Below are 71,354 nucleotides of genomic sequence, written 5' to 3' on the forward strand. Positions count from 1 at the left end.
AAAACTGAGAAGTTACTACTGCTGTGAACAGCCATTAGTCTTATGCTTTGTACACTTTTACATGTAGTATAAACACAAGACAACTGGGAAACACTGGCCTGCGATCCAATTGGAGAACAGCCTTGACCAAAGGTGACATGAGCTTTGAAGGCATTCAAATTCAGGACGAAAGGGAGAAACGTGCCAAGAGGAAAGCACGTTTGGCAAATCCTCACCATGATCAGCTCCTGCCCGGAAACCTATTTCCCTATTTCCCCACTATGGAAGGAAGTGTGGATCCAGAATTGCCTCCACAGTCACTGTTAAGACTGTGTTCATGGAAGACAATCTTACTCGACTACAAGTGATCGCCAAAGGAGGCAGTTTTACATAGAACTCTCTGGAACTCAATTCTGGCCCCTCTCTGTTCATGGTGAGTTCCGGCACCTCTTTTTCTAGAAAAATTGCACTGCATAGAAATATCACAGGCCTTCCTTTTTTTTTTGGAAGGGAAGGAATTTCATCTCACTGCAAGCAGTACACCATGAGCACAAAAATTCTGCCTAATCCCAGAGTACTTATTATTATTATTATACTTTTCAGCACACTGGAGATCCCAAGTAAAGAAATAAGGAAGTTGATCAGGATAGCAAGAAATGTAGAAGTTTTATTTCTGCATTGCAACCGGCTACATAGGAATACTTTCCAATACACTTTGGCACAGTTTCGTCGTGGGTGACCAATGCAGCACGCACAGGCGGCGTTTTAGGATTTTGTAGGTCACGACCCGAGATTCAAAGAGATACAGGTGCTTCGCTGGAACTCAAGTACAACGCCAGAGTCCTGGACACATGATTAGAATGTGTGCAATATTCTGCCTAACTGGGATTTCTGGAAAGGAACTCACGGGGACATACCATGGGGTTGACGAAATTGGCCCGGGGGGGGGGGGAGGTGGACACAAAAATCACCCCCCAAAATCTGTTACCAGACTGTGTAAGATTGGGAGCTGAGCAGTAGGAGCAACGGCAAGGCAGTATGAAGGCAGACAATTATGGAGTGAATGATGTACAGGCATACTTTGGAGATACTGCTATAGACTGGAGCCGAATTTGGAATATAAAGCAAGTCACACAATTTTGGGGGGGGGGGGCGGGTTCCCAGTACGTATAAAAGTTATGTTTGCACCGTACTATAGTCTATTAAACCGGCTCCTGCAGGGGCAGGAGGAGGGTGGAGACAGCTTCAGCTCCACTTCTGCGGCCAAAAGAGGGGCAGCATTTGGGGGGGGGGCTTCCTTACCCTGGAATTGGCCAGGAGAAATATATGCAAAGGGCCATGAATTGAAGCCTGTCTATTTGTGTTGTGATGCACCGAGAGATCAGACGCAGGAGAATGTTCCCGTCCTCCTCACACTGCAGCACAAAGACAGCTTTTTTCAGCCTTCCTCCTCTCCAGACCCTTCGAGTACTTGGGTTCCATAAAATGAAGTCATTTTTAATGCGGCTATCGCGGCAAAGGGATTTGGGACCGGCCAGGGGCCGCGAGGGTACTCTCGGTATGTCCCCGGGGACACTGGAGCAGTCAAAGTCTCCTCAATGCCACATGATTTCAGGGAGTTCCGCCCAACATTTCAAATCAACAGGGACTTGATTCTTCAAGGCAAAATTCAGCCAGGGTAGCACATTTGCAAGGATGCTATTGAAACTTGATTCCTTGAGCCAAAGGCAAATCCTTGCTGTAATTGATGGTGCTGAAAGATAAACAGATAAAGTAGATTTGGTCACTGAAAATATATTTTTTTATTATTATTATTATTATTATTATTATTATTATTATTTGTACCCCACCCATCTGACTGGGTTGCCTCAGCCATTAAGTGAAATATGCAGGTTATAGGAGCAAAGGAAAAGCCAAGGAAGAACCCTACTGGATCAAACAATTCAATTGAAATTGAAGGTGATTTATGTATGCCGCTACTGCGGCCCGTGTTTTGTTAGCCCCAAAATGGAAAATGAGCGAGGTCCCACCCAAAAAAAGAATGGTAACTTAAACTGATGGAATATGTGCAGCTTGCAGATCTAACATATAGAATAAGAGAACAAGAATAACATGCATTTAAAGAAGATTGGAAAATGTTTATTGAATATAGGGGCGGATTTGTGTACATGTGAAAATGTTGGCAGCATTAAGATAAATTCAACAGTATAAATAAGTTTTGACGGAAGTAATAATGGAATACTGAACGGTTTATATAAAATATGCAGGGATTTATGCTACGCAAAAGGAACCATGGAAAGAGAAGAAGGAAAGTCATTGATATTTAAAGGTTGTTTAAATGAATATTCTAAATTTTAAAACAGAAAATTAAATAAAAATTATAGAAAAAAAGAAAAAAGAAATTGAAGACATTGGGCTTTAATGTTTATAGCTGCTCTTTAAAATTATTTTTGCATGTGCAATTGTTTTACTGCTTTTAAAGACATTTTTTATATTGTAAATCACTTCAGGATGCTTTGCATAAAGTGATTCAGAAATGAAACTAAATAATAATAATAATAATAATAATAATGTATAATATTAGTTTTTCTACTGCCATTTTTAACGCAGAACATCTTTTGCCATTCTGTATTCTATTACTGCTTTTACTGTAATTGTGTTTTCATTCAACATATCATATGGCTTCAGGATTATCTCACACACCACTCAGGATCTGTTTGGCACAGTGACGGAGAAGCTGCAGCTCTCCAGATCTTGTTGGACTACAATTCCCATCATCCCTGACCACTGGGCCATGCTGGCTGCGACTGATGGGAATCGGGAGGCCCAACATTTGGAAAAGTCACAAGTTCCCCATCCCTGAATTAGTATCACTGAATGGGATGCAAGTTGCTGCTCTGCTGTTAACAGCGACGAAATCAAAGCATTTGAAAACCGAAGTGCGGCTTCTGATTAGCTGCAGGAAGCTCCTGCAGCCAATCGGAAGCCGCGGAAGCCCATCAGACGTTTGGATTCCAAACGAACATTCGCAAACCAGAACAGTCACTTCCAGGTTTCGATCAGCCAAAATGTTTGAGAACAAGGCTGTTGGAAAACCAAGGTACGACTTATTATTATTATTATTATTATTATTATTATTATTATTATTATTATTATTAAGTCCACAATCCTGTTCCCCACAGCAGCCTAGTAGATCTAAAAACGCTCTCACCGAGATAAGGAGAATGTGGATTAACCTGAAGCAACTTCAAACTAATGTCACAGTTTTGGGGGGGAAAGCATTGACAGAGTTTCTGCCAGAAAAGTCCCTGTCAATACACATCTCTACTCTGAGGTTGCCAGGATAACGTGGACACACGTAAGATGGAAATAAACCAAGCTGGACTTACTCCTGACCTGAATAATGCAGATATAATTAATTCAATTATGCATATACATTAAGCTATACATAACAGCTCCCTCTAGTGCTGTGCTATCACACTAATGGAACAAGTCTTACAGCAAACCACACACTCTGGCATATAGGCGTAGGGGTTTCTTAATTGAAATAACACTCTTAAATTAAGGCCTCGTTAACGACAATAAGAATTTCCCCCCCTTTTTTGTTTTACACAATTATCTTTTTTCTGTTTGGTTTTCTATGGGGACTATTTCCTGCTTGTTGTCCTTTTGTGTGTGTCTTACCTCACTCTGCGCACTTGTGATTTTGTACTTTTTTATTTTCAACCGAGAATGTAACATTAAAGAAAAGACACAAAATTATAATCCAATTCTCAGCAGATTAGGGTCAAGTTGGAGGATTCGCACATGCGTTTAGCATGCCTTGCTTGTTACTTTTAAAACAACAGCTGCAGGGAGGAAGGCGGTGGTGAACGTTGACATTTGATTTTGGATCCATACTCGGTTAATTAAATTATGTTTTCGCGTTCTTTCCCCCCCTTGACATCTAGACTTGCGGTTAAAGGCTAAATTGTGGTTTGCTTTGCTTATTTGGCTTCCCCCCGAAGGGCAACTCGGATAATATTTACACGGCCATAACCCCTGAGCTCTTACCAAGTGGCTCGTCTCATATATTGCTTCCACGAATCGCTGCCAGATTCCCTTCCGCCTCCAGTGTGCTTATTGCCACCTAGGGAGAAGGGGGGTGGTAAGAGATGTTGCAGGTTGAAAACCAAGGAATGCTGCTTTGCACTTCTCAAAGAAGCTCTTATCTAGACGGACTATAGAAACATTTGCCCTCTTTCCTCTCCTCACTGAAGGCTAAACTATCTCGTTAGATAAATTGAAGTTCTTGTTATTAATATACCAATAAACACACACACCAAGAACTCTGGCCAGAAATTTCAATGCTAGGAATAAATCCTACTCATGAGTTGCAGTCAAAACGCATAGAGACACGTTGATCGCTTCATACGTAGACGCTACATTTGAAAAACATAGAACAGGGGTGGCCAACTCCCAAGAGATTGCGATCTACTCACAGAGTTAAAAACTGGCAGTGATCTACCCCCTTTTTAGGAGTTCAGGTCAAAGTTGTTGAACTTTTTTTAGGGAGGGGGAAAGCCACGTTTTCTTAGGGGTGCAGGGCAAAAATGAGGAGCTTTTTTAGGGGAGCCAAACTTGTTGAGCTTCTTTGGGGGGAGCCAGTGATCTACCATGGACATCTAGTGATCTACCAGTAGATCACGATCTACCTGTTGGACGTGCCTGACATAGAACCACTTGGTTCTTTACTAACTAACACAAACTCACACATTAGCTGACGAAGGCATTCATACCGAAACAGGGCTCTGTCCTGGGTTCTTTCTTTGAATCGACTCTTGACTCCGGCTCCACATACAAAACGACTTTTTGAATACTTTTGGATATGGACTTAAGACATCATTTGTTCTTGAGTCAAACCTCTTATGTTCTACATTGTAACAAATTATACGTATGTAACTTTAAAGCTGTTTTTCTGTTTACGAGCATGTAACTCTCACCAGAATATATACCTTTATTTGTCTGCAACTCATGAGTAGGATTTATTCCTAGTATTGAAATTTCTGGCCAGAGTTCTTGGTGTGTGTGTGTTTTTGGCTAAACTATTTCAGCATCCTCTATCCTCCTGAAAATGCCCAAGTAGTCTCAAATTCACAGCTCTCATGATAGCAGGGATTCCATTGTGAAGCCAGCAATATTCAGTACCTTCTTCCAACTAGAGAACGAAAACCTTATACAGAAATTGCACTGAAGAGCAGGAGTGGCTAGGCTGCATTTTTTTTCTACAGTCATACCTCGTTTTGTGGCCGGGATCCGTTCCGGAGACCTGGCCACTAGCTGAAAAGGACGCAGGGAAAAGCGCCGCTTCTGTGCATGCGCGAGCGGCAAACCCACAAGTAACCCGTTCTGGTACATCCGGGTTTGCCACGGACGTTCACTGGAAAGGGCGCTAGATGAGGTGGACATTCACGGAGGTATTACTGCACAGTGGTACCTCGGTTGTCAATCATAATCAGTTCCGGAAGACCGGTCAACTTCTGAAACGTTAAACAACCAAGGCGCAATGGGTGGTCTGCAAATTCCACTGATAAAAATGGAGAAATGCGCCTCAGAAGCCATTTTACTTCCGAGGCACGTCCGAAAGCAGAAGTATTCACTTCCGGGTTTTGGGGGTTTGGCTTCTGAATTGTTCGGCTTCTGAGACGCTCGAAAACCGAGGTTCCACTGTACAGTGGTACCTTGGTTCTCAAACTTAATCCGTTCTGGGAGTCCGTTCAACTCCCAAAACTGTTCGAAAACCAAGTCGCAGCTTCCGATTGGCTGCAAGAGCTTCCTGCACTCAAGCGGAAGCCGCGTTGGAAGTTCATCTTCCGAAAAACCTTTGCAAACCAGAACACTCACTTCCGGGTTTGCGGCGTTCAGAAGCTGATTTGTTTGGTACCACTGTACTCCAAATACTCCAATTACTGCAAAACTTGGAATAAGGCATCTTTTTGACTTGCACTGAATAAATAGGAACATTTGCGTTTGATTGTATGTCTAACTCTGAAGCCCTTCCTTCTAGATGAGTGATGGCCAAACTTGGCCCCCCAGATGTTTTGGGACTACAATTCCCATCATCCCTGACCACTGGTCCTGTTAGCTAGGGATGATGGGAGTTGTAGTCCCAAAACAGCTGGGGGGGGGCAAGTTTGGCCATCACTGTTCTAGATGATGCCCAGTTTATTACAGCCTGACCGTGGGGTGGGGCAGACAGGATCAATCTGTACATCAAAATACACTACCAAGACCCTGGACTAAAGTTAGGAGACTGGAGTGCTCCCAAAGCAGACACAATTGTGTCTGTGAACTATGCCCTATCTATTGTAACTATGACCACCCCCATCTATGGACCTGCATGGAAATTTAGGAACTTTCTGTAGGTCCAATAGCATTCAACATTTTTTTTGGAGGGGGGGGAGGGGACATACCAAAGGCACCTCCAATTTCAGCCCCACTAGTTGGAATATTGACGTTTACAATGCCGCAGTCTGATCCCTTTGGCCTGGAAAGAAAGGAAAATCGGTTACCAAAGCAGACGTCAGTATCAATTCTCCAGAAGGACCAATCTCCAAAGCTGGAGTTGGAAATTTCATCTAGGCAATGTTTGAAGCAGATGTAAATACCCTGCCCTCCAATATAATATCCCCACCTTTATCCACAGAAAAGAGAAGAGCCATACCCAAGCCACCGGAATATCCTGCCCAAATCTTTGGTAAAGATGCTGCTGGAGAGACCTTGTTTTACTTCGTTGTTCCATGCGAAGGCTTCTTCTTCCGTCTGGAAATAAAAGCACACATGGTTAAATGAGTCGAGAAGAAGAGTTTGTATTTGATATCCCGCTTTTCACTACCCGAAGGAGTCTCAAAGCGGCTAACATTCTCCTTTCCCTTCCTCCCCCACAACTAACACTCTGTGAGGTGAGTGGGGCTGAGAGACTTCAGAGAAGTGTGACTAGCCCAAGGTCACCCAGCAGCTGCATGTGGAGGAGCGGGGACGCGAACCCAGTTCACCAGATTACAAGTCTACCACTCTTAACCACTACACCACACTGGCTCTCCAGTAGAGACATCGTACTGCGGACAGATTGCTCCAGAATCACCAGGTCCACTCATCTGTTCGTGTTTCAAAAATGGATCATATAAGGGGGTGAGAGCCTCAATGTTCTGTTGCCAACTGCCAATCAAAACTTGAAAGGATTTCAAGTTGAATCCTTGAAGGTTTCCAATACTTGGGAGGCTGACTTGTACAATTCAGCACCATTTTTATGGGCCAATAATTTCCCCACCCTTCTTCATGATGCCACCACCTTTGAACGTGTAAAAGAAGGGAGTCTTTAACACCCAAACCAGACCCGTTTGCTCACCTTAAATTTCACCACGTACAAAATAGGGACAAACGTCTCCGTCTGCACAATCGGAGCGTTATGTGGAAGGCCGGTCACAATGGTTGGCTCAACATAGTTTCCGGGATGATCTATAACCTGGAATGGGAAAGGTGAAGAGGAAAAGGGCACCAGTTGGTTTGGGGCAAGACAGGTCATACATAAAATGCCCAATGCTCCAATGCGATTGCTTCTCCAATTGCGAGGAGGTAGGTGCCAGAAAATAAACTGATCACTTCATAAAACTCTCTGGTCGGTGTGTCCATGGCGCAGAACACAGGGTCAGGGAAAGCTGAAAAATTGCAGCTCTAGAAGTGTTCGAAAGTCAGCGATCATGCCACAAACATGCTTTTGTGAACTGGCTGGCCAGAAGAGTCATCTTTTTAGTTTATTCTTTGTCTCAAGGAGGAGATTTTGGGCTCGTCCACACTTTCTGGGCAGTTTTTCATTTCTCCGGCCGCTTTCCCCAGGAAAACCAGCCGTTTACCGCTGAACTGGAACAACCGTCCATCTGCGGAAAGAGAGATTGACGCTTGTTCCAATTCAGCGCTGAACAGCAGGTATCCCAGGGGACAATCAGTGGGGCAGGTAGATGTGAGGAAGAGCTTTCTGTTTTTAAATACATTCTGCCGAACAAGGCAGACACATTCGGGCCCAACAAGAGATGCCCTGCTTTAAGTCAGATTCTGAGCGGCATAAGTAATTTCAGTCTAGAGGAAAACTTGCTTCCTTTAACTCATGGATGACTAACTGTTGGCCCTCCTGCTGTCGCTAGACTACAATTCCCATCATCCCTGACCATTGGACATGCTGGCCGGGGCCGATGGGAGCCTGTCGGGAGGGCGTGGTATTGGCCAGGTCTGCTCTAGCAGAATATTTGACTCTGATGACATTTTGCTTCTTTGCAGGCCAGACAAAGTCTTCCACAGCTGGCTGGTGAAAAGAATCACAGAGATGGGAGGAACCCTGAGGATCTTCTAGTCCAGGGCTGTCGAACCAGTCGACTGCGATCAGGTCGATCGCTCTATCCTCATCGCTCGTGTTGTTTAGAAGCCCCCTCTCCCCTTGGTCTTCCCCTGTGTCGGTGTTTAATGGGCGTTCCTTTGTTGTCTGCATCTGTTAGTGGCTGAGATGTTGGTGAGCGATTTATTGCAATTCTGTACACTTACTTTTAAATAAAACTCAACAACTTAGGTGAGCCCCCCGCCCCTAAGAAAAAAGCTTAACAACTCTGGGAAGCCCCTCCCTAAAATAAGGTCAACGGTCAACAACTGCTAATAATAATAATAATAATAATAATAATAATAATAATAATAATGATACTTTTTATTTATACCCTGCCCTTCCCCACCAAACCAGTCTCAGGGCGGCTATCACCAAAAAAATCACAACAAAAACATAAAACAATTCATTAAAATACAGATTAAAATACAATTTAAAATTAAATCTAAACTGCAGCCTCATTTTTAAGTAGCCCACCAATCACACCAAAAGAATGAAACATCAGGGTTAAACTGAAACCAACCCAAAGGCTAGGTGCCAAATCCCACAGGGCCCTGGTCTCATGCCAGACTGTTCCACCAAGTCGGGGCCAGTACTGAGAAGGCCCTGGCCCTAGTTGAAGCCAACCTAGCATCCTTGTGGCTCGGGACCTCCAACAAATTATTATTTGAGGACCTTAAGGTCCTACCCGGAACTCTGAACTCCACCCCCCCATGGTTTTTTTCTGGGAGTAGATCGCAGTCTCTTGGGAGTCGGATGGCCCTGTTCTAGTCTAACTATGCAGCTGTCCCTAGCAGGGATTTGAGCCTGCAACCTTGGAGTCACCAGTATCATGCTGCAACCAATGGAGCTATTCACGTCAACGCTGAAGCCAGCCGACCAACCATTAGGCTTACATCAACTGTTCCGTTTGAGCCCTTCTTGTGTTTTATGCACCATCACAGACACAATGGAACAGTCGTAATGCAGCCAAACCTTTCCAACACCTGCAGAACCGAACAGGACGGAAATTTCACTAAAACGTCTCATTTCACTAAAACGGCCTGCTTTCAGCTGAACTGGTTACCTCACAAAGACAGCAGATTCCCCATCAACTTTGAAATGTCCATCGATATCAGCGGGTGCATTCAGAGTATGACTACCAAGGAATTTCACCTTTTAGGCTTTACGGTGGGGCTTTGTTTTAAAATTATCCGTCATCCAGAAAACTCTGGTCAGAAATAAAATTAATCAATGACCCATCCTGCAAGCAGCTTTTATCCTCCAAGAAAAGAAAAAAGCGCACCATTGTTGGGAGAAACACGTTCAAGGTGACAGCTTAAACTTTTTTGTAATCATAGGGAAAATATAGAGAGATATATAAGTATTTGTGAGATTAATCACCTTCCCACCATAGACCACAGAGCCGCCTTGCTGTTTGGCTTGTGCCACAGCATCAACATACAACTTCACCGCTTGCTCGGTGTGCAGAGGGCCATAGAGGGTGTTTGCTGCAAAAAAAGAAAAGAAAAGTCTGTATCTGAGCAGGGCCCACAGCTAACATTTACCACAATGCCTACCGCTATGTCGTCTTGAGAACTGCACTATATTTCTTCATCTACAGTCATACCTCGTGTTGCGTACGCTCCGTGTTGCGTACGTTCGGGTTACACACCTCCGCGACCCGGAGGTCCTCCGTGCAGCGCATGCGACGCGCAGGTGCACAGAAGTGTTCTGCGCACTTCGTGCATGCGCAGAAGTGCAAAAAACCCGCGAACGTCTGGGGGTTTTTTTGTTGTTCATTCGCATTACGTACGCCAGGGCTACGTAGCGCGACACGGAATGGATTGCGTACGTAACACGGGGTACCACTCAATTTGTCATGCCACCAAGTTCTGTATATTCCAATATTCTAAGGTGCCATTCTTCTCTCAAAATAAAGACAATTAAGAATTTAAAAGAAGGCTGGACATGGTATAAAGAATATATGGGAAGAAGAAGAAGAGGAGTTTGGATTTGATATCCCGCTTTATCACTACCCGAAGGAGTCTCAAAGCGGCTAACATTCTCCTTTCCCTTCCTCCCCCACAACAAACACTCTGTGAGGTGAGTGGGGCTGAGAGACTTCAGAGAAGTGTGACTAGCCCAAGGTCACTCAGCAGCTGCATGTGGAAGAGCGGAGACGCGAACCCGGTTCACCAGATTACAAGACTACCGCTCTTAACCACTACACCACACTGGCTCCACACTGGGGGGAATATTATAACAAGAAAATAAGTGTAACAGACCGGGGGAAAGAAATACTCAGCCGTAGACATGACAAAGATAATGAACATACATTTAGTGAAGTAAGAAAATGCAGTCAAAAAGACAACAGATGGCAGCTTGGGAAATGGGCAACCGTTCAAGTTCTCCCAAACTCCAATACCAACCAAGAACCACCATGCAACACTTCCCCGAGGCAAAGAGGAGCTCTTACCGTCCCAAGGATCTCCAATACGGACTTGTGCGTACGCCTTTACAAGTTTCTCCACCACTTCATCGTGGATGCTTTCATGCAAAAACTAAGCAGAGCATTAGAAAGAAAGAAAATGTTTTAAGATTGGCAACAGAGGTGCTAACTTCCAAGGTCCTGCAGAGAACAACGGGGCTGCTAAAAGTTTGTTCCGAATGTTGAAAATGCCAATACAGTCGTATCTTGGAAGTACGACTTCCAAAAACCAAAGTGCAGCTTCTGATTGGCTGCAGGAAGCTCCTGCAGCCAATCAGAAGCCGTGGAAGCTCCATTGGACGTTCAGCTTCCAAAAATCATTTGCAAACCGGAACACTCACTTCTGGGTTTGTGGCATTCGGGAGTCAAAACGTTAGAGAACTACAGGGGAAACTCGAAAAATTAGAATATCGTGGAAAGGTTCGTTTCTTTCAGTAATTCAACTTAAAAAGGTGAAACTAATATATGAGATAGACTCATGACATGCAAAGCGAGGTACGCCAAACCTTTATTTGTTATAATTGTGATGATTCTGGCGTACAGCTGATGAGAACCCCAAATTAACAATTTCAACTTTGGGGTTTTCATCAGCTGTACGCCATAATCATCACAATTATAACAAGCAAAGGCTTGACATATCTCGCTTTGCATGTCGTGAGTCTATCTCATATATTAAACTCCAGTAGCTAATGAAAACAACTGCTTACATAAATGGAATTTTCCACGATATTCTATTTTTCTGAGTTTCACCTGTAAGATATTTGAATACCAAGATACGACTGTAAAGTACTTCCATTTTTATGCTGTCCTCGATATCATCAAACTAAGTTATGGCAAGTTCCCCTTTCTCCCCAGATACATACTGAGAAATGCACATTCTATTTCTCAACCAGATGGCATAGAGTGCATTTTTGAGAGCTGGCAAATGCTTCCACCATCTCAGGGTAAAATTGCCAAGACGTTTAAAGCAGAAATTAACAAAGCCCAACATATTCAAGCAGCAGCAGCAGCAGCAGCAAAAGGATCTAGAACCCAGTTACTTTTGCATACGAGGGGCTGTTATTTACGTGGCAATTGGTCTGGCAAACCATGAAACAGAATTTGAAGATCTTCAGTCTGCCCAAAGCCAAACTGAGTTAAAACATTTAATCAAAGACTTAGAATACAGTGCACATTTGGGTCTTTAAGGAAAAAAACGTGGAATTATTTCACTGTGCGCAATCAGGAGAAAACTAGGCACTTCTCCTAAATCTCCCTGAAACCCATGAGGTTTTAAGTAACTGCTGACTTAAATGAGATGTGCCAACATTTCTTCTTCACCTATTGGGTTTTATTCATTTGCATAAGCCTGCAATTCATAACTGTATTTTCCTATTCATTGTGAACTAGGGAGATCTGATCAGAATTTAAATAACCTGATTTCAAAAGCGAGCAGTAATAATGGGAGACATCAAACATCACGCACAAGCAGACATCCATTAACACAACGGGTATTTCTCTTCTCCTCCTGCAGTCCCAACATCCCAAAATATGCTTGGAAAAGCTTAAGGAACCTCCATAGGAGATTTGGAAAGCAGATCAGGGGGAAAGGAGAGGAAATCACTAGATATCCCCCTCTGAGTTTAGAACTAATGGTTTTGGAATAATAAAAAAAGAATATTAAAAGAGCATTTGGGATTTTCCCCAGGCTGCTATGAAGCCTGTGATCTGTTGGCTAAGCATGGCTCATTTGGCAAACAAAATCTATCCAATGCTTGAAAGATTGAAAAAATATGTATCGTTTTTACAGAACCACACCAATCCAAACTGTGCTGGAAACAAATTTAAAGGAAGATAATCGCTTCAGAATTAACCAGAGTTCTTCTGGTTCCATTCTTTGCTAAAGGGCCTTCTCGGTAGTGGCGCCCGCCCTGTGGAATGCCGTCCCGTCAGATGTCAAGGAAATAAACAGCTATCTGACTTTTAGAAGACATCTGAAGGCAGCCCTGTTTAGTGAAGTTTTTAATGTTTGATGTTTTATCGTGTTTTTAATATTCTGTTGGAAGCTGCGCAGAGTGGCTGGGGAAACCCAGGTAGATGGGCAGGGTATAAATAATTTTATTGATTGATTGATTGGAAGGCATACACGAACGACGACAAGCATTCCATCATTATGATGTGAAGTATTTTCACATAAATTACGCAATAACGCAACAGGTACATACCTAACAACCCGGAAGTACCGGAACAGGTTACTTTTGGGTATCGGCGCGTGCGCAGAATTACTAAATTGCGCTTTGCACATGCACAGAAGCGCACCGCACACATGCACAGATACAGCACTTTAGGTTGCGCTCTTTTCATGTTGTGAATGGGCCTCCGGAACGGATCCCGTTCGCAACCAGAGGTACCCCTGTACAATGTTCTATGGGCAGTCAGTCCATTATATAGTGAGCAGTGCTTAAAACTGGCCATGCACTCAGATGACAACTTCTTCCTGGAATTGCACAGATATTGTGTTGCTCAGGCAGGCGAAGGGGAGCAACAGGCATGCACAAACACAAGAGCCGCTCCTAATCGGTGGAGGCTGGTCCCTTAGGACAAAACAAGTTCAGTCCGTCCTCAGGCAGACTTTACTCGCTTCTTCTTCCTTAGTGCCAGTGTCATCCTTTGCACAATTTCAGCAAGGAGGATGGCCAAGAGGTGGTCAAAGTGATACCGTAACTACCTGGCTCCAGGGTGGATAAAAATCTATTATTATTTTTTAAAAATAAAATTAAAAAATTGATTTTTAAAAAAAATTAAATCAATTTTTTTTATTTAAAAAAGATTTTTTTATTAAAATTGGATTTTTAAAATAAAATGCTTCTGGAGGAAAAGTATTTCTGAAGATACTGTAGTTTTCTATTTAAGTTACATTATAGGGGACGACAGAGGATGAGATGGTTGGACAGTGATCTCGAAGCGACTGGCATGAGTTTGGCCAAACTACGGGAGGCAGTGGAGGATAGGGGTGCCTGGCATGCTCTGGTCCATGGGGTCACGAAGAGTCGGACACGACTGAACAACAACATAGTCCAAAGGCTATTCATCAGGAATTAGGGTTTTAAGTTTTTCATGTGTGCTAAAACTCAGTCCAAGTTGTTGGGGTTTTTTTTGAAATCGTTTAACCACATCAGTTAACAAACACGGATACATATGCAATAATGTTATTGTTTTAGTTAAATAAATTGCAGGGCCGCCTTTAGCAGCTGGGGTGCTGGGTTGCAAATATCCACCCAGCGCCCCCAAATTACCAGATACGGGGGGGGCGAAGCTGCGCACTGCCAGCCATGGGTTGGCAACTCCCCCCATGCCGCTGTGGGAGAGCGATCCGCACGGAGGCTTGGGAAGGAAGCTGTACACATTCCAGTCATATAGTTGGAGGGATGCAGCTGGTGGGCGTGCAGGGAAAGGGGAGGCTGCCAGCAAAGCCGCGCAGCTCCCCAACTCGCTGGGGCGCCCCTGAGAGGCTGGCGCCTTGGCGCGACGCACCACTAAGCCCTGTGGGAAAGACATCTCTGATAAATTGTTTAATTTGTTATTGTGGAAATGGATTATTTTTCTCCTTCCAATAAAGTACAGCAGAAACGTTGTCTAAATATAAACAGTTAACATATTAAGCCTCACCATAATTATCTGTCAATGTATTTCTAATAGTATAACCGCATCAGTAATTTTTGAGATAACCTAAAAACTACTCTGAAAATCTATTATTCCAAAAATGAAACCTTCATCTGGTTGTAAATACCGTTTTAAGATTATACCAGCAAGAATGAGTCTTTCTGTAAAAAAGTGATTTAAAACAAGTCCTACTGACTAGTGATTTAAATCACTAAAGGTAAAGTTAAAGGGACCCCTGACCGTTAGGTCCAGTAGCGGACGAATCTGGGGTTGCGGCGCTCATCTCGTGTTACTGCACGAGGGAGCCGGTGTACAGCTTCCGGGTCATATGGCCAGCATGACTAAGCCGCTTCGGGCGAACCAGAGCAGCACACGGAAACGCTGTTTACCTTCCCGCCAGAGCGGTACCTATTTATCTACTTGCACTTTGACGTGCTTTCGAACTGCTAGGTTGGCAGAAGCAGGGACCGAGCAATGGGAGCTCATTCCGTCGTGGGGATTCGAACCGCTGACCTTCTGATCGGCAAGCCCTAGGCTCTGTGGTTTAACCCACAGCACCACCCGCGCTACTCAGTAGTTAAATCCACCCTGCCTGACTCTTATCGCTGGGCTCTGGCTCCAGCAAGCCGTTGGCCTGCCATCCTACCAGCCCCGATGGGCACAAGACACCACTGTTCCTAGCGCTACTGCAGGCATCCGACTAATGTCCAAACAGGCGTTTGGAGAACACACGGAAATCCCAGTGCTTCTTACCAGCCTCCTGGCAGTCGTGCATCTCTGGCCTGCTGTCCCCACAGCCGCGAAGAGGGCCGACGGAATGACCAGGTGAAGGTCGGCATCATCAAAGACTGCAAGGAATTGAGAAGGTGCAGAAAGGGGAGAATTCAGATGCAACTGTGGAGACGGAGGAGACTCTCACCGAAAGTCTGAGCAGTCAGTCAAGAAGCATTAGGGAAGAGAGATGGCAAAAACTGGCTGGAAAACTCAGAACCCAAGAGGACAGAAACTTTATAAAAGAATGGGGAAAATCCGTAAGTTGTTTAGGAGACCACTGTAAGCAGATGGAAACATTGGCAGGATTTTGATTTCACTTGTAGCGTAACAAATACCATGGACAAGATGGATCGATATAAAAGTTAAAGAGTATGGAAGAATATGCAGTTGTATATGTTCAAAATGGGACCCCATGGAGGGCATATGGGGGGGCGGGGAGTCCCACAATTTGGAGGAATCTCCTTATGTGGAAATATATTTGGATTTTTATAACTTTGTACTTGTAAAACCAAATAAAAATGATTTCAAAAAAGAAAGAAGCACCAGGGAAAAGAGAAGCAGGTTTTGATTCTGAAAGCATTCAGTGGCCTTTATAGGCAGCAGCAAAACACCTGAAAGGCTTCAAGAATTGCCAACCAACAACAACACACACACACACAAAAACACCTTGTGGGTAGTAGTTAAAAATCACCAAACAAGTTCAATCCACTGATTTCAACAGTCTTATTAATTTTTACTCCGAGTAACATCTGAAAACAGCCTTTTGTTTTGAATCGAGGAGAATCGCCCAGTTTCCCGCAGATCTGGTGAGACAGGTACACAGTGGAGTATAACCGGGTAGTGCAAAACAAACACTGCACAAGAAAGATAAAGCAGAAATGTCTTCTATAGAGAAGTTCTGGCCCTCTCGATGTTGCTGAGCTGCAACTCTGATCCACAAAGAACAGCTCTGCAACCATTCTGCTCCCACCATTGATCCGGAACTGTAGCAAACGCCGCAGAGCAACTGGAGGTGCCACCTGGCCCCCGATTTTATGCTCAAGAAAAACAAGGGTACCCCAGTTTTTTTCCTCTGGAATCTTATTCATTAGGAGGTCAAAGAGGACTCTGCAGAATTTTGGGCAGGAATGCAGCAAGTAACAAATGAAGCAAAAGACCTTGGTGCAGTGAAGTTGAAAGAAAAGGCTATTAAGCGACACTACAAAACAGATTTTGAGCACCCTCTTAAATGCAAACACCAGCAGCTCATCGTGAAAGCAGAGCCTGGGTTTCAGTCAACCATTCACGTGGACTCAAATTTCCAGGGAAGTCCTAAGTACGTGCCGCAAAATCCATTGTCCATGCACATTCACTCAGCCAGAGAGATCGGCTTTATCGTTTAATGAAAATATTAATTACCGATAATAGCGTTGTTTCCACCAAGCTCCAACAGAGACCGTCCTATTGAAATAAAAAAAGCAGTAAGCCATGTGAACATTACCCACAATTCCTAGCTAGGAATATGCCCTCCTCACGCCCAGTTGTCATAATGACTTTGCCGCTTTGAGTGGGTTTAAACCACCACCCCCCTCAAAAAAAAACCAAGCAGTGTATAAAATTTATGGACTAAATAAGTAAGTAAAGAGGATCACAAGAGAAGAAGGAAGTCAAAGTTGTTGTGTTATTTTTTTAAAAAAGCAGCATCTTCTGTAAGCTGGAAGAAAAAAACAACCTTGATGCAGGCAACAATTTAGAATTCCTTTATGTGAATGCAAAGGGCTTGTGCATGATGCTTCTTGTAATAACATAGGACCAAAGCCAGCACTCTTTCCACTTGCAATTAATTATTATTATTATTATTATTATTATTATTATTATTATTATTATTATTAATAATAATAATAATTGAATTTGTGTACTGCCTTTCACCTGAAGAACACGGGGCAGTTGACAACATGGCAAATTGTAAGACTCCTTGAATTCAGAAGAGATACTGGATCCCGATATTCCACTTACCAAATCTCTCCTGAACCGCCATCGATACCTGCTTGCCCACATTGGTGCTGCCAGTGAAGGACAAGAGATCCACTCTTTCATCCTTTGCCATCGCTTTTCTACAGAGGAGAGAGGAAGATTCTTAGTCAGTGACAACACAGGTAGAATTAGAAAGTATGTTAGGGTGGGAGGAAGGGGGAGCGCTGCCCTTCACTCTCAAAACACGTTGCATTTGTGCCAATCAAATATATAATTCGTCTAACATTGTGTATGCCATCAAATGCCAACAGTGCCCTTCAGCTCTCTATATTGGACAAACAGGCCAAACCCTACGCCAAAGGATAAATGGACATAAATCTGACATCAGTAATCACAAGACAGAGAAACCAGTAGGAGAACACTTCAATCTCCCAGGACCTTCTATACAAGATCTCAAAGTAGCTGTCTTATTAAAAAGGAATTTCAGAAACAGACTGGAAAGAGAAATTGCTGAATTGCAACTCTTTACCAAACTTAAAACCATGGAGAGGCCTGGTCTGAATAGAGACATTGGATTCTTATCTCGTTATAAATGACAAAGCTATTTTTAACCTTCTCGCCCCTTGCTTTTTCCTGTAAGACCAATTGCAGTCGTTAACAGTCGTCAACAGGTTTTCCACACCTATCAGCCAGTCACCCATTCCCACCACCCTTCTGAGTCATGCCCCTCCCCACTCCCTCACTATATATAAGGGTCTGGTGACTTCTGTTTCAGTGTATCTGAAGAAGTGTGCATGCACACAAAAGCTCATACCAAGAACAAACTTAGTTGGTCTCTAAGGTGCTACTGGAAGGAATTTTTTTATATAATTCCTGTGACACTCCTCAGCCATCAACTTTGCTATTTGTCTAAAGGAAAGTCTGTATTTTTAACAGCATGAACAAGCTTCCTTCTGCCGTCCCATGCCATGTTTGCATTCATTTTTCCAAAACCATTGCTGCTTTTATTTCCTACACTGCATTCGATCGCATCGCAATCGGAAGTCTATGGAATGCAAACGGCAATAACAACAAAGTGAAAGAAACATCAGCTGTAAAACGCAATTAAAATCCATGCCGCATCTAGCCCAAAGTTATCGCAACTGGAGAAAGATCATAAAGTGGTCCACCAAGACCACCAGCGATTTTCAAGTGGCCCAAGGGGGAAAATTTGAAAAACCACCGTGTAAGGATGTTCAGTGGTTGCCCATGAGTAAAACGTCAGACGGTGAACTTCTAAAACTAAGTTATTTATTGTACAGTGGAGCAAAAAATCAAACGTCCATCTCATCCCTCCGCAGAGTCCAGGAATGACCCCTTCCGGTTCTTTGTCCAGCAAAAGAGGCGCGGGATTCTGAACCCCCGCCTCCCCCTTCCGCGTCCTTCCTGCCTGCGTCCTCGGAGCGTGGGAACCTGACCCTGTTCCCTGCTTCCCCCTCGGCGCTGAGGCGCTGCGATCCTCTCAGAGCCCCTGCACCGCCTTCCTGCCTCTGACTCCCCCTCCCCACCGGAGGAATGGTCGCTTCCGGTTGAGGAGTGGGAGGACGAACTGGTGAACAGCTTGGGGGGTTCCCTATACTGCAAGCGCTCCCGCGACTCTCCCAGCTGCAGGTAGGGGGGTTTCCTGACACACCGCTTTAGCATTCCGCTCTGCCACTCAAACATTACAGAGCACGTATATTTGAAAGTTTTTGCATTTGGGGAGAGAGCATACCAAAGATGCCACAGGACAGCAATTCCTTTTAAGTGTGCAAAACTGAACCTTGAGGAAGGTTCAGAATGGCTGTTAGAATGACTGATCAGGGACTGATGTGGTTTATTACTGTAAATTCAACCTCCTAGTTAAGCTGACATTTCTAGCCATCATATTTGTGGTAGTGGGTGCATAATGCAATCCTTTATCTGGAGTGAGCCCCGCCATAACCAACGGAATTTACTTCTGAGCAGATATGCAGGGGACGGCATTGTCGTGTCAAATCTAGGTCTACTGAGGGGATGGGTTTTCCTTTAGTAAGGAGATCACAGTTTAAGTGAAAGCTCGTTCTCGTTTTGATGCAACGAGTCAATAGCATAGGAAACATTTGCAGCTGTAGATTAAAAGTACCGTTAAGAGGTTAACAGAGATTTAATAAGATTCACCAGGCTATATTCCCAAACTGTGCATAAAAATACCAAAAGTTGCGCCTACCCAATATCTGCTCCACCACAGACCAGAGAGCAGATAGCACCAGGCAGTTTGTTATCCTCAAGAACCTGGGCAAGTATTCTAGGATACAAAGAAAGAAGATTCATTAGATGCCTGATGGTTCCTTGGCGAAAGGATTACACGTGCAGGACATAGTGAGACTTTTCTTTTCATCACCTTGCCAAACGCACACACGAAAAGGTTGTATTCAACGGAGAGCTAGGTGGAAGCATGCACAGAACAACTTCGGTTTGGTCAACAGCACTTTCCCCTCCTCCTCCTACATGCACCCCCTAAAACTGTTTTGGAGGGTTTGTAGAAACCCCCAAAATGAGATGTGGAACTATGTGGAAAAGAGGCAGCTCATACATGACCTTCCAATGGCCGCCGGGACCATATAACACCGGTCCTGAGAGACCCGCATTGGTTCCCAGTACGTTTCCGAGCACAATTCAAAGTGTTGGTGCTGACCTTTAAAGCCCTAAACAGTCTCGGCCCAGTATACCCGAAGGAGCGTCTCCACTCCCATCGTTCAGCACGGGCACTGAGGTCCAGCTCCGAGGGCCTTCTGGCAGTTCCCTCACTGCGAGAAGTGAAGTTACTGGGAACCAGGCAGAGGGCCTTCTCAGTAGTGGTGCCCGCCCTGTGGAACGCCCTCCCGTCACATGTCAAGGAAACAAACAACTATCTGACTTTTAGAAGACATCTGAAGGCAGCCCTGTTTAGGAAAGTTTTTAAGGTTTAATGCTGTATTGTTTTTAATATTTGATTGGGAGCCGCCCAGAGTGGCTGGGGAAACCCAGCCAGATGGGCGGGGTATAAATTATTATTATTATTATTATTATTATTATTATTATTATTATTATTATTACCAGCATCCCTCCCTAATGCAACCAAAGTAGGGAGGTTGACATAGACCTCTCATTTCAGACGTTACCAGAGAAGCCCAGAATGCAAGTTGCAGCGAAGGAAGCACTCAGCCAGCTTCTTAAAACAAAGCAGAAGAATGAACGAGAGACAGAAAGGAAGCACAGAGGTTCTAGCGACAGAGGTAAGTGAAAACTCACTTTGTAACGGCGACACTAACGAGAGATGTTGTGGGGGCACCTTTCCTTTGGAGGGAAACAAACCAGGAAAGATTATTCTTCCCAACTGCTTCTTTTAAAATGAACATTGCATGATATTTTAAGAAACTGCTACATTAGGGCACCTAAAATTACCTAAAGCAGTAGATTGCCAGCTTTTCGTTTTCTTTCTTTTCAACCAGATGCTAAAATCATAGAGAGCTCTGCACATGCAACTTTGAAGTTAACAGGCCACCAGTGTTTGGTTACTTAAGGCTTGGGTACAGTGTTAGAAACTCAGGTGTAAAAGCCACATGCCAAATGGCTCCTTAAACCAAGGTTACAGTCACCAAAATGAAATGTCTTGTTGGCATTTCAGGGCAAGACGACTCTAACGTCTTATTTTTCAAATGTTGGACCGACTGTGATTGATTCTCAGTTAAGCATCTGGCTAGTTCAGATGACAACCTTCAGCTAGTTTAAGAACTTTGGGAACTTAAAGAAAAAAAGTCACTTGATCCAAACTCTTTCTTAGCAGTGACACGGACCATTCATAATGTAAGAAAATTCTTCCCAACTGCAAGCATGGCAGTGGGGTGGGATATGTTAAAATAAGCTACAACAATTAACTATAATCTCATTCACCGCTCCTGCTCAGGCTGCACCGAAAAAGCATTTTGGTTCCTGAAATTCATTCCAATTACGCAGATAAAATATAACAGATAGAATTCTACAGGATGTGTTGCTAGCGTGTAAAAACAGTCCAGATCCAAGGATCCCCAGGCACGCACCTCCAGATGGCGGAGATGTCAGGCAGCTTCACTTGGTCACACATGGCCCATAGCCAGGGCACCTAATCAAATAAGCATCATAATCTTTCCATTGTAAAAATATGACCCAGTAGTTCTAGGCGACTATCTTAGCTGCTGAACAGATTCAATAAAGAAATGGAAACAGTCACTGCTTTAAGCACAATCCTGAGAACTGCTGCATAGGCAAAATAAATACTTAGCATATGTCAGGGTCGGGGACCTTTGGCCATTCAGATGTTGCTAGACTACAACTCCCATCATCCCCGACCTTTGGCCATGCTGACTGAGCTCATGGAAGTTGGAATCCATCAACGTCCAAGTTTCTGCATCTGTGGTGCAGAGCTTTCCAACAACCATGAAGCCAAACAGAATCCATTCTGGAAGTCCGTTAGACTTCCAAAACGTTCGGAAACCAAGACGCAGTTTCCGGTTGGCTGTAGGAAACTCCTGCAGCCAATGGAAGCCACAAAAGTCACGTCGGACGTTCGGGTTCCAAAGAACGCTCGCAAACTGGAACACCCACTTCCGAGTTTGCGGCGTTCGGGAGCCAAAACGTTCGACTCGCAAGGCGTTTGGGGTCCAAGGTACGACTGTATACCGAAACGCTGCAGCACCCGTTGTTAAGCTAGAGGCCACCAGTTAAAACCGTCACCGTAAAGCAGGACAGATCAACTTACCAGAGGCAGACGTTGCCACAGACCATTGCAATTGCGTTGTTCCAGCCATAAACTGCTACAGGAAAGTTGAAAGCTGTGATGATTCCTACTAACCCCACAGGATTCCATTGTTCTATTAAGGCATGCCCAGGCCCTGCAAATAAAAAGCCATGCAGAAGACGTTTGATGAGTATAGAATTTCATTTATTCTATTTATCCTTCTCATTATCCAAGGAACTCGGTGTACACAAGAATTAGCCAAATTCCATCCCCACAAGCACACTGTGTCGTAAAGCTTATTGTGATAGTTTTTTTTGGGCACCAAGCTTATTTTAGTCAATAATCGAACGGCAGAGCCCTTCGCATCAAAGCACGAAATGGCTCTGTTTGCATATGATGAGCTCTACAAGCAGATAAGCCCAAAACAAGCTTGAGTAAAGAGTCAGGCTCACTCCTTCCCTTTCTCCTCTCAGTAAAGTTCCGCTTTTAAAATAATCTGAGCTTATTGCTGTGTTCAAAACATAGGTGCTGGTTCAACACAGACCAATAATAAACAATAATAATAATAATAATAACAACAACAATAAATTTTATTTATACCCCGCCCTTCCCCGCCAAACCGGGCTCAGGGCGGCTAACACCAATAAAATCACAACAAAAACATAAAACAATTCATTAAAATACAGATTACAATACAATTTAAAATTAAATCTAAACTGCAGCCTCATTTTTAAGTAGCCCACCAATCACACCAAAAGAACGAAACATCAGGGTTAAACTGAAAACAACCCAAAGGCTAGGTGGAACAGCTCCGTCTTGCAGGCCCTGCGGAAAGATGCCAAATCCCGCACGGCCCTGGTCTCTTGTGCCAGACTGTTCCACCAAGTTGGGGCCAGGACTGAGAAGGCCCTGGCCCTAGTTGAAGCCAACCTAGCATCCTTGTGGCTCAGGACCTCCAACAAATTTTTATTTGAGGACCTTAAGGTCCTACCTGGGACATACCAGGAGAGGCGGTCCTTAGGTTTAGCTTAACAAGCCAGCCTGAGAAACCATGGTTTGAGCGTAATTCAATGGTTGCTCCCAAATTTAGTGGTCTTTACAAGCATGGTGTACAGCTTTCCAACCGCCATGAAATATACTCAAACAGTGCAACCCCTGTTGTAAGTTAAGAGGTCATCAGTTACTGTACGATTTTGTTAGTTTCCAAGACAAAAAGTGCTCACAGGCAGCTTTTATATAATCTGAAATAAGACCTCTTTTTAAAGATATAAAACTACTATTTTTTGTAAATCTCATTTATTGATTTTTCACACAAAAAAACAAAAAAAATCCATAAATTTCTTTACCCATTGACTTCCTTTCCATGGTTACCCTTAAATGCCGCATATTTCACATATACTATTCAATACATCCATTTTAACCTATTTACCTGTGCTGCTTGAAAAAATTACGCCACCAGGTGCATGGATTTTCACTAGGACCACAGTACATGGGGAAGTGGGGGTGCGATCCTTCATTCTCCCTCTGCAGCACATTCAACAATGGAGGCCTGGGCAAGGGGGTGGGGCCGAAAGGGAGCCAGGGACTCTTATCTCTCTATCCCGATCTCTTGCTGATCAGCTGCTGAGTGGGGTCCTTTCAACACCCCCTTTTCTCTTTGTAAAAAAAAAAAAAAGTACCAGGGACCACCATTCGCTCCATAAAACACACAGATTATTTTCCCTTACTTTTAGGAGGAAAAAAGTGTGTCTTATGGAGCGAAAAATACGTTATACCTGCTGTTATCTCAAGGCTGCAATCTTGCCTGAAGAGCTTATTTCTTTCTAGTTTTGTATTCTGAGTGGGAAGCAAGGTTTGGCAAGGAGAATCTTGGCGTTGCATCCCATTTATTTGTGCATTTTGAGGAGTTACACAAGGTGATCCACAGGGATGATGATTTATTCCGCTGGAACCAATGAAGGCATCGCTCAGCCGGCTCCTTGGAGGAAAATACAAGCCTACAATTTTCTTCAGTGTGCCAACACGCTCAAGACAACAGCCGTGAAATGCAGCCACAAAGTTAACAGCGCTGAGATTTTCCTGCCCTGGGTTACTGAATAGCATCCAGTATGTATTCAGAGAGAAAAAAGGGAAAGATACATGCTTACTTTCCGAAGGCAAGACAGGTCCACCAATCATCCGGGATAGGCCAACTGCATAGTCGCAGACATCCACATATTCTTGGACTTCGCCAACACTCTCAGCAGAAATCTTCCCCATCTCCAAAGAAACCTGACGGTATTAAGGAAATGTGTTGGTCGTGTTCAATCACTGAATAGGAAATATTCTACTAAGCATTGTATAAATCAGAGGCAAGGAACTGCACCGACCAGTGGGCTGGATCCCCATCTCCCCCGTTCCCATGTGTCAGGTCTGACAGGTGGGCGGTCAATCACTTGCTGTCAAAATGGCGCCGGGGGTCCATTTTTGCCCACACAGAGTTTGGAATCGAATTGCAAGGGCAAAGCAGAGCTCGGCACTTTGCAGGCACTTGCGCTCAGTTGCCGATTGTCAGGGTTTGCAACCCCATGGTATTCACACAAGCCAAACTGTATCATTTCTTATTTTACAGACGTGGCTGTATTTTAGACACGGTTCCAAAACTTTCAGCCAGAGCGATTACTGTCCCAGCGAATTCTATTTCAGAGCAATTTAGGGTGGTCTATTCATCACACAAATGCTATAAAACAGGCAAAGTGTACCTCATCAGTAGTTACTCGTTTTTATTATCAAAAGGGAAATCAATTCATCCCTGCGGCCAACCAGATATTCCAAGCAAAAGTGCTATCCCAGATATTTTATGGGATTCCACTATGGGTACAAGCACTTAACAGTGACTTAGAAAAGATTCACTCTAGTTTCTTGAGACGTATCCTGGGACTCCCAAATGTCATTAAATATGAAACAATGTGTGCAGAATTTGGCATACACACAATGGAATACTGGGCCTGGACCACCGCTATAAAATACTGGCTGCGCTGCCATTTCCGCTGTCCACCATCAAGTTTGCTCTCTGACCTGCTTAAGGACTCCTATAAATCTAGATGGTACCAACTCCTAGAAAATAAAATCAGATCGATAGGCATCGAGCTGGAGCCCTTGTACAACTCAAGTGAGCAACATATCTATCATAATGTCTTAATTAGACTAAAGGATGTTGAGAGACAAAATATTGCGGCAGCAGTAAACAAAATTTGCTCTCCTATATTCTATGATTTAAATATCCTCGATAGGGTCAACTACGTTACTAAACTAATAATACCAGCCCAACGTAGGGCATTTATGTTGGCCCGACTGAATATCTTTCCCTCGGCATTTGTCAGGGGTAGATATCAGAATGTTCCCAGAAACAAGAGATACTGCAGATGTCCCCTGAATGTCCCGGACACTGTGGAGCATATTCTCTTTTATTGTCCACTGCACAGTACGCTGCGTGAACGTGTGTTATCCCCCCATTTGGACGGTTTGGAACCGCAGCAGGGTGGAAGTGTTGGATTCTGTCTCTCTGACATTGACCAAGGGGTGACTGCGGGGGTAGCCGAGTTTTTGGCGGCAGTGCTTCAAGGAGCACTTTAACAGGAGGAAATTCTAGATTTTACTAACACACACCATACATCAGCCTATGAGTTTAAATGTTGTTTCTTTGTGTATATATATTTTAAAGTTTTTGTACGTGATTCTTGATCTTGCAATTTTATATGTAAATGCCTAATAAAGGTTTGATAAGTAAGTACTGTCCCAGCAGCAAACCGTACCAGATTTCCCAAAACGTTGATTTTCTGTCTCAGGGCATCACCAATCTGTCTCACAATTTCTCCTCGTTTGGGTGCAGGAACCTAGACAAAGAGAAAAACGGGTTTAAGCCCAGTCTTACAAAACACTGTGGACTTTCCCCCAAACCGTATGCTTAAATAGTGTGCATCCAGATGAGGCGATCTCTATTAACACCATTGAAAGTATCAAAGTAACTTATCCCATCAGTTAAAAAATATATACCGTGTTTCTCATAAAATAAGACGTGCCTATAAAATAAGCCATGGCACGATTTTTAAACGTTTAGAAATATAAGCCATACCCAAAAAATAAGCCGTAGAGATACCTGTAGGCACAGTTCCGGTTGGCGCCCGGAAGTGGATGCTGCCGCTGCTGCAAATCCCTCCAAAACGCTCAGCAACGCGTGCTGCGTGAAGCCCTGAGCCATCGGGACCCAGTAGCAGCAGGAGGAGCGCTCCACGTGGAGCCCTGAGCCATCGGAGCCCAGCAGCAGCAGGAACAACGTGCCGCTTTCAGCCCCAAGCCAGCAGGACTGGCAGCAGTAGGAGCGACGCACCACTTCAAGCCCCAAGCCAGCGGGGCCCAGGAGAAGCAGGAAAAGCGCTCCACATCGAGCCCCAAGCCAGCGGGACCGGCAGCAGCAGGAACGACTTCCAACGTGGAGTCCCAAGCCGGCAGCAGCAGGAGAAACGCTCTGCCTTCAGCCCTTAGCCAGCGGGACCCAGGAGCAGCAGCAGCAACACCCGGGAGCCAGGGATTTGCATAGGTATTGTGTTTTGTTTGTTTGCTTTTGTTTCAAAGGATTTCCCTGAAAGGCTAAATGGAAGAGCTGGCAGAACCATTTAGAAAATCCTTTGCTGCCTCACACTGCATAATGGTACAGCTGGCCCTGGGATTCCTTGAATGAAAAGGGGGATATTGTGTTGGAAGTTTAGCTTTTAACCTTCAGGCTGACTTGTGAAGCCCAGTTGCAAATGCATGCAATTGCTTTAACCTCCAGGGTACCGATATTTTTGCTTGATGCAAGCTGTAACTGCATGCAATTGCTTTAATCACCAGGGTTATGCATGGTTGATGCAAGCTGTAACTGCATGCAATTGCTTTAATCACCAGGGTACTTTTGCTTGGTGCAAAAGTAATATTTATGCATGGTTGATGCAAGCTGTAACTGCATGCAATTGCTTTAATCACCAGGGTACTTTTGCTTGGTGCAAAAGTAATATTTATGCATGGTTGATGCAAGCTGTAACTGCATGCAATTGCTTTAATCACCAGGGTACTTTTGCTTGGTGCAAAAGTAATATTTATGCATGGTTGATGCAAGCTGTAACTGCATGCAATTGCTTTAATCACCAGGGTACTTTTGCTTGGTGCAAAAGTAATATTTATGCATGGTTGATGCAAGCTGTAATTGCATGCATGAAAGTAAAATTCTGTGTGAATAAATGTAGTTTGCTGTACCATGCCAATGCTTACCAGTAAAAAAAAAATAAGACATCCCCTGAAAATAAGCCATGATGTGTTTTTTTGAGGAAAAATAAATATAAGACGGTGTCTTATTTTATGAGAAACACGGTATTGTGGATGATTTCTTGAGTGACACAACTTGTCTGAATTCCAGGGAAATCCGATGAAAAATTTATTTGGTATTTCAAAAACTACAGATGCTTCTGAACACTTCCCATTGTGTGTGTGTGTGTGTGTGTGTGTGTGTGTGTGTTTCTGTGTGTTTGTGAGACTGCATAAGGCAATTGAAATAAATCTGTCGAGAGATGCAGATGCTTTTCAAAAATGCAAGCGTGCCAGAGTGCGTCTTTAGTTCTTCAAAAGTTGTGGCTTCCATTTCTATGACCCGCATCTTTGAAATCTTGGTGTTGCTGTTTAGTCTTATAGTACTAATGAAGTCACAGATCTACCACACAAACTGCCACCTGTAAGTGGAACTCTTAATAGCCACCAGACTGCTTACAATGGTAGCACCAGGCGTAAAGCATCAGAAAGAGGACTCACACAAATTAAGGCAAAAGGATTAGAATCTAACGGCATGGCTTAATAAAAATGAGTTTAATGAGTCTGAGGCTCATCAAAGAATGCCCCCAATTTATGTGCATTCAATGCGCGCATGACCATGTGTACGCGCATTGTGCTGAACCCAGAAGTGACTCTGAAACATCAGGAAACCAGGCAGAGGACCTTCTTGGTGGTGGCTCCTGCCCTGTAGAATGCCCTCCCATCAGATGTTAAGGAAATAAACAACTACCTGACTTTTAGAAGACAGCCCTGTTTAGGGAAGTTTTTAATGTTTGATGTTTTATTCTGTTTTTAATATTCTGTTGGGAGCCGCCAAGAGTGGCTGGGGAAACCCAGCCAAGTGGGCAGGGTATAAATAAATAAATTATTATTATTATTATTATTATTATTATTATTATTATTATTAAGATGACACTGAAATGTCACTAAAGGGGCAGAACGGGGGTCGGCGTTTGCACGCTTTTTCAATTACATGCAATTTCACTGACCTGCAAGGTGCTTCTGAACACAACCCCTGTGTAAACGGGAGGCTGCCTGTATTTCAGAAAAATATTAAGGAATTCAAACTTACCTCTGCCCATACTTTCCAGGCTTCTTTAGCTTTCTTTATTGTTTCTTCGTAGTCTTCCATACTAGCCTATAAGGATATTTTTTTAAAAAAAATAAACAACAGTCACGACATTTGTAATTATTTGACCCTTGTAGAAAACAGCAATGGAAAAAGAATGTACCCAACTAGCAAATTCTAATTTTATGGAATGTGGTGGTGCTATTTGGACATAAAAAGTTTCAGAACCTTTGGAAATAGTTTGCCTGAAGTGGTAGAATAAAAGAGGAAATGTACCACGAACCCATTTCTGTGACGCAACCACCATTTCAACACATGTGATTTAAATCCAGGAGAGGAAGGGAGCGTGCAACCATAAAATTTCCATCTTCCACTGCTCTCGGCTACTTTTCCACATCCCCTCCCCAATTAGCTGTATTGACATTCCAAACCTAGCCTTTGGCTATTCGAAGAGTATTGCAAAAATTTCCAGTGTAGCATTTATCTATAGATTTGATCAAAGAGAGAAAGAAAGAAAAAACCTTACCTGACGAACTCTGGCAATTGGCTGATTGTTTGCAGGGCAATATGTCGTCACTACCTAAAGAGAGAAAGATGTGCCAATCCCATTTAGTCACCAAGAACATAAGATTCTTCTCTAGCTTTAAGGATTAAGGTTCAAGAGTCACTTATACATCGGGAAAGGACAATGTACGGATGGTCCTACATCTCAATCTAAATACACTCACCCTGATCTGCAGCGGAATGAGAACCACAATCTGCACACCAAAGCAGACTTTGAGCACATGCATGAGTGCAATGGGCAGTACCGTCGTGGGGAAAACCCATAAGATGATGCACAGATTCTGAGTTTGGATTCCTATGAAGCGGCCTTGCTCTGGGAAGAGATGGGACCATCAAACAAAACATGCAGACTTCCGCTGCCCGTCCCTGGATTGAGGCAATTATATTTCTTCATAGAATCATAGAGTTGGAAGAGACCACAAGGGCCACCCATTCCTGCCAAGCAGGAAACTTCTCCCGAGTGTATTTAAGGCCGAACTCAATGGGATTCACTTCTATGTAGATTATTAAGAATATGCATAGGGCTGTTCTGCCCATCGCATATAGCAGCCTCGCCTTAGCCCAGTATACCTGAAGGAGCGTCTCCACCCCCATTGTTTGGCCCGGACACCGAGGTCCAGCTCTGAGGGCCTTCTGGCGGTTCCCTCACTGCAAGAAGTGAGGTTACAGGGAACCAGGCAGAGGGCCTTCTCGGTAGTGGCGCCCACCCTGTGGAATGCCCTCCCATCAGATGTCAAGGAAATAAACAACTATCTGACTTTTAGAAGACAACTGAAGGCAGCCCTGTTTAGGGAAGTTTTTAATGTTTGATGTTTTGTTGTATTTTTAATATTCTGTTGGGAGGCTGCCCAGAGTGGCTGGGCAAACCCAGCCAGATAGGCGGAGTATAAATTCTTCTTCTTCTGGTGTACACAAGAGTTAGCAGCCAATTATTATTTTTTCTTGCTTGGTGATCCAGAAGCAGTTCCTACTCTGCCCGAGAGACCAGATGCATGCACTGCAAGAGCCATAAGTAGCATGTTTCTGTATTCTTATGGTTTGATATTCTGGATGTTATAGTATCTTGATATTATTAAAGAGTGGGATAACTAAAGAAGGCCTACTGGGTCTGGAATCCCTCCCTCTCGACCAGCATCCACCTATAGTGGCCGGCTAGATGCCTTTGGGAGCCCTCCAAGTAGGGTATCCAAGCATCTCCAGAAAGAGAAGGTCCAAAGGTAGGAGCATAGCCAAAGGACAAACATTTTCTCAGCCCAACAATATGAATGATTAACGTGTCCCTTTCTCCTGCAGATTCCCGCCAGGAAACGGACTGTGGCAACTGGTAAAGGGCAACATATTTGTTAAAATATAGACAAAATCAAGTGTGTTTCAAAACCACCGAAAGGTTACACATTAAAAAGGCAGACTCCTTTTTCACAGCACCATCTGAAAAGGATTTCCTTCCTTATCTAGGACCGGCCATTCTCTGTGCAAAATAATATGAACAGGCACAAATCTCACATCATAAACCTGAGGACATTTTGACTTCCGAAAGGAACCTGGTGGTAGGCGTACTTGGCCACCGCAGAACTTCAGAAATTTCAATTTATCGGGAAATGTAATTGTTCCACCCTTGTGCTGCCTGCCTCGGGGTGATGGCTTTTTCAAACAAAAATCGCACTGCAGGGGCGTGTTAGACATGCCCCAGCGTGGTCTAACTTGCGACCAACGCGCCTGTGTTAATTAACCACAATAAATCACTGTATTTCGCTTTCAGCTAATCTTTGCTGTCTTTTCAGCCTTCCTCTAAAGCGGGGTTTCCCAAAGTCAGCTGCTTTTTGAGGACTACAACTCCCACCATGCCAAGCTAGTAGGACCAGAGGTTAGGGATGATGGGAATTGTAGTATATACATAAAGAGCTGCAAACAGATCAAGTCATTGGCAGGATTATCGTAAAAACCTGCAGTTCCGAAAACATATTAGATAGATATGAGAAGAGAGGATTAAAAGAATAAGACAATTTGAAGCATCCAGGAAAGGATGAAAATAAATGCAAGGGACTGCAGAAAGAAAGGGAAGGGAGTTGAAAGTAAAAATGTTACAATTATGGCTAAATAATTATTGCAATGTATACAAACAAAAAAGATAAAAAAGTTTAAATAATAATAATAAGCTGCAACAAACAGATCAAGACGTTGGCAGGGTCATTGTAAAAACCTGCAGTTTTAAAAACATTAGATATGAGAAGAGAAGGTTTTTTGATTCATGAATTTTATACATTTCATTAATTTTACATCATTTTAACATTTCGAAACTAGACTTCCTTCCCCTTCTTTCTGCGGTTCCTTACATTTATTTTTTATATTTTCTGCATATTCCAAATTAACTTAATCATTTATTCATCTACTTAAAATGTATACTCTTAGAAAAGCTGCAGATTATTACAATAATCCTGTCCAGTGCTTTCTTTCTTTCTTTCTTTTTTTTAAAAAAGTTCAGGGGTCCCGTCATTCTTACTGATTCTGTCCGAGAAGAGAGGATTAAAATAAGAGGCAATTTTGAGTATGCAGAAAAGGACGATAATAAATGCAAGGGACCCCAAAAGAAGGGGGGAGTGGAAAGTGAAAATGTTACAATTATGGCTAAATCATCTTTGCAATCAGGGCTGAATTTAGGTTTGATGAGGCCCTAAGCTACTGAAGGTAATGGGGCCCTTTATATGCCCAGCTGTCCTTTGTCAACAACAAATTGTCACTGTTTTTTGTGTTGAATATATGCTATAAGGTAATTTATGGACCTAATAGGTATCTAAAGCCACTTGCATATAACAAAATATGTATTTTATCAAAGTAATTGTTGAACAGAAATACAATTAAGAAGAAGTATATTAATATTAACCTTAATTTTTTTCCTTTTGGGGGGGGGCCCAAGATAGTGGGGCTTTAAACTATAGCTTGTTTAGCTTATACGTGAATCCGGCGCTGGTTGCAATGTATAGAAATGAAAATAATACTAATAGTAATAAAGCTGTTTCGGGAAACCCTGCTAAAGTCTATGCTCGGGAGCACATGGAGAACTGCAAATCCGGACTGGACTTCGTGGCTCGCTCCCAATGTGGCTGCGGTGACTTCCAGGCTTGCTCCTGCCCGTGGCTGCCTACCTCTCCTCGGCCTCCCCAGGAGCCATTGTAGACGCCCTCGTTCTCCTCGCGAAGGCCCAGCTCCTGGAGCCACGAGTAGCGGCCTTGGCTGATCAGCAGCGTCGACATGGAGGCGGTGGAAGCGGCGGAGGCCAAGCGGACGCGTCGCGACACAGCCCAAAGGCGGAGCGTCGACCGCAGCATCGCGCCGCCCAGAGCCATCTGAGCGCCGGCCAGGAGGCTGCTGCGGAGGGGGAGAGGATCCGCCACGCCCCCCCAAAACCCATTCCGACGGCGGGGATTGGCCGGCAGGGCACCACGCCCACCGACCAGGAGGAGGCGCGTCCAATCGGCGGCGGGCGGGCGGCGAGGCGAGCAACAGGAGCTTTCCTCGTCCCCGCAGGTGACGCTGGGGAAGGCGACGCCCCTCTCGCCGGGCTTTGCCACGCGTCCGGGATGACCCGGACTCGTCACAGCTGTTTCCAGTAGAGGGGTCCGGGGAAATCCGGGGGGGGGGGCAAGCCGATTTCTCAGGGGGGAAATTCCAAAGCTAGGCTTTCCACGCGTCATGAAAATCCCTGCGGAAAACAGCTCCCCAATTGGAAGATCATTATTTTGGTGGGTTTTCTATTAAATAAAACGTTCAACAATTCTGTGGTCTTCCTAAAAAAAGAAAAAAAAGCTCAAACAGATTTGAGTCAGGAATTTTACTTTTTGAAACACGGCAACGCTCCTTTTTGCCTATTTCCAATCCACTACTGTCATTTTCATGCAATTTATCCAGTTCTGTTCCCTGGTTACTGTACTTAGGGTTGACATACATACACCCGGAAATTCCCGGGCATAGGCGGTATTCTGCCATAGCAAACAGCATCTGGGTGGAAATCGCTTCAATGTCCAGGAAAATCCAGACATATGGAAAAACTCTTTTCTATTTTTATTTTGCAAAGCTCAACAACTATGCCAAAAAATAACTTATCTGTCTGGATATTCACTGTTTTAAATATGGCAACCATATATGGCCCATGGGGACTCCGGGTTAAATCAGCTGCAGGGATCTGTGCCCACTTACTGAGCACATGTCTGCGCAGCCTTGCTCTGTGTGGTTTAGTTGCTGCTGCTGCTTGGCACAGACGGACATGTAATGCTTTTTGTGCATAGAGTGGTAGAGTTGGAAGGGACCCCTGAGGGTCATCTAGTCCAGGGGTCAGCAAACTTTTTCAGCAGGGGGCCGGTCCACTGTCCCTCAGACCTTGTGGGGGGCCGGACTATATTTGGGAAAAAAAGATGAACGAATTCCTATGCCCCACAAATAACCCAGAGATGCATTTTAAATAAAAGGACACATTCTACTTATGTAAAAACACACTGATTCCCGGATTGTCCGTGGGCCGGATTTAGAAGGCGATTGGGCCGCATCCAGCCCCCAGGCCTTAGTTTGGGGACCCCTGATCTAGTCCAACCCCCTACAAAGCACGACACTCAACTAAAGCATCTCTGACAGGTGGCTGCCCAGCCCATGGGCATAGCCAATCCTCAAAAATTATTGAAAAGCATAAAAAATACTCCGTTAACTGAGGTTCTGCACCCTGCTAACAAAAGCCTGCCCCCCATAATGTCCTCTTTTGGGGGGATTTTTACCCTTGATCTCCAATAAAAAGCTCAACAAGTTTTGGCGGGCCCCTAACAAAAGTCTGGGGCCCAAGGGTCAGCAAACTTTTTCAGCAGGGGGTCTACTGTCCCTCAGACCTTGTGGGGGGCCGGACTATTTTTTTTGGGGGGGATGAACGAATTCCTATGCCCCACAAATAACCCAGAGGTGCATTTTAAATAAAAGGACACATTCTACTCATGTAAAAACACACTGATTCCCAGACTGTCCGAGGGTCGGATTTAGAAGGCTATTGGGCCAGATCTGGTCCCTGGGCCTTAGTTTGCCTGCCCATGGTCTAGGCTATGCCCATTGTCCAACCTCTGCTGGAAAACCTCCAAGGAAGGAGAGTCCACAACCTCTTGTGGGAGTCTGTTCCACTGTCCAACAGCTCCTACTATTCCTGATGTTTAGTCAGAATCTCCTTTATTGTAACTTAAAGCCATTGGTTCAGACCAGAGCAGGGGGGAAACAAGCTTGCCTTTTCTAAAGCTCCTAAAGGCAAAGGAGTGGCAGACCAACCGAGGATTTGTTTTCAGTATCTTGGGAGAGATAAATAAGGAAAAATAAATGATTTCCCCATCTTAGTTTTCTCAGTATGATAAAAGTTCCATCTTCTATACATTAACTTGATCCTCTGAAACCCGGTTTATACATTTGCCAAAATTAAGTGTCCTTAATATTCCCTCTTAAGGGGAATAAACATATTATTGGATACAGAAAAGCAGCATGGCAGGGAGAAGACTAAATGCAAGGTTTCAGTTGACATGCTAGGGTTTTAGGGTTTTTTTTGCAATGTGTCTGTTGTGTATTGGGCTCAGTGTTGCTTCACCACCAATCAGAGTCCGCCACTTGGCGCGAGCAACCAATCACTGAAGCGGGCGGACCCTACAATGGGGATTAAGCCCACGAGCGGGAAACTTTTATTAGGGGGTTGGCTGCATATATATAATAGTGTCATTTATTTGTTCAAAAGTATTTATAAACAGCTTGATGTTTTAAAAATCTATGTGGCATGTGATTTCAAAAACAATGCCATCAAAACAAAAGTGCTGCCTAAAACCAACGAAATGGTCATATAAAAACATGCAAAACCGTATAGAAAGCAAATAAAATAAAATTCAGGGGATTCAAGCACATAAACCAGGGTCCGGTGTTATGAGTCAAGGAAAGACTGGACAAAAATAAACATATTTACAAGACATCTGAAGCAACTGGTGGTTGCAGAGGAAATGGTATTCCATAATATAAAGGTAACAACACTAAATGCCTACTTTTGAGTCACCGTTCTATTATGTTCTGTAGGGTGCAGTGTCCTGAACAGAATTTCTCCAGTTGATCATTCTAAGACTCTAAGTGATCTTGCAGGTCTTTAGAGGGGCAGCTGGTTTTCTAGTTAACTTGGTCCCAAGTTGTTTAGGAGCTAGCCTCCATTTGCTGATGATTGGCCACTTGGGGGGGGGGGTGTTGACTGGGAACCCAACGTGCAGATTTCCACCTGAAGTCCCAGAAAAAAGTTTACTACTTTATGCAATTGAACACATGAACTGGGACTTATTTTGAAAGCTGAGCTCTCCGGTGAAAAGGTTCTGGGACTCATCCCTGGAAATCCAGAATCCTGTCATGGAAAATCTTATTCCTACCTCCAGGTGTGAGGGTTAACTTATGGACACTCCTTAATATTTGTTTTCAAGGCTGAAACCACTGGTTTTTATCATCTTCAGCAATGTTCGACTCTGGGTATAATGAACTTAACTTCTTTGGGGACAGCTGAAAACCTTCGTGTTTCTTTCCAAATAAATGCAGCTAGCTAAGGGAAGAGCAGTTCAGCTTCTTTGCCTTATTGTATACATGCCACCCCAATCTCCAAGCAGTTTGAGATTCCAGGGATCCAGGCGTTTGGGTTTCCTTTGGAAAGGAGGCACAGCGGAGACTGGGGTGTCTTTATGATATATAGTTCATTTATACATATATTCAACCTGAGCCTATGGTGCAGGGTCTCACAGCATTATACCCCAAGAGCTTCTTGCTTCTCCCATGACCTTAGTCTTGGATGCCAGCAGAAATCCACCAGGGCCCCCTGACCCTATACTCCAGCTTGCTGCATTTTACAGACTGCCACTATTTCTCTCTCAACTCACATCCCGGCCAAGTGTAGTCCTAAACAACTACTCTCCTTCCAACTCTGGCCTTTGTCCTGCTAACTAGGACAGAGCTTTGGGAAGGGGCCTCACCCCTTTTCCCACTGGAACAGACTTTGCCTTCTTAATAACTTAAGAGTCCATTACCTTCTCTTGGTGTTGTCTTTGGTTAATGGCTCTTCTCCCAGGCGATCTCCTGAACAGGAAACTGGTTTGGCATGTATTTTAACACTTTGCTAAATCCAGCATCTGGCAACCCATTTTAATGATGATGATGATGATGATGATGATGATTTAAAAAAAAATCCTTCCAGTAGCACCTTAGAGACCAACTAAGTTTGTTCTTGGTATGAGCTTTCGTGTGCACGCACACTTCTTCAGATGATGATGATGATAGTACCCCGTCCTTCAGGTTGGGTTTTAATACTCCAGACATTGATCAAACTCCAACACCCACTAAACCCAGGGGAGGATCTGACACCCAGGAATTTAAGGGAATCAGAGCACCCACAAACTCATAACAATATTTAAACTGGAGAAATCACACACTACAGTGGTACCTCTGGTTACGAACGGGATCCGTTCCGGAGCCCCATTCACAACCTGAAAGGTCCGTATCCTGAAGCATCGGTGCTGCGATTCGGTGCTTTTGCGCATGATGTCATTTTGCACGTCTGTGCATGCCAAATTGCTGAACCCAGAAGCAACCCGTTCTGGTACTTTCGGGTTCGGCGCATTCGTATCCCGTGACGAACACAACCTGAAGCATTCGTAACACAAGGTACAACTGTATCTAGTTTCTACAGCCATAAGCCACTGCTTACTCTGCTCTGAAAATGGATAGACCCTGTGCTGTATTTTTCATGAAATCTGCCCGCCCAAAATAAAAACAAACCCTGTTATCCTGTATGTTAAATAATTTAAAGATTTTAAATCCGTTACATCCAGATATTCATTCTGCACTGTATCTCTTGAACTTAGTCCTAGTGACCCTTAGACCAAGTCTTATTCCTAAAAGGTTAATTTAGTTCCTAACATCAAGTAGGCTCCAGCTGGCTGTAAGTTACGCAGTTTCTGATGTAGTTGGAACTTCAGCTGCTCCAGAGGTAGATCAAGCAAGGACATATACTTAAAAAGCAGCTTCCGATTTCACTTAATTAAAAGGATTTTGTGTGACCATAACTGGCATGGTATACCATTCATTGTCACAATGAGCCCCTAGAAAGGCAAGCAGCCCAGGCACAAGCCTTTGAAATTGACAAGAAGCCTCACAGAGATTATGAACTCGGGTGACCTTACTTCAGAGAGATTTTGTTCACAAGTTCTGACTCTGACATCTGGCAAAGAGACAATAAAGTCTGAGGTGCCCTGAGAGGTATCTGGTTTTCCAGCTAGAAAGAGGCTCCTTTCCCCTTTGCTCAGTGCTACATACCTTGGTTCTGATCCTGGCGTGTAATGTAGGTGGAAAAATCACAGAAATAGTTGCTCATTCATTTGGGAAATGTGGTCTACCTATGTTCTGAAGCTCATAGACATGTATATTTTTAAGGCTGTTTATGGACCGGGATTTAAATCGCTGCATAGGCAAAGCATTCAATAAATAGAACCGATCAGTAATTTTTCTACACCATGTAACTGTTGGGCAAGAAATCCTACTCAATTAAGCTTCTAACTACAACATGAGGGGAAAGGCAGAGATAAATGAGAAAATGAAAAGTACTGTATATGGACGATTTTCATAAGCATGATGCACAACCTTCCTTCTATCTAGGCCTTGAGCTGTGATAGTCACATGCCAAAACTGTACCAAGTCCTTACATTTTTCCGATTGGGAAAAGAGAACAAGCCTCAATGCTCCAGCAAAACTGTGATATTAGACAAGCCTTCTCTCTCTGGATCCACTGTTTTAGGCAAAACTGTTGTTTTAAATTGCTTTCTTTTGACCCCAAGCGCTCAGGAAAATCTGTCAAAACCTTCAGTTGTTTCAAAACCAGGAAGTTAAATTTTAAAAAACTAACACCAGGGGAGTACCTTTCATGCTGTTAATGGGTATATTTTGCAAAATCGCAAAGAACATGCCTTTTTATCTAAAGCAAGTTTCCTTGGATTGGCTGAAAACCTTTTCAGCACTTCCTTCTCAAATTCCTCCTTTATTCCCAATGCAGTTTTTCTGGGCACACTCAGTAAGCGTAGCACATTTCAATTTCAAATATTCTGATGATGATAATGATGAGGATTATAATTTATATACTGCCTGGAGGTCTCAGTGCAGTTCACAGAAAAGATTAACATAAAAACCACAATCAATATATATATATATATATATATATATATATATATATATATATATATATATATATATATATAAAACAACAACCCAATAACACCCCCCAAGAGTTTACTTTTAGTTTTACTTTTTTAGTTTTAGTTTTAGTTATTTTTATTTTTTCTAAATAATAATAATAATAATAATAATAGAATAGGATGTCCCTATTTTCATCGGAGAAATGTTGGAGGCTATGGAATTTTGTAACCCCCGAGCCAAGGAGATAAGTAACTACTAGACAACCTTTGGAAGACATCTGAAGGCAGCCTTGGATAGGGAAGTTTTGAAAGGTTGAATGTTTTATTATGTTTATATATATGTTGGAAGCTGCCCAGTGGCTGGGGCAACCCATTCAGATGTGCAGAGAATAATAATAATAGAACAGGACATCTCTATTTTCATCGGGGAAATGTTGGATGTTTTATTATGTTTTATGTATGTTGGAAACTGCCCAGTGGTTGGGGTAACCCAGTCAGATGTGCAGAGTGTAACAACAACAACAACAGAATAGCACAGCCCTATTTTTATGGGAGAAATATTAGAGGGTGTGTAGTTATGTGACCCCCTGAGCCAAGGAGATAAGTAACCACACAACCTTTAGAAGACATCTGAAGGCAGCCTTGGATAAGGAAGTTTTTAAAATGTTTATTATGTTTTTATACATGTTGGAAGCCTCCCAGAATGGCTGGGGTAACCCAGCCATGGTTAGTTATAATAAAAAAAAATGAACAGTAACAACAATAATAGAATAGGACGCCCCTATTTTCATCAGAGAAATGTTGGAGGGTATGCTGTATAGTTAGATCCAACTGGACACATTCTTTTTTTAAACATTTGTCTCTGGAGGCATTTCTCTTGTTCCAGTGTCTTTGTTACTGGATGGATGCATAGAGCTGCATTTAGCCCTGACATCTTTGTGAATGAAATATGGAGCGTGTCACGCTGAGTCAGTACACTTCGGGATCTTCTCGTTCGTGTGCGCCTGGTTTTTGTTTGTAATAATATAATTTTTATTAAATATTTCCTTGCTTTACGAAAGTACGCGCGTAGTCTCCATTTCTTTCCCCCCTGCCACTCCCCCACCTCAGGTGGCGTAGCCTTTTCCACAGCGACGAAAGCGGCAAGGCCCGGACTACAAGTCCCGGCATGCCTCTCGGAAGGCTAGTCCCACCGTTCGCCGCCCGTCCCGGCGCAATGCATTGTGGGCGCCGTAGTCCTGGCTCGGCTGAGGCCGGTCCTTTTCCCGCGCGCTCTTCCTGCGCTGGCTGAGGAGCCGGGAAAGATGGCGCTGGAGGCTCGCGGAATGGAAGAGGACGGGGAGATCTCGGACTCCGACTGCGAAATGCCCGCCTCCGCCAGGAGCCCCCCGCAGGTGAGGCCGCTGCCCGGCGGCGACCGCTTCTTTCCCCCGAGGAAAAAGCCGCGGCGAAGCGAGCGAAGGGATGGCTCCGGCTTGCGGCCTTTCCCCCTGCGTTTCGTTTTTGCTTTCGCGGCGGCTGCCAAGCACAAGAGATGCTGCTTTCCGCAAACGTTCGCCGGAGCCCCGTCGGCGGCGTTCGAAATTCGGCAGGCGCATTTTGCCCCGGGCCGCCGGCGGGATGGCGCCTGACGTCACCGCCGTCTGGAGGTGCCCGCTGGGGAGATCCTGGGGTCCGGCTCGTTTTCCCCACGTGCGAGTGACGCCTAGAAACGAGAGATGGGGAAACGGGGGGCACCTTAAACTGAGGGTGCAGCAACGTGTGCGGTGAAATTTTCCATGGAGGAGCAGCTGAGGGCCAGAGGCACCAGGTTGCGAGGGGGGTGGGGCAACGTCATGCGTGTTACATCCTGATGTGTGTGTGAGGCTCACGCCTCCCTTCCTAAGCCGGTCAGCAGTTTCCCGGGGTTTGGGAAGGAGGTGCCAGGGCTGGGATGGGATGCCGGAGCCCTCCTGGCTCCTTCCGAAAGCTGGATGGGCATTGGGAAGGTGGCAGGGCGGGCATTGGGAAGGTGGCAGAGCCTCGTGCCTCCCTCCCTAAGCCAGACAGAACCACCATGGGCTCATTTCTCCTTGATCCATATCTAGTTGTCTCTACTAAACCAGGAGTCTCCAAACTTTGGGGGCCTTCTTGAAAATTTGTAAATCAGGGAAACTGCCATTGGCTACTGCCACACAAATCTCCTGCAACCAAGCACATTCTGCATCCTATTCTCGAAACAAAATAGAAAATTCTTTCCAGTAGCACCTTAGAGACCAACTGAGTTTGTTCTTGGTATGAGCTTTCGTGTGCATGCACACTTCTTCAGATACACTGAAACAGAAGTCACCAGATCCTTAAATATAGTGAGGGAGTGGGGAGGGGTATTACTCAGAAGGGTGCTGATCACCCATTCCCACCACCCTTCTGAGTAATACCCCTCCCCACTCCCTCACTATATTTAAGGATCTGGTGACTTCTGTTTCAGTGTATCTGAAGAAGTGTGCATGCACACGAAAGATCATACCAAGAACAAACTCAGTTGGTCTCTAAGGTGCTACTGGAAAGAATTTTCTATTTTGTTTCGACTATGGCAGACCAACACGGCTACCCACCTGTAACTGCATCCTATTCTGTTGGCAACAATATACAGTAATGTTTCTTTCAAGCTTCAGCAGAAGCAGGGGAACCTGTGGGTGCCAGACTAGGCCTCTGTGGACACATGTATGGACTTCTGTTTTGGGAACACTTTGCATTAGACAGTGATGGCGCTCTAACGGTATATGGAAGCAGACATGGTCTTAATTTCTCCCCCAGACCAAGCCTTCTTGATTTACTTACAGCAGTTTGTACTTGAAAGGAACAACTCCACGTGTGGCTGTTTCGAGGGCCACATTGACCTGGCTTTCTAACTTAAAACAATGTTTGGCTTTCTAACTTAAAACAAACTATTATAATTAGTGTTTGTCTGCATTAACTGTTCTTAACAAGATTGCCACCAAATTCTCCTTGTGCTAGTAGAGATGTGGGGTGCTGAATACAGATCCTAATAGAGATTTCAAATGATGCGTTCAAACTACCGCTGTATCAAATTTTGGCTTGTATGTTTAGGGCTGTGTTTAGGGCTTTTGTCTATCATTAGATAGGAAAAGAGAATACATAATGGTGTCATGAAGTAGAGGAGACTCACTTTCCTGAAAGGTATTCAACCAAAGCTTTCAACATATGCCAAATTGGTCAGCTGACGTGTGTTTGGAACGAAAATAAATAGAAATCTGCATCATTCATTTCCCAAGCTTGTGGACTTGTCAGCTAGTTTCTGTAGAGCAAGTGATATTCATTATATTACAATCACTGGTATGACTAAGTAAAAATGTGGTAGAACTCTTACATATTTTATATAAAATTATCTAAACTAACAAGATAATGCTATTTTTTGTGAAGATCCACGATGTTTCAAAGTTCAGCATAGAAATATTATACATCCAGTAGAAATCAGTGAGATACATTTGATATTCCATAGGCATGTACTCAGTTTTTACATGCTTTCAGCCTCAGAAAGGGGTAGAAGGATTGTAGAAATAGGTGTGTCTACTTATGGGTGTACACTTTATGCCACACATGTGGGAGATGGTGCTTATAAGTCTGAACATAGTATTTCTACATTTCTGACTATGGGAAGTGGTCCTAGTGACTGGGGATGGGCAGAGGCTGGAGGAGGACTGATAACATCTATGCACTCAAATTCAGACAATGTATTGCTGTGAAATTTTTGGACCCATGGCCATTTCTTCCCACACCCATTTGTGGAAACCAGCTGCTGCTGGGCTTTGTCGAATGAACCTCTACACACAGGCTGGGGGGTCGGGTATGGGTGTTTTTAGATTGGACCATAAAGGCCATACATTCCTGCACCAGATGATGTAGCTGACTGCTGCCTGCACCTAGAGGGCTGTGCCCAAGCCTATCAAAGCTCAATTGGCTGCACTTTAAAGCCTATCAAAGCTCAATTGGCTGCACTTTAAAGACCTATTTGTACCTTTTCTGAATTTTAGCGATTTTCCTTTCTCCTGCCAAAATTTTGACCCGATTCTGCTGTAGGCAGAGCTAGCCCAGTGGAAATGTGGTGCCAGACTTGCTGAGGACTGTTAATGCAAAGCAGACCTTGACTACAGTAGCTAAAAATTGTTACGCTTGGAAAGTCAGGTCAGTGTGGGCCTTTCAAATAGCCACATGCTTGTTTACACTTTGCAAGGGCAACTTGCTGTAAGCTGCTAATAACACTGATAGTTTTTGGGCTGGTGGCTAAAGTGGAGTCAGTGGCGTATTACTCTACCTCTCCAAGTCTTTCATTCTGCCCTCCTCCTTGTTAGAAAGCTAGCATGTTTGCACGCGGGAATATTGTTGGACTGCAACTCCCATCAGTCTCAGTTATTACTGTGAATGATCAGGTTAGTGGGTGTTGTAGTCTAACAACATCTGGAGGGCCACAGGTTCCCCACCTAATTGTTTAAAGCTGTAATATGTGCTCACTTTGCTTGCTTTTTATATTTGTCTTTTAATCTCCATGCATGTATCTATGCTAGGTTTTTGTAAAACAACACAGGGTAATGCTCTGTGATGACAAAAATGGTGTGCTTCTCTTGTTTGAGCTTTCAATATTTCCCCTAAAATCTTACTGTGACACTGAGGCCTTGAGTAGTAATAGAACTCAAGAATGTAGGCTCTGCTGAAATGTGCTGGTATGCTGAAATGTGCTGGCAGTGGTAACACTATCAGATATCCTTCAAATACAACATAGTTAAATATTTCATTATGTGACCAAGATAGTCTGAAAGCAGCCTTCTGTTGCTGAAGTGAACCAAATAAACAGCAAATGTGCAATATATGTCTAAATTCTCATAGTATATCTAATAGGTGAAAAATATATATGCTGTGTTTATATGTAAACCTTCCAGATGATACATGGCAATAGCTAACTTTCTGAAGCTCCTCCAGTTGTCAAAAAGAGACAGCGTACATTCTTTACATAACTCTGTATTGTCATTTAGGAATCTGGGCTGTGAATTTTCAATAGGGTGCATCAAAACAGGTGTGTGTATTTTAGATAAAAGTGAAATTATTAAGCATTTGAAATTTGATAAAATAAAAGCAGAAGCTGAGAGCAGCATTTCACTAAGAGGAAAATAGTTGGGACCCACAACTGGGCGGGGGCAAAGCCAGTAAGAGGGATCAGGTGCCTCATTGACCCCGGTATTCTTCCCCCTGTGACTCTACACAAATCCTGTACTTTTGTGCAAGCTGTCACAAAGAGAAATAAGATTTGTCAAAAAGCAGCTGTGCATACCCATGCTATGTGATTGGGTGATGAGTGTGCCTACAGCATAGGAATCTGCTGTGGATGGAAGCAAGACTTGTTAAGTTGCAAATAACAGTTTGTGGAATCGAAAGCTAAACATTCAAGAAAGTGATTATACTTTGTCCTTGCATTGTAGTCAGAGAGCTAAACATAAATTTGTTTCTTGTTAAGCAGATAAGATTCTGCAGTGCATGCAGAGGGTAAGGTTCACATTATGTTTCTGGGTTTTGTAAGACTCTAAATAGTTTCCAACCAATTTGTTCTATTCATTGCAGCAACCACTTGATTTGCACACTTTCCCTGGAAATGCATTAATTCCCCATTTTAAATCAGTTTTTTTCCAATTGGCCCATTTCCCCCTTGTTAATTTAAACCAATCCACTGTGGTTTTCAGCTTCCTTAGGTCAGTGTTTTTCAACCTTTTTTGGGCAAAGGCACACTTGTTTCATAAAAAAAATCACAAGGCACACCACCATTAGAAAATGTTAAAAAATTTAACTCTGTGCCTATATTGACTATATATAAAGTAATTCTCTTGAATAGGAATCAAATAAACAAATTTTTCCCACGGCACACCAGGCAACATCTCGCGGCACACTAGTGTGCCGCGGAACAGTGGTTGAAAAACACTGCCTTAGGTACTTAGAAGCTTGGTGGTGGGCGAATTTATTTGAGCTTCGAAGAGAAGGCCACAAATCAGTGTGGTATTTTAACCTTCAAGCTATTGAAAAGGGTTAGATTAAGGCCTAACTTGCCAAAGCCAATTACAGGGCAGTCATGAACATATTTCTTTGAATGAAAGTTCCAGTGATTCAAAGGAGGGTTCCTTCCAAATAAAAGTGCCTAGAAGTGTGGTCTTTGCTGAGTAGAGATATGATCTCCACGTTGAAAACTAGTAGTTTAGATACTGTGCAAAACGCTGAAACTCATTTCTTGCAACAGCAGCAAAAATGTTCTAACCCAGTGTGCGCGAGCCTTGGGTCCTCAGATGTTGCTGGATTGAGAAAGTGGATAGAGAAACATTTCTCTCTTTCATAGTACTAGAACTCATGGTCATCCAATGTAGCTGAATGAAAGAAGAATCGGGTGAAATAAAAACAAAATCGAAAATTCTTTCTAGTAGCACCTTAGAGAGGCAGACCAACACGGCTACCCACCTGTAACGGGTGAAATAAAGTAATTCTTCAGGGCATATTTGAGCTATGGAAATCGCTCCCACAGGGTTCCAGTGCCATCAGCTTAGATAATTTTTAAAAGAAGCTGAGACAAAATTCATGAAGAAGACTAGCAATGGCCACTATTGCGCTTGAACACCAGTAAACTGCAGTCCGATAGAGTGCTCTTGTGCTCAGGTCCCGATTGCCAGTTTCTCACAAGCATCTATCTGTGAGAACAGGAGGCTGGATTAGATGAGCCACTAGCCTGATCTAGCAGGGCTGTTCTCGTGCACTCGGAATGGTACTCAGAAGTTTATAACGTTTTAACTGACCAGTTGGATAGGAGGGGGTGAAAGCTGATTCTCTATTCAATACTGTAAGTCACTTTGAAATTCAATACCTGTTCAGTTCAAATTGGAGTACAGTTGCTTAAAGGTTAAATAGGTTGTGTGTGAGAGAGAGAGAACTGGAAGTGAGTTTTGCCTTGAGTCTTGATCACAATTTTCTAGCGATTCATTCTTATTTGGCATGCTGATACACACGAGGAGCTTGGAGAAAATGAGCAAGAAGTGGAATGTCGGAGGCTCTAAATTAGATCTTGGCACCGCCCTGCTTCCAATTTGCCAATGGTCAGACTGAGAGGAGAGATGGGCTAAGATCCTATGTCAGTGGGGACCTGGACCGATGGGTGTTCTCCCCTTTTTTAACTCTCCTGAAAGACTGTGTATCCGGTTTGAGGACCTGAAGCCTTTCCTACTCTAGTTCCTGTCTTCTTCTTGTGTTTTAAATCTTTGTTTTGATTTTGGGGGTGCAGTGTGTTTTGTGTTTGCATTTATGTAGCTTTTGGTTTTTTGTTTTGTTTTATTTGAACTTATTTTACTTAATTTACTGTAAGCTTCCCAGAGAAACATGCTATTGAGCAGCATGCGAATGTCAAAAGTAAAATGATGAGGGAGGAGGCTGAGTACACTCTAGTTTGCCTTGGAAAGTTTTGCACATACAAAAATCCCCTATAGGGTGGCAAATTAGTGCACAATAAAATGTTTCTTTTTAACAACAACAGCAAACATCTGTCTTGCTTTCTTTTTACATTTCAGAAACAGCATGATAACAGCTCAGCCAGATCTTTCCCAACTGCCATTTCCCCCTGTGCACCAAGTGTCCCTTATCGCACAACCAAAAGTTTGGAATCCAGTGATGAGAGCTTCTCAGATTCAGATGAAGACAGCTGTCTGTGGAAGCGGAAGCGGCAGAAATGTTCGAATCTTCCTCCTGCTAAACCAGAGCCTTTCAATTTTGGCCCGATCCCTCAAAAGCAGATTACTGTAGGGGGTAAAAAGATCAACAACATCTGGGGTGCCGTGCTTCAGGAGCAGAACCAAGATGCAGTGGCCTCAGAACTTGGGATTCTAGGGATGGAGGGAAGCATTGATAGAAGCCGGGCATCAGAGACTTACAATTACTTGTTGGCTAAAAAGCTGATGAAAGAATCTGAGCCAGAAGTGGCTGAAGCGTTAGACAAAGAGTTAGATGAATATATGCAGGATGACAAAAAGACATTGCCAAAGGAGGAAGAGGAGGAGGAAATTGGACAAGGCCTTTTGAAACGGAAACGACCTGTTAAGGACAGATTGGGTGAAAGACAAGAAATGAATTACAAAGGGAGGTATGAAATTACTGAAGATGATCCTGAGGAAAAAGTGGCAGATGAAATTGCCTACCGGTAAGATTTTGATTTTTTAATACACCTTTGTCAGATTTTCAATAAATGTCACCTTACACAATAACAAAACTTGTGGGACATTGGGTGTTTTTTTTGTTTTTGTTTTTTTAAATAACGGTACTAAAGAAAAGCTATTACAGGGGTCACCAACCAGGCACCCGCCAGTGCCATGCTTTCATTGGCTCAGGGATAAGAAACCAAGTCTTTAGCAAAATGTGCAGGTATCCTTGTAAGCAGTTTCTGTGAACCGAGCCAGTCTGGCTGCTCCCACCTGCCAGCGTTTTTAGTCATTGCGTGAAATCAGAGTTCTGAGGTTTCTGTTTGAATTCATGGAGACTGGACAGACAAATACTTTGGCTTCTACTTAAAACTGACTGAATAATTTGATCTTGTGAGTAAAGTTGAACCTGGGAGCCTCTGCATACTAAGCAGATTCTACAGCCCTTCCCCAAACCAGAACCCTAGTTAATAATGTTTATTTGCATGAAGTCTCCTAGTCGCCCAGATATTCAGTCAAAATATTACAGGTTTATATAGCCATCCAAGAATTACTCGGTACAACCCCACTGCGCTATACAGAAACCGCAGGACTGATAAAATCCAGCTGTTTAGACTCACCCCTGAGAATGTGTGCTATTCACATGCATTGTGTGGCACCCTCCTCTGCACAGCCATAGAATATGCTTGAAATATATCTCGATTTACATAGACGCAACTAAAAAAGCACTGTGAGAAGTTAGGAATGCATGTTGGACCCATTTTGGTACTATCTTGTTTTCTCCTCTTTAGACCAAATCTGTGTCCTAGGCAATTGCGTGGGGTTTGTGAAATTACCAGGGTGGTGGCTAACTGGAGAAAAGCATGAAGTTATAGCAATAGGAACCAAAAGTAATGTGAACAAACAGAATTACAGTTTGTCTGACGTGATTATTGGGTCTGGGCATGTGTAAACGTTTTAATGGCATTGTCTTTTAATTCTGGTTTATCGGCTGTGTGCTTCTGGTTTCCCACTGTGGCCTTGGGCTGATACAGCTGTAAAATTTTGCGGTTTTGTACTTTGTCAGGAAGAGAACATGAAGGTTCCCTGCTCTCCCCCCCCCCCCCGCCCTTTAGAAGATACTTATGAGGCCAATGGACGATGCAGTCTTTGTTTGCCTGGTTTGCAGTTGTTGCAGATGGCACAGCTGTCCCATGTGGAATTTGGAGCAAATCAGCCATTGTGCATCCTATGCTTTTAGGCTCCAGAGAATGAGACTTTACAAAATAAAAGTTTCAAGGCAAAAAGTTCCACTAGAACAGGGGCCAGCAAACTTTTTCAGCAGGGGGCTGGTCCACCGTCAAGACCTGGTGGGGGGCCGGACTATATTTTGAAGGGAAAAAATGAATGAATTCCCATGCCCCACAAATAACCCAGAGATGCATTTTAAATAAAAGCACACATTCTACTCATGTAAAACATGCTGATTCCCGGACCATCCGCGGGCTGGATTTAGAAGGCGATTGGGCCGGATCCAGTCCCCAGGCCTTAGTTTGCCTACCCATGCACTAGACCATATCATTATCCTTGGACCATACTTTACCCTCATGATTTGATAGTTGGTAATACTCAGTTAAAATAGGTGTCTGTCTGTAATTCCCAATAACTGAAAACATTCTTAAACCATATTCAAAGGACTAAAGATAATTTTGGGTTGCAGTCCTGTCCGACCTGCTTGGAAGGTTATCCTTAGGGGGGAGTGTGTGTAAAATGGGGGGAGTAAGTGATGGTAAGCAGTAAGGTCAAGGGAAATTAAATGTAGAATGTACAGGCTGACAATTCAGTTTTTAAAAGTATTACCAATTCAGATATATTTCACCCTTCCTCCCCAAACTCAGCACAGCGAGCCTTCACTACAGCAATGCTAGACGAGTGTCAGATAGTGCTAAACTTGTAACAGTGGGTACATTTGTTCATAATTATGTTTTGTCATTCAAGCAGGTTACAAAATGCAAGGGTTTCCAGTTTTCATAGAATTTCCCTTCTCTTTTTAGGCTTTGTGAGCCAAAGAAGGATCTGATCGTACGGGTTGTGAAAATCATTGGGAAGAAAAAATCTATTGAACTACTGATGGAAACGGCTGAAGTGGAACAAAATGGAGGCCTTTTCATAGTGGTAGGAAATAATTGCTTTTTCAGCCTACATACTTAAATCTTTTAACAAATATAGAGCCCTGTTTTTTAAAAAAAATTTTTTGACATAATCTTTGCTCCAAGGGTTCTGTGCACAACTTCTTATAAATATTTTGAGTTTTTGAGGAACAGCATATTTACAGCAGCAAGTCCTATTGAGTTGAACAGGGTATAAGATTGCAGCTGTTATGTCTATAGAAAGCTTTAAAAAGTTTTCTTTTTCCGTTATGCAGAATGGCACTAGAAGACGAACACCGGGAGGAGTTTATTTAAACTTACTGAAAAACACACCTAGTGTAACTGGAGAACAAATCAAGGTAAATAACATAATATATGTAAACAATTTTAAAAAGCACATTTTTAGGTTATAGTCATACCTCAGGTTGCGAACGCTGCGGGTTACATTTTTTCGGGTTGCACTTGTGCTGAACCCGGAAGTACCGGAACGAGTTACTTCCAGGTTTCGGCACATGCATAGAAATGCCAAATCACGACGTGCGCAGAAGTGGCGCTGCAGGTTGCGAACGTGCCTCCCGCACAGATTATGTTTGCAACCTGAGTGTCCACTGTACTTTGAAAAGCAAATGTTAAATGAGAATGTTTAAAGTATATCTCTTCTTGCTGACTTCTATTTCAATTTACAGTGGTACCTCGGGTTACGGACCTGATCCGTTCTGGGGTACCATTCGCACCCTGAAAATTCCATAACCCGAGTGGCACTTCTGCGCATGCATGAAAGCGCGATAGCATGCTTCTGCGCATGCGCAAACTGCGCAGAACGTTTGCGCACGCATTTACTTCCGGGTTTGCCACGTTCACAACCCGAAAAAACGCAAACGTAACCCGAGGTATGACTGTATACATCTTCTAGAAAATGGACAGCCTATTAAGCCAGCTGTTCTTTAAAGATCCCATTTTTAATATTCTTATTGAAAGTATGCTACCTGAGCACAGTTCAAAGTGTTGTTGCTGACCTCTAAAGCCCTAAACAGCCTCCACCCGCATCGTTCATCACGGATACTGAGGTCCAGCTCTAAGGGTCTTCTGCTGGTTCCCTCGTTGCGAGAGGTGAAGTTACAGGGAACCAGGCAGAGGGCCTTCTTGGTAGTGGCGCCCGCCCTGTGGAACGCCCTCCCATCAGATGCCAAGGAAATCAAACAACTATTTGACATTTAGAAGAGCCCTGTATGGGGAAGTTTTTAATGTTTGATGTTATATTATATTTTTATATGTGTTGGAAGCCGCCCAGTGTGGTTGGGGCAATAATAATAAGAATAAGAATAATTTATTATCATCATTATTTAAATACAAGAAGAGTAACAACCATTCCCTCCCACCGAACAACACCCCCCCTTAAACAATCCCCCAGCCCAAGAGTCTGTTCAGCAGCCTTAGCTTTTGTAGCTGGAGTCAGTCTGGGCCGCACCTTCCCAGGTTAGGTACAAAAAAATCTGCAAGGGTAGGGAACAGGTCTTCCAGGGCTCACAGACAAGATGGCCTTAGGCCTTTTTAGCAGTCTCAGCATTTGTAGCTTACAACTGTATCTCTGAAGGTTTGCTCTTCAAAGAACATTACAGTAAAAAAAATACCCCCTAACATTTTTCATAATCGAAAAAGTCATCATATTTCCCTGTGTTTTTTCTAGTCGATTAGTAAATCAGTGAAATCATAAAATTGAAATCTTCCTCCTAACTGCAAAATATGTAACAAATGACTGTAGCGGTGATGGGCTTCAAAAACAGCCCTTTCTGTATTCTGGGCAGACAGACTTGCAGCTGTTTAAAATAGAGCATCTCTCTCACTTTAGGGAGCTGAAGTCTTAATTTTCAAATATTCTGTAGCAGCATTTGGCATTCTTCAAAGGGGATTTTTGTTCTTTTGTCATACAGTTAGCTTTCATCTCTAGTTTAAAGGTTAGCAAAGGAAAGTGGTGGTTTCTGAAAGGTGACATTGCCTATTATTCCTCGGCACTTCATGGAGTGTTAACATTCTCTTTGAAGGAAATCTTCTACGTTGAAAACCAGAAGGAGTATGAGAACAAGAAAGCAGCAAAGAAGAGGAGAATTCAAGTCCTGGGGAAAAAGATGAAGAAAGCTATTAAAGGGCTCAACCTTCAAGAATATGATGATGCCTCTCGAGAGACTTTTGCTAGTGATACAAATGAGGCATTGGCTTCACTGGATGACTTGCCGGAAGGACATGGAGAAATGAAACTGGATCCTGAAGATGCTATTGAAATTGATCACACTCACGACGTAGACCTCTTTTAATGCATCGGGTACTTGAGAGACCATACTTTTTGTGAGATATATTAAATTGCAGTTTTTATATTAAGACTACTTCTTGTTTTCATTAGTGGCGGTAGTCGTATACTGAAGAGGGCCTTTGTTTTCTAACTTCAATGTCCATACTTGAGTTTTCAGTTTGATTCAGATCATGAAAAGACTTTGATCCGCTATGTCCTTTGTTATATAACTCAGCACCTAGTTAGGCTATGTTCCCTCGCCTCCGGGATAGTTTCTAGGTAAGAGCAAAACTGAATACTCTCATTCCAGAGTAAGACTCATGTCTGGCACCTGCTAACTGCATAGAAATGTTTTCTGTATTATTTAACTAAAGGTAATATGCAACAAAGTGACATACCACACTTGGACATTTACTTTGCCATGGAAGCATTTATAATAAGCATGGTGTTCGTGGTTGCAGAGTTTGGGAACATTTTTCTAATACGGTATTCCAAATGCTTGCAAATTACTGAAAATGTCTCTTTAGATGCAGCATTAATAACAGGAAGGAATGCAGGGCAGCCCTTTGTCTGAATGCGCATTACTATCCACGAGACTGTTTTCTCTAGAAGATTGTAAGGAATGTTCAGATTTATGTTCTGTTTTTATGACAAAATACCTGGGCTTTTTTTCTATCTGAAGCGGTAGATGCAAAAAATTACAGAACTCTTACCCAATTTTGAATATTTTGCAGTAAGACAAATGGACTTACTGCACCACACTTTCAGTTTTGCTGATGAGTTTTGTGCTAATGGTGTGATATTGTGTCAAATTACATGTACTGTACTTAAGTACCACTGAAATCTGTTGGGCGTTGAACACAATGTAACTGGTTACAGAATTGCAGCCCCAATAGACCAGACTCAAGATTCTTGGTTACCATTTAGGACTACAGTACAGTTCTCTTTCTATATGCATATTTTTGTTTGCTTCATTATCTCGGGGGGTGGGGAGGAATCTGAGTTGCATAGTTTAGCTACATACAAGTGTTGAGTTGTACACGGCAGTTGTACACAGTACAGTTTGTCGGGTGAAAAAAAAGCCCATCTGAACTTTTCCAGGCTGACTTTTTGGCCCATTCTCCTGTGTATTTTTGTGTTAATGCCTAACAATTTCACAAATGGGTTGTTGAGGCTACGGCTGTGGTCCCCTGATAGCCTTCAGAGGGTCTAACAGTGCTGTGTATCACTTATGCTGAAAATTCTTGGCACTAAATTGCCTTAAATCTTGACTACACTGACTTAATTTTTTTTGTGAGTTGCTGCTTAAATAACAAGTATACCAATTATCAGTAGATAATTAAAGATAAACAAGGCTAAAGATATCCATAATAACAAAATTTATTGGGATAGAAATGTTCTTTCCTTAGTATCTGGCATCCAAGATGACCTCACACGCATATGGGGTATTATGTGAAAGAACCCCAATTTATTTTTGTGTTTTCATTCCAAAATGTTAAGTTAAAACTGCTGTTCCGGATGTGGAAACAGTGACATGTTGTTGCCGGCTAATAAAGGATTGCTCTCTCAAACCGTATTGTAGAGAATTCAGACTTCACCTATAAGATGGTTGTACTGTACTTAAAAGATAACTATTGCATATAGTTCAAGTTGGACATCCTTTTGCAGTGGTCTTGGTAATTTTCCATTTATTTATTAATCAGTATTCTGTAACTCTGGTCCTTAACATCCTAGGGACTACAATCCTCTGCTGTTCTTGGAACTTCTGAGTATATGGACATGAAAGCAGGCTGTTAGCTAGAAGACTATCTGAAATGCTGTTCTAAACATCATTACTGTGATGGGAAACTAGGGTTCTTTGCCAAGGCTGTTAATAGGCTGAATCCATAGCAACCTTATGCTGGGTGTAGCAAGTCTAAAAGAATCACCCCACAGCCTGTTTCTTAATTAAGACCACTTAATTGGAGTAAAACTGTTTTGCCATCTGCAGTTGCCAAGAGCATTTTATTTTTGCTTTATTTAATATTTTAACATTTAACTGAGACCGAACATAAGGGCTGCCTATAAATCCCTGATTTTTCCATCACAGTTTAAGATAATTTCCTTTAAGGTAATGGGATTTAACGGTTAAAACCTAGTAACACATTTGCCTGAACCATAATGATAGGCATGCAGATATCCCATTTGTAAAGACTCTTGAGAGGACAAAAACAAGAGTTTCTCACGTATGGTTTAATGTTCAGTTGTAGGAATTAAAAGATAGTTGGATGTTTTAATAAAACTTGGTATGTACCGAATGTTTAATTTCTAACCCACCCCCACCCCCGGAGATTGAAAGAGGCTTAAAAAAAATAGTCTAGTAAGTGAAACAGTACAGCATTGGGGTTATCGAGTCAAGAATAATCAGCATTGTGTTCTTATTCTCAATGTATGGATGCTTACAGTAACTTTCAATGCGGCTTCTATGAGTAGCTGACTACTCAGCTCAGACCTGCACAATGAATCACTATAAGAAATGTTATTGCAGGAGAAGATGGCACTGAGCACACATGTTTCAATCCCCCGTTGTGTCAAAAAGTATTTGATCACTTAACTGCCTTTGGCAAAATTTTATTTTCCCAAACTCCTGTAGTCTCCCTTTATTGCCTTGCAGTCCTTTTGACATGACAGGTGTACTTGGGGAAACTAACAATACAAACTCCCATTGCACTTAAAAGGGAACCATCTTGCCCTGGAATTCTTTTAATCCTTCTTTAAGTTATTGCTGCGGGGATCAAAAGGGGGAAGAAAAGTTGATAAAATAGGTGATGGCTGGAGGCCTCTGTCTGTGGAATGGATCAATATTGTCTTGTCGTTTGCTCAAGTTTAGCACACCCATTTTATCTACTTAGTTTCTGGAGCGTGAGCCCTTCAGGCGTGAATGTCTCTTATGGCATTTTATACAGTGAGCAGGATAAAAATAACAGATTTTTAGCCACTACTATAGGAGATACAGTTGATTAAGGCTACGGATATAAACATACTTAAGGAGCCTGTAGACTTCTAAGGGCAAGCTAGATGTGACTTGAATCACATGGTTGGCTTTGTGTGTTTCTTCCTTAAGCAAAGAGCAGCTCTTGGCTGTGGTCTGATCCCGGTAGGGAGCACGATGGTGACAATTCCTCGTGCATATTTAGTAAAGAAAAGTGTACTTGGGTCACTCATGCAATCTCCATTGCAACCAGTCCATGCAGGAAATGGTGTAGTGGGGGTGGGGGTGGGGGGACAAGCTGACATCGCCCGAGTTTTTCTCTTCATAACTCAGCTACCCAGATTCCTTCACCAGCACCAGACCATGCATTTGAATGGGTTTCCATCTGATGGTTCAATGTCTTAAAACCTCTTTTGTTGACCACCGACATTACACTTTCCATTTTTAAGTTCGGAATAGAGTAATTCCTTTGGAAGACAGTAATCGGGCATCCTGAGGGACGCGAATGGCGCTGTGGTCTAAACCACAGAGCCTAGGGCTTGCTGATCAGAAGGTTGGCGGTTCGATTCCCTGTGACGGGGTGAGCTCCCGTTCCTCAGGCCCAGCTTCTGCCCACCTAACAGTTCGAAAGCACGTCAAAGTGCAAGTAGATAAATAGGTACCACTCCGGCGGGAAAGTAAACGGCGTTTCTGTGCGGTGTATTGGGGTGGGGTGGGGGGACAACCTGACATCGCCCGAGTTTTTCTCTTCATAACTCAGCTACCCAGATTCCTTCACCAGCACCAGACCATGCATTTGAATGGGTTTGCGTTGTAGAAAAGGAGCGTGCGGGTACCCACAACGAGCACTGCTGGATCAGACCAGAGGTCTGTCTAGTCCAGTGTCACAGACTGGATGCAGAGAAGGCACCAGCTGGGGAACCCCCTAGGGAAGAAGAGGGTCAGAGCCAGGGGACTGGTTGTGGGATGACGGTGAGCTCTCGGAGAAGAGGGAGCTGGGAAGAGGTGTCAGCAGCAGAAGAGGCAATGGGGTTTACTGAGCAGGAAGAGGCTGTGCAGAGAGCAGTTCAGACTCTGAGGCTGGAGCAGAGGGAGACCAAGAGGCAGAGTGGAGGCAGGCTGCTGAAGAATCTAGGCAGTCTCCCCCTTCTGCTGTGACCAGCTCCTCTCTCTGCTGGTTTCTTGGAACATGCAGAGAAATGAAGTGGGCTGAGCAGAGGGTGGCTGTGTGAAGATACTCCTTGAAAGAGTTGCTGAGGCTGCTAGGCCTGAGCTGTGGTTTGCCTGAAGGAAGAATTAACTTCACCAGCCTCGGGTGAGCAATTGCTTGGTCGAGGACATGACTCCAGCCCTTACATCTAGCAGGGTGGGGAACCAGCCAAAAAAGCTGTATTATGATGTTGAAGGTGAGAAACAAAAACCTTAAGATCATCCCTTTACCATCACAGCTTTACCTAGGCCCCTTTCCCGGCTTACGGAAGGCTTTGGAGAAGTGGGGTCGTGAAACAGCAAGCAGGAATTCTTGAGTCTATCTCATTGCTGCCAGGACGTGGCCGACAGCGTTAGGTGCCAAATTCAAACCGCACCAAAGGCAGATGAACTTCCTTTGCAGCTTCCACATGGATTTGGTGCTGTTTAGGTGGTATCGCATGGGGTTTTTTATTAACCACCTTTGAACCTTTTTGGGCATATCGGCACACCGCAGCCTGTCTTTGCAGGACCTAGAACCTGATCACATGACACAGGACTGGGGAAGCATTGTCTGTTCATGCTGGGGAGCAGGAGTACGAGTTCCTGGGGGCCGAGCCCTTATGCCCTCCCTATATTTTCGTGATGGGGCAGCGCCTCCCCCCCTCTGCCAATGTCCCCAAGCACAGAGGCGAAGCCTGGAGTTGAACATGGCTCTGCCCTCAGCTCCTCCGGGGGGTGAGTTTGCCCCCCGCCATCACCCTCTCAAGCTGGCGCCTCCAATGGGGAGAAGAGTGATTCTCTGCTTTGCCCCAACATGATTACCGGTACTTTCGTTTAAACCATTCCTCTGAATAAAAACTAGACTCACTTCCACAGTTGGTCTAGCCAGTAGTCGGCATGGCCAAAGCTTCACACTCCCAGGAATAGTTTAATTCAAGCTGTTTTGATTATTTGCGACTCTCCAGGGAACCTAATTAATGCCTTTCCTTCTAACTTTGTCCACTTTCATGAAGTTGTATCATGGTGTTCTTCTACATCTATCTTATCACACCATTTTCAAGTGGGCCTGATCCCTTCCTGATATTTCTTAAATCACATTTTTCCTTGTTGCTCTAGTGTCATCAGCCTGACAATGGTTGATGCATCATAATCTCCACCTAGGCACACACAGGGACCAGCTGTTTGCACAAATCTCAGCCCAGAGAAGCGGTAGTGGCAACGGCAGCAGCATGAGTAACCCAAATGCTGCGCCTGGACAGGGCTCTAATCCCAATTTGGTTTCAACGGCAGTCAATACTGACCTGAAAGGGTAAGAGAGAGACTTCATCTCCAGCAGGAGCATTCAGGAGTGGTTGGGTGGGTGGGCCTTCCCGTTGCCTGGGGATTCTGATCACCTTTTCTCTCCCCCCCCCCGCCCCCATGGGTTAGCAAGCACGGTAAACCATTTTGGAAAGGAAAGGTGCGATGTTAAAGATTAACAATCTTCTTATTTGACGATCACTCGTAGCTGAGTAAGATTGTCTTCCGTGAGTCCGTAAGTGACTGTGGAGGCCAGTTCTTGATCCACACATCCTTCCACAGTAGGGATATAGGTTTCCAGGTGGGAGTTGATCGTGGTGAGGGTTTGCCAAGCATGCCGTCCTCTTAGCATGTTTCTTGTCCTGAGTTTGAGCGTCTTCAAAGCCTTTGGTAAAGGCTGTTCTCCAATTGGAGCGCTTGCAGGCCAGTGTTTCCCAATTGTCAGTGTTTATACTACATTTTTATTTATTTATTTGCCTTGTCTTAAAACCTCTTTTGTTGACCACCGACATTACACTTTCCATTTTTAAGTTCGGAATAGAGTAATTCCTTTGGAAGATGGTAATCAGGCATCCTGAGGGACGCGAGTGGCGCTGTGGTCTAAACCACAGAGCCTAGGGCTTGCTGATCAGAAGGTCAGCGGTTCGATTCCCTGCGACGGGGTGAGCTCCCGTTCCTCGGTCCCAGCTCCTGCCCACCTAACGGTTCGAAAGCACGTCAAAGTGCAAGTAGATAAATAGGTACCACTCCGGCGGGAAAGTAAACGGCGTTTCTGTGCGCTGCTCTGATTCACCAGAAGTGGCTTTGTCATGCTGATCACATGTACGCCGGCTACTTCGGCCAGTAACGCAAAATGAGCGCCACAACCCCAGAGTTGGACATGACTGGACCTAATGGTCAGGGGTCCCTTTTCCTTTACCAATCAGGCATCCAAACAACACAACCAGTCCAACAAAGTTGATTTTGAAGAATCATTGCTTTGACACTGGCCATTTTTGCTTCTTCCAGGACACTAACAATAAAGCAGGCCTGCCAAACCGGGCTGATAGTGCAATCCTATTCATATCTACTCATCATTCAAAGCTTTATGGTGCCGCTTTAAACATCCACGCCATCCCACCAATAATCCTGGGAACTGTAGTTTGTTAAGGGCGCCGACAGTTGTTAGGCAACTGCCTATACCTCCCGCAGAACTATAGTTCCTTGGGAAGAGGGATTGATTGCTCAGCCACTCTTGAGAATTGAAGCTCTGTGAGGGGAACAGGCGTGTCTCCTAATACCTGCCAGCCCCCTTCACAAGCCACAACTCCCAGAATTCTTTGGAGGAAGCCATGACAGTTTGAAATAGTATCACAGTGCTTTCAATGTATGGGGTGGATATTCCTTTAGTTCCAGGTTGGTGCGTATCATAAAGGGGGCAAACCATCAGCTCATGGACCAAATTTGGGTTGCCAAGCTATTTGGGGCAAGCCATGCCTAGCTGTTCTACACCTGACACCATGCGAAGGGCAGACATCCATGGCTAGTAAACTGATTAATTCCAGAAGATTCATGCAGGAACTGGCAAAACTTGACAGGGTTTCAGGCCAGGAATAATATTTTGGTTAAATTCTTTCCTAACTGTGCGATTTGATTCCAGACCATCGCCAAGGAGAGGGGTAAATATGTGGCTTTGTTTGTTTGTTTGTTTTCCGTTTATGGGCACGACCTTTCCTCCAAAGACCCCATAGTTTCCCCACCTCTGCTTATGTGCAAAACCACCTTGTGGTAGGGAATGTGGCAGGCCCAAGTTCATGGCCAAGTGGGGACTTGAACTTGCATCCCTTTCACTCTGGTCCGAGAGTGGACCGCCATGACTATGAAGACTAAGCCACATGCCAGTTCTTTTTGTCATATATAAATAACACTTTATGGGTGAGTTCTGTTTGTCACAGTAGGGGTGGGAAGAAAGGGAATTGTTCTCTGTGTTGTTTGTCTCCCCCCTCTGTATTTAAATAAGTTTTTTTTTAAAAAAAAAATCCACATTTGTTGTTTAGTTGTTTAGTCGTGTCCGACTCTTCATGACCCCATGGACCAGAGCATGCCAGGCACTCCAGTCTTCCACTGCCTCCCGCAGTTTGGTCAGACTCATGTTAGTAGCTTCGAGAACACTGTCCAACCATCTCATCCTCTGTCGTCCCCTTCTCCTTGTGCCCTCAATCTTTCCCAACATCAGGGTCTTTTCCAGGGAGTCTTCTCTTCTCATGAGATGGCCAAAGTATTGGAGCCTCAGCTTGAGGATCTGTCCTTCCAGTGAGCACTGAGGGCTGATTTCCTTAAGAATGGATAGGTTTGATCTTCTTGCAGTCCATGGGATTCTCAAGAGTCTCCTCCAGCACCATAATTCAAAAGCATCAATTCTTCGGCGATCAGCCTTCTTTATGGTCCATACATTTACATATATAGATGTAAAACCAACTCTGTCATGTTCCAGGCTGATTCATTGCCATTTGCCAAGCTTTTCGTACAGACATGGAATGATTCCAAAGCTCTACGTGATGCCCTGGAAACAAGATATGAAGTTTCGCAATATGGCTTTAAAGGTAAGGGGAAAACATTTATTCCTTGGAGACTCTCATTTTAAGGAGGACTCTAATTTTGAAAGATACTAAGCATTGACAAAGTACCTGTTGAAGTCACTGAAATTTGAGAGCATTTCTCATCATTAACATAGATATCATTCAAATGTAATAATTTTATTTTTTTAATACCCTGCCCATCTGGCTGGGTTGCCCCATCTACTCTGGGTGGCTTCCAACACATAAAAACATAATGTCAAACATTAAAAATGTCGTAATACAGGAAGTTGAATGATGTATATATTGTTCAATCATATCCTCCATTGTAACTTTTCTATTATTATTATTATTATTATTATTATTATTATTATTATTATTATTATTAATGTCATGATACAGGAAGTTGAATGATGTATATATTGTTCACTCATATTCACCAATGTAACTTTTCTATTCTTCTTCTTCTTCTTCTTCTTCTTCTTCTTCTTCTTCTTCTTCTTCTTCTTCTTCTTCTTCTTCCTTACCCACCCTTCATCCTAAGGTCCCAAGGCATGTTACAATCTAAATTACAGTATTAAAAACATTTCCAAGCAAATGACAGTCACAGGAATAGGATGGGTCCTGAAAACATACCTCTCAGATGTCAAAGAAAAAAAGCACAGAGGCAATGTTAAGATACAAATAAAGGCTGTTTGGAGTTGGTCTTTTGGTGACCATTGCAGTGCTTTGAAGAGTGAAATTGCCCTGTGGGGATCTTCTCCCTAAATTAGACTTCTTCTGATACTGTGTCCTGTTGACAGCACAGAATAAGGGGTTCACTCCATGCTTTCTCATATACTCTAGCGCAGATAAAGCTTATTTCACATCATTTTGCAAAGCGATTTCCCCTAATATGATGCATCTCTGTTGGCAATTTCCATACTGTTTTTACACACTGAAGAACTGCATTGCAAAACCGGAGAGGTACAAATCCCGAAGGACTTCCTAAGTTCATAGTTGCTTAATTCTTAGTGTTTTATTTTCGGCGGTGATGTTGTTATTTATTGACAATTGCTTGAACTCTTTTCCTTAGCATGCTAAACTTGTTGAGCTTTATACCGGCCCCCTTGAAGACAGTCTGTTTCTGGAGAAGTGTGAAAGGCATTGTCATGGAGAAGACCGAAAGCAGCTTCTTCAAAAAGTCCCTTGTCGACTGACCGTTGAAGACATTCCCATTTATTCCCATCTTTCTAGATACCATAAGTCCATGATGGCTTATGGCTTCAGGATCAGACTCTGAGGCGCTTCTCTCCAGCGGCAGCTGCATTGGCCACAAATTAAACAATGCTGCATGAAAACAGCGCACAATTTGTTCACCCTTTTTCTAATTGTGTTAACTTTTGCTCAAGTTTGTAAGATGCGCTTAAACAATCCAGTAGTAAAATCAGCAGCAACTAGGCCCTTGATAACCTTCGAAAACTTCCTCCTAACAACAAGGGGATGGTATCCACAATATACAAAATACTGCTCCAAAATCCCACAAACCCCCTCAACATAATCAAAAAACAATGGGAGGCTGACATAGGCTGTGAGATTAACCCCACGCAATGGACTAGAATGTGGTCTAAACCTCCCTTTAAATCCACATCGGTGAAAACAAAAGAACTCACTCTGAAACTGATTTACAGATGGTACCTAACACCACAGCAAGGATGACAGCAGCAATAAGAGATATACAAAAACAGAAAACAAAAGCAGAATGGAAATATGTGGAAGAATATTTTTAAAAAGAAGGTTTGAAAACGGAACTAATGATTTGCTTAGATTAAGTTATGCACATGGGAGATTTAAATTATATACATATATATATATATATTGTTGCCATTTTTTTGTTTGTCTGTAAGAATGAGAGTAACTAAATTATTAGTTAGAGTAATGAAATGAGTATTATACTAAGAAAACCATTGTAGAAGCAATATGAAGTCATATTTTAAATTTGATGTATAATTTGAAAGAGACTATTGTAAATTTATGTTTATTATTTGTGCGATGTAAGATTTAATGTTTTGTTGTGTTTTATGTTTGAAATCCTTTTTTTAAAGAAATATAAATTTAATAAAGAATTATTTTAATTAAAAGGGAAAAAAAGAAACTAGCGCTGATACGCCCAGGAACGTCACCAAAATACTGGAGAGGATGCACCTCCACAGGCACATAATAATAATAATAATAATAATAATAATAATAATAATAATAATAATAATAATAATAATAATAATAATAATAATTTATTTATACCCTGCCCACCTGGCTGGGTTTCCCCAGCCACTCTGGGCGGCTTCCAAAAGAATGTTAAAATACAATAATCTATTAAACATTGAAAGCTTCCCTAAACAGGGCTGCTTTCAGATGTCTCCTAAAAGTCTGGTAGTTGGTTTTCTCTTTGACATCTGGTGGGAAGGTGTTCCACAGGGCGGGTGCCACTACCAAGAAGACCCTCTGCCTGGTTCCCTGTGACTTGGCTTATTGCAGAGAGGGAACCGCCAGAAGGCCCTCAGCAATGGACCTCACATACCTCCACATGTGGTGAGAATGTCCCAAAATACAACTCCGGACACCAGTAATACAAGAAATATACAAAATAACTAAGCAAGTATTAGAACTCACCCCAGAACTGCCCCTACTGAACATCTTCCAAGATAATAATGCCCACTCACATTATAAAGAGCTCATAACCCAACTACTCTCAGCAGCCGGAAGCATCATAGTCAGACACTGGAGAGACCTGTCAGGAGTGAACATGGACCAATGGTATCAAACAGTATGAGAAGCAGCCTTACTAGAAAAACTAACCAATAAACTGAAACTGACATGGGGACAAATAGAAGAAGACTAACTTGATCCAAAAATCCACACCCACACCCACTCAAGCACAAAAACAAATCCCACTACAGCCAACCAATGATAACCAACCAGACCCACATTTTTTTAAAAAAAAAGTTTGTAAGGTGTTCCGTTAAATGAATGATGTGACTTTTTCTTCCTGCTTAGGTGAATTTGAAATTTGATTGGCAACCACTTCTGGAGATTTGGGCTAGGGTTTTTCCTTATTAAAGAATTGGGTCATTATACAGGGATCGTTTATGAGGAGCATCCAAGTCTCCGTGTCAAATCTAACTTTTTTTTCTTGAGTCGGGTAGAGATGAAATGGAGCAGACTTTCAGAAATGGGGAAAAAACTGCGAACACACTAATTCCCAGACAATCCATTGTGAGCCATGCCCGCTCAATCTCCTTTAATTTTTCTTTTTTTAATAATTGGCAGTTTTGTTTTGTTTTGTTTTGTTTTAAAAAGATGTCACTGGATGGTAATTGTCCGATTGCGGAAGGTATGGAAAGGAAGTTTACCTCTTCCCTTCCTCATGGCAATAGTGAAGAAAATCCCCCCTCTGATCTGAATCTGAACCTTGACACCAATGGGGATTTTTCTCCCACTGCAAGTAGCAGCTTCAAAGGGGAGATTTTCCAAGGGACCGCAAGAGAAGAGGAAAGTGTTAAATTATCGCTGCAGTCCCAATGTTTCATGGCACACACACACAGGCTGATGCTATTTGCATTTTTTTAAGCATGCTGGTTAGATGCAAAGAAACCTACGGAGGTATAAATATGTGCAAACTTTCCCAAAATAAGGGGGGTAGATAAGAGAGGAGACAGATGCTCTCCATTGCCTGCAGCCCGGTAGGATGCACCCCAAAAAACTCAGGCACCCTTCTGCAGACTCTCTCATCAGCAGGAGGCAAGTAGCTGGTCCACCTCCGCAAATCTGGCTCTGTCCAAAGTGGGAAATAAGAGGATTGTTGCAGGGAATTCTGGGATAATGTGCGGAAATTGCTTTGGAAACGCTGTAAAAGGTAAAGGTAAAGGGACCCCTGACCATTAGGTCCAGTTGTGTCCGACTCTGGGGTTGCGCCACTCATCTTGTGTTAATTGCCAATGGAGCCGGTGTACAGCTTCCGGGTCATGTGGCCAGCATGACAAAGCCGCTTCTGGCGAACCAGAGCAGCACACGGAAACACCGTTTACCTTCCCGCCAGAGTGGTACCTATTTATCTACTTGCACTTTTGACATGCTTTCAAACTGCTAGGTGGGCAGGAGCTGGGACCGAGCAACAGGAGCTCACCCCGTCGCGGGGATTCGAACTGCCAACCTTCTGGTGTAGTGGTTAAGAGCGGTAGACTCGTTATCTGGGGAACCGGGTTCACGTCTCCGCTCCTCCACAAGCAGCTGCTGGGTGACCTTGGGCTAGTCACACTTCTCTGAAGTCTCTCAGCCCGACTCACCTCACAGAGTGTTTGTTGTGAGGGAGGAAGGGAAAGGAGAATGTTAGCCGCTTTGAGACTCCTTCGGGTAGTGAAAAGCGGGATTTCAAATCCAAACTCTTCTTCTTCTTCTTCTTCTTCTTCTGATCAGCAAGCCCTAGGTTCTGTGGTTTAACCCACAGTGCCACCCGCGTCCCTCTTGGAAACGCTGTATAACTGCTAATTATTATTGACATGATGCTTTCCCCAAATGCACAAAACGTTCTCCGTTCATGATTTAAACAGATACACCAGATGAAACGTTGGGCTAGGTGCAAAAGGGGAGAAGCGTTTGATGAGATGCTTTTAGATTGCTCATACTATTTACAAAGACCATTAAGCGCTGGACGTGGCTGTGAAGTGTAATAATTAAATGTGAAATATACCAAATGCACCGAGATACTTTTAAAACTCTGCAGCACTGATACAAATACATAATTCTGAGCGTTTATTTAAATTAATTCCAGATTTGGGGATCTGGGGAGGATTTCTCGCCAATAAGCACACTGCAGGGAGAAGCAATTTTTAAACAATTAAGGTTCTGAAGTTGCCATGGAAACAGACAAGCAGAGTGTTTTTTTAAAAAAAAATAAAACACTTAACTACACTTTATATGTGCTCAGTATTGTCCATCTACAGAGATTTTTTTTTTTTAAAAAAAGCAGGTATAATCATTCTAAACAGCAGGTATAAAATTTCCCCCCCTCTTGAATAGAACACATATATTACTGGGTTCCCCCCCTTCAAAGTTACATGGTAGATAATCTCTACATCACATAATGCAATATTTATAGCAAGAAATGGGAATTGCAGTCAAAATAGTTATTAAACCTTTGTGGCTTTTTCGCTCCTCTGTCAGCACTTCCATAAAGGGTTTTGTTTTTTTTAAATCCAAGAAGGTACACATCGCCATTCTTTTTCCAAGAAGGGACTCTCTTTGAATTCACAGCAATGCAATAAAAATGCAATAAAAATTATAATTCATGAATCTATGCAAACCAGAAACAACCACTTAGAAACAGCCCAGCATCACAACTATTACAGTGGAAGGAGACAAATTTCAGGAAAATCAGATAAGAAACGCCTGAGGTGCAGCAATATAAAATATCATCCCCCCCCCCTTTCAGGTACCAAAGAGAAATGTAAAAAAATAGTTAGAATTTTGAATTTCATACGTACTGGAAAATTCCAGTAACGTCCAGGAGGTGGAGGCCAAATTGGCGCCCACGGTGAATTAAATAGTAAATGTCCTGGATTTTGTCTGTTCCCCAGCGGAAGCACTGTGCAGCGCTCGGTTCCTTGTTGCCTCCTAGAAGGCGATTTCGGAAGCCCGATCGCCACCCTGCCATTTACCCCGAAACAGCTCAACAATTTTTTGAACTGTGTCCGGATTTTTTACTTCTTGAAATAAGGTAAAGGTAAAGGATCCCTGGATGGTTAGGACCAGTCAAAGGCGACTATGGGGTTGTGGCGCTCATCTCGTTTTCGGGCCAAGGGAGCTGGCATTTGTCCATGGACAGCTTTCCGGGTCATGTGGCCAGCATGACTAATTCAGATGGGCTTTGGGAAGATGGCAGGATGGATCTTGGACCCAGTGGCATAGGAACGGGGGTGCGGTAGGGGCGTTCCGCCCTGGGTGTCACCGCTGGGGGGGGGGTGACAAACTGGAAAAAACAAGTATTTAAAAAATAAACTTATTGAAGATCCCCTCTGAGAGGTGGGTCCTGGGTCCCACCCTCCTTGCCTTGGGACCTTTGCCCCGCCCCCAACCCAGCTGGCCAATTGGAAAGGACTGATGCTGCCAAGGCTGACTCCTGGTCTGCCAAGGCCGACTTCCTTAGCCCCCCTGCCAGTTGGTTTTTTTGGGCCGCTGCAGCCCAAGGAAGTGGCCCACGGACGCCAAGGTGGCCACCAACAGCCATTGGGCTCTGGGGGGTGCGGGCGCCATGGACGACCTCCTGGGCCGCTAAGCCAAAGCTGCTTATGTTCACAATGTTCAGTAAATAAACCAGAAAATAACACTTGCAACTGTATCTTATTTTTCCTTCTTTTAATAATTTGAATGTGTGTGGGGGGGTGACAAGAAATTTTCCGCACTGGGTACCACCTGACCTTGCTACACCTCTGCTTAGACCCATTGCAGCCTCACGCCTCCCTCCCTAAGCTGGCCAGAAGCTTCCTGGGGTTTCGGAAGGAGACGTCAGGGGAACATTTAGGGAACTAGCCTAGTCCCCTAAATCCAATGACCGCATGCCACTGTTCCACATAATTCCCTTCCATATCTATGATTCTGTGATTCCGTTACAAGCTCTCGAGTTCTTGCGGCTCCTGAACTGACCATCAACACACCTATTTTTCCCACTGAAGCATTCGGGATTACCTTGTCTTTAGAAATGGCCCAAGATGTATCACACATGAGCATTGATGGTGCTCCGAGGAACTCATTTGTTAAGTTGAACTGAAGCCTTCAAAGATAGACTGAGCTTCCTTTACTCTCAAACTGTCACTTTTAACGAGTTATTGATCTTTCTGCGGTGCTTCATATTTCCAGCAGGAGGTTGTTGCTGCTTTTTCTCCTACACTCGATCTCATCTTTTAAATCTTGCAAACAACAAGACCTGAGCCTCACAGCATAAACCTTCTGGTCTGAATTCAGTAGATATCGACTGCCCAAAGTATGTTTTGTGAGGCATTCTTCTTCCCATCAATGGAGTTTCTGTTTCCAGTAAAACAGCGTTAAGGGCCAAATAACATTTCAACCTTTTTTCTTCATGCGGTGGCATTGCAAAATGGCTGTGACCTCGCATTGCCCATATTTATGAGGCAGTCAAACTCCAGTTTTCAGCAAAGCCAAGTGGAACAGATGAACATATGGGGATGGAGAGGTTGAAATTTTATCTTGATCCATCTCCAGGACTGAGAGCTTGGTGCTACAAAAGAGTGCTGGCTCCTTCTCTCCCTTCATCCTGATTATTTCACAGCAACCATGCTTTATGTACTTCTGCGAGGAAAGCACAAGAAACCAAACGTGGTTTCTGAATACTGTACCAATGTTCAGGTTTCAAGGATGTATTTTAGTGAGGAATTCTACCTTAGAGATCTGGAGTCGAGATACAGTAAATAGAAATTGAGATGTTTCTGCTTGCAGCTGAATTTTGCTCAGTTGAATCTGTCAGATGGATAAAGTTAAGTTGCGAAAGAGGGTTGTTGTTGTTTTATTGAAGTTATATGCTGCCCTATACCCAAAGGTCTCAGGGCAGTTCATGGAATAAAATCAAAATATAAAAACACAAAATGCACAATCAAAATAAAAACAACAACTCAATAACCCCCCACCCCCCCCCAAAAAAACACATAGGAACCTCACAACATTTAAAGTAAGACAATTAACAAACTTGGACAGGAGCCACTCGTTGGAAAGACTGTGATCTCAGAAAAGTCTGTGGCGATATTTATTGGCAACCAAATTGGCCGGGTGCTTTTCTGATACAAAGACAAAAATAGCTTTGAAATAAAGGTGGGAGGGGAGAAACTTAACTTTGGTTGTTGAGCAGATATAATGCTAGTGCTTCATCTTCTGCAAGGGAAAGGCTTTTTATGTAATGTTGCAAACGAGTCCTCTTTGCTGAGTTTAATATTCTTTCTTGTTGGTGCTGTTTCCGCCACTGATGTGCCTGTTTGCCCATCCCAGGGCCACCCTGGCCTTCTGGATCAGTCTCTTGGTTAGAATCTGTATACCTGGTAATGCTCTGGAAGGCTGCTTGGATTGGACTAAGTCATTTGACAAGATGGTGGCCTTCCATGACATGTACAGAAGCCAACTGAACTGGCAGCTGAATCTAACTTCCACACTGATGACAGGGAGGAAAACCCCCACCACAACTAAGTTCAGCAGGCTAACTTTAAGGGTGACGGGCGGCCTAAGTGGCACACAGAGCTTGTCACCTCTCCTCCATCACTTCCCTGCCCCCTGTCGGCATCCGCCACCTGAGGCAGCTAATTCACTCTGGCTGATAGACATTCAGTGTCGTCTACACATTTTATGCTGTGAACCAGTGGCATAGCGTCATTTGTTGGTGCCCGGGGCATGTGCGTGCACATCAGAGCCAAGCAAGACCATGCTGTGATGCCTGCCCACCCATGTGGGGGAAGCTGAGTCGGCTAACGCGGCCCTTGGCTGGTGAATCCCCTGGGGTTGCCATGCTGGGGTTGCCCCTTGCCCTCCTCCCTCCTTATGCAGCTGCTCGCCATCTGAGCAAGGAGAGAGCGAGCGCTGGCCGGGCGGCCATTCAGCAAGGGGATGCAGTGGCAAGGCCATGCCGGGCTCCAGGGCCTAGAGACCCCTGACGGTAGGCAGGGCAGGATGGGGATCGCTGCATGGAGATGCCCGGTTTGTGCCCCCTCAAAATTGTGTGCCCAGGACCACAAACACTCTGTGAGGTGAGTGGGGCTGAGAGACTTCAAAGAAGTGTAACTAGCCCAAGGTCACCCGGCAGCTGCATGTGGAGGAGCGGAGACGCGAACCCAGTTCACCAGATTACGAGTCTACCACTCTTAACCACTACACCACACTGGCATTTAGAAAAGTGAATATGTTGAGAGATCAAGCATGGCACTCATGCAGGCAAGCACTTGATTGACGAGGGCAACCGTATGCGTGTCTACTCAGAAGCAAGCCTTACTGAGCTCAATGGGACCGATTCCCAGATAAATGTGTGTAGGAATGCCGCCTCGGGATGGAAAACAGAGCTTGCCTTTCCATGATTGCATGAAGTGGCTCACAACATCAGTTAAGACCATTTATTTAAATGACAAGACTATGGCGAAACCATTATGTCCATTTTATTGAGTTCTGCGAACACAGACTATTCTGAACTTAAGCAAATCCAATGTGAGCTTGAAAAAAATGAATTCTGGCATAAAGGCGAAAACGCCATCTTGAGTGATACGAGTCTTTTTTAAAAATATTACTTAAAGTAAATAATAATAATAATAATATTGTGGTTGTGAATTCTTATGATTTTTACAGTATCAAATGTCAGGGATAATGGCACAAATTTTAAAATTGTGATTGGATAGCGTTATACATATTGGAAGTAATTAAAAAAAAACTATTTCACAGATGTCATTCGCTATTTTATTCACCAGAGCAAAAATAATCAGTGCTAATGAGGAGGCAGGGAAAGATCTTGATGTTAAGGCGCATCTAATTGAACTTTATGCAATGTGTGGATTAAGGTTTTGCAGTATTTTCAAAACATGCCTCTTAACACTTTTGGTATTGATTGGCTTGCATTAAATTAACCATTTCAACCAGTATTTTCTGGTCTTTTAGGCTGCTACTGAAACACTTCATATATATTTAGTTATATACAACTGCAACAAAGTTAGGTTTTGATGCTGAAGTAAGCACAGTTGTTCCTTAGTCAAAACTTATGTATTTCCAGCAGAGGGCAGCCGATCGCTTTGCTTGTCAGGTTTGCCTCCGTTGAGGACAATGTCAAAATCTATTAAAATATTTCCCTGTAAGAATCAAATCTGAACGAGATCTGAAATGAATGACAATGCATTAAAAAAAAAATGGAGTTAGCGATAGCATTGTTTACAGCGATGATCCCAATTTTTGAATGGCAATTCTATTAGAGAGATGCTATCTCGTTTCAATTCAGATGTAATGGAAAGATCAAGAACACTGATTTAAGAAGCCAGCGCTTGCCTGAAGCCACAGCTACAAATAATGAACACTCGGATAACTATTACTGGCGGGGAAATGAAGGGAAATGGCCAGCAGATAACGACTGCTCGTTTCTTTTACCATGTTAAGCTTTTGAAAATAAGGACATTGAATCCTATTTGTTTAACCCAGTAGATTCATTTATGGTATGTGACATGCCGTAAGCATTTAACTAAGCGCAGTAATTCTGATATCCAAATGATACTAAAAGTGCATGCCTGTTCTCACAGTTAAGTGGGCATAGGATTGCGGTCTAAATCAGTTCATTCTCCAGCCAGCCATGCTTGCTGCAAAACCATTATGATCCGCCATTGGCCTCTCCTTGACTTTTCAGCATGACTCTAACTATGTTCCTCCCTCCCACTTCCTTATTTTTCTGCAGCGCTCTGGCTCCCAAACCCCCCCCCCCCCACGAACCACTTAAAAGCCGCAGAGGGGTTTTCTCAGACCACTTAACGATTTTTCCTTCCCCCTTTCCGTAGCAATTGCAATGTGCTGCGCTAGGGCCTGTATGATTTCCAAATGCATCTGTATCGCTATTTTTATTTCGTATATTGTACCGTGGTACCTTCGTTTACGGGATGCGGGTGGCTCTGTGGTCTAAACCACAGAGCCTAGGGCTTGCCGATCGGAAGGTCAGCGGTTTGAATCCCCACGACGGGGTGAGCTCCCGTTGCTCGGTCCCAGCTCCTGCCCACCTAGCAGTTCGAAAGCACGTCAAAGTGCAAGTAGATAAATAGGTACCGCTCTGGTGGCAAGGTAAACAGTGTTTCTGTGTGTTGTTCTGGTTTGACAGAAGCGGCTTAGTCCTGCTCCCCCCCAATTTTTTTTATAAGTCTTTGTAAATTGTGCTTCTAAAGGAAATTTTGTTACTGCCAAATGCCAATGTGTTTGCATTATTAAGGTTGTTATGAATTTTAAAAAAAAACATTTTAAGTTAGAGCTTAATAATTATTTGACTATTAATACAGTGCTGGGACGCAGGTGGCGCTGTGGGTTAAACCACAGAGCCTAGGGCTTGCCGATCAGAAGGTCAGCAGTTCGAATCCCCGTGATGGGGTGAGCTCCCGTTGCTCAGTCCCTGCTCCTGCCAACCTAGCAATTCGAAAGCACGTCAAAGTGCAAGTAGATTAATAGGTACCGCTCTGATGGGAAGGTAAACAGCGTTTCCATGTGCTGCTCTGGTTCGCCAGAAGCGGCTTGTCATGCTGGCCACATGACCCGGAAGCTGTAAAGCGAGAGGAGCACCGCAACCCCAGAGTCGGACACGACTGGACCTAGTGGTCAGGGGTGCCTTTACCTTCACTTTACCTTACCTTGGTTTACAACCATAATCCGTTCCGGAGGTTCGGTTGTAAACCAAAACAGGTTGTAACCCAAGGTGCGCTTTCGCCAATGGGGCCTCAAAAAAAGGGGGGGTTGTAATAATAATAAAAAGGGACACACACTTCTGGGTTTGACGTGGTTGTAATCCAAAACGATTGCAAACTAAGGTACCACTGTATTTTGCTTTGATAACAAAACGCAATGCAAAAAATGTTTGGCATCCTATGCCCTTTTAAATTGTGGGGTTTTTTTGGTGTAGGTGGGTGGTTATTGGGTTGTTGTTTTTATTTTGATTCTATATTTTGTGGTTTTATATTTTTACTTTGTTCTGTGAACCGCCCTGAGACATCCAGGTATAGGATACTATATAAATTCAGAGAAGATGCAATAAACCCCCCCCCCCCCCAAGATTTTGTGTGGCTGATATGCCAAGTTCCATCTGGGCCAGCATCATGCTCATTTGTGAAATGAGAATCTTGCAAAGAGAGGAAGCCACATAATTATACGATTATATAGGATTTGTGGGAAAGGAGGGCTTTGTGTTGATACATGTCTATGCAGGTGCTCTGATGAAGAATATATCGTAAAATGGCCAGCCGTGGCATTTCATATATAATTATTTGGTTTTAAAAATTCATTCACAGAAAAATATTCTTGCAAATATTAGAATTTTACACAAGATTCTTTCGAATCCCAGGACTTCCCTTCGTGGGTCCATCAAAAAACTTCTCCAACTGCATATTTTAAGTCCATCCAGTTTACAGCTCACCAGTATATCCAAAGTCTATGTAATGTTGCAAGATGTACCATTTCCTGTAGGACAGGCCAAACCCTACGCCAAAGGAGAAATGGACATAAATCTGACATCAGGAATCACAAGACAGAGAAGCCACTAGGAGAACACTTCAAATCTCCAAGGCCATCCAATACAGGATCTCAAAGCAGCTGTCTTATTACAAAAGAATTTCAGAAACTGACTTGAAAGAGAAGTTGCTGAATTACAACTTCTCAGTAAACTTAAAACAATGGAGAGACCTGGTCTGAATAGAGATATTGGATTCCTTCCTGTCTCATTACATATGCTAATCATCTGCATACTATCCCTTGCTTTTTCCTGTAGTAGGACTAATT

General features: G+C 43.4%; 3 protein-coding genes across 3 annotated transcripts; 2 read left to right on the top strand and 1 right to left on the bottom strand.

Moving 5' to 3' along the window:
* Nucleotides 1-1,336: 1,336 nt before the first annotated feature.
* ALDH7A1 (aldehyde dehydrogenase 7 family member A1) lies at nucleotides 1,337-32,288 on the bottom strand. Its single transcript, XM_033164274.1, has 18 exons — nucleotides 32,101-32,288; nucleotides 28,920-28,973; nucleotides 28,397-28,462; nucleotides 25,776-25,856; nucleotides 24,129-24,252; nucleotides 22,003-22,135; nucleotides 20,517-20,561; nucleotides 19,453-19,530; nucleotides 17,268-17,365; nucleotides 16,671-16,712; nucleotides 15,252-15,346; nucleotides 10,845-10,929; nucleotides 9,770-9,876; nucleotides 7,367-7,483; nucleotides 6,683-6,780; nucleotides 6,432-6,505; nucleotides 4,033-4,108; nucleotides 1,337-1,732 (listed from the first exon to the last, which is right to left on the bottom strand). The coding sequence occupies exons 1-18, from the start codon at nucleotides 32,281-32,283 to the stop codon at nucleotides 1,678-1,680; spliced, it is 1,611 nt and encodes a 536-aa protein (XP_033020165.1). The 5' UTR covers nucleotides 32,284-32,288; the 3' UTR covers nucleotides 1,337-1,677.
* Nucleotides 32,289-39,417: 7,129 nt separating this feature from the next.
* Nucleotides 39,418-50,896, top strand: PHAX (phosphorylated adaptor for RNA export). Its single transcript, XM_033164094.1, has 5 exons — nucleotides 39,418-39,569; nucleotides 45,768-46,393; nucleotides 48,425-48,545; nucleotides 48,796-48,879; nucleotides 50,563-50,896. Exons 1-5 carry the CDS (start codon nucleotides 39,480-39,482, stop codon nucleotides 50,830-50,832), a joined length of 1,191 nt encoding a protein of 396 aa, XP_033019985.1. The 5' UTR covers nucleotides 39,418-39,479; the 3' UTR covers nucleotides 50,833-50,896.
* A 5,290-nt stretch (nucleotides 50,897-56,186) lies between these two features.
* TEX43 (testis expressed 43) lies at nucleotides 56,187-60,175 on the top strand. Its single transcript, XM_033164095.1, has 3 exons — nucleotides 56,187-56,278; nucleotides 58,742-58,850; nucleotides 59,899-60,175. The coding sequence occupies exons 1-3, from the start codon at nucleotides 56,199-56,201 to the stop codon at nucleotides 60,103-60,105; spliced, it is 396 nt and encodes a 131-aa protein (XP_033019986.1). The 5' UTR covers nucleotides 56,187-56,198; the 3' UTR covers nucleotides 60,106-60,175.
* The last annotated feature ends 11,179 nt before the right edge of the window (nucleotides 60,176-71,354 follow it).

This window comes from Lacerta agilis, chromosome 11, assembly GCF_009819535.1.
Source record: "Lacerta agilis isolate rLacAgi1 chromosome 11, rLacAgi1.pri, whole genome shotgun sequence".
NCBI lineage: Eukaryota > Metazoa > Chordata > Lepidosauria > Squamata > Lacertidae > Lacerta > Lacerta agilis.

What these genes read in the sequence shown, in the direction of transcription:
- ALDH7A1 (XM_033164274.1), bottom strand. Translation starts at nt 32,283, where the DNA reads ATGCTGCGGTCGACGCTCCGCCTTTGGGCTGTGTCGCGACGCGTCCGC. An exon ending in GTTAGTGTCGCCGTTACAAA is followed by an intron (nt 19,531 to 20,516) that starts GTGAGTTTTCAC and finishes TTTGTATCCTAG; the next exon opens with AATACTTGCCCAGGTTCTTG. An exon ending in TGGAAACAACGCTATTATCG is followed by an intron (nt 15,347 to 16,670) that starts GTAATTAATATT and finishes AATTCCTTGCAG; the next exon opens with TCTTTGATGATGCCGACCTT.
- PHAX (XM_033164094.1), top strand. Translation starts at nt 39,480, where the DNA reads ATGGCGCTGGAGGCTCGCGGAATGGAAGAGGACGGGGAGATCTCGGAC. An exon ending in CCGCCAGGAGCCCCCCGCAG is followed by an intron (nt 39,570 to 45,767) that starts GTGAGGCCGCTG and finishes TTTACATTTCAG; the next exon opens with AAACAGCATGATAACAGCTC. An exon ending in TAACTGGAGAACAAATCAAG is followed by an intron (nt 48,880 to 50,562) that starts GTAAATAACATA and finishes TTCTCTTTGAAG; the next exon opens with GAAATCTTCTACGTTGAAAA.
- TEX43 (XM_033164095.1), top strand. Translation starts at nt 56,199, where the DNA reads ATGAGTAACCCAAATGCTGCGCCTGGACAGGGCTCTAATCCCAATTTG. An exon ending in GTCAATACTGACCTGAAAGG is followed by an intron (nt 56,279 to 58,741) that starts GTAAGAGAGAGA and finishes GTCATGTTCCAG; the next exon opens with GCTGATTCATTGCCATTTGC. An exon ending in TTCGCAATATGGCTTTAAAG is followed by an intron (nt 58,851 to 59,898) that starts GTAAGGGGAAAA and finishes TCTTTTCCTTAG; the next exon opens with CATGCTAAACTTGTTGAGCT.